General features: G+C 36.7%; 6 protein-coding genes and 1 pseudogene across 7 annotated transcripts; 5 read left to right on the forward strand and 2 right to left on the reverse strand.

The window, feature by feature from the left end:
- Positions 1-876: 876 nt before the first annotated feature.
- On the reverse strand, positions 877-1,518 carry LOC141699042 (uncharacterized). Its single transcript, XM_074503483.1, has one exon. It carries the CDS (start codon positions 1,516-1,518, stop codon positions 877-879), a length of 642 nt encoding a protein of 213 aa, XP_074359584.1.
- Positions 1,519-22,188: 20,670 nt separating this feature from the next.
- On the reverse strand, positions 22,189-23,423 carry LOC141699058 (uncharacterized; annotated as a pseudogene).
- A 1,283-nt stretch (positions 23,424-24,706) lies between these two features.
- On the forward strand, positions 24,707-25,735 carry LOC141699074 (uncharacterized). Its single transcript, XM_074503484.1, has 2 exons — positions 24,707-24,862; positions 25,070-25,735. Exons 1-2 carry the CDS (start codon positions 24,707-24,709, stop codon positions 25,733-25,735), a joined length of 822 nt encoding a protein of 273 aa, XP_074359585.1.
- A 19,462-nt stretch (positions 25,736-45,197) lies between these two features.
- On the forward strand, positions 45,198-53,859 carry LOC141708283 (soluble starch synthase 1, chloroplastic/amyloplastic). Its single transcript, XM_074511831.1, has 15 exons — positions 45,198-45,725; positions 46,633-46,958; positions 47,147-47,224; positions 47,315-47,439; positions 47,993-48,074; positions 48,610-48,783; positions 48,898-48,979; positions 49,429-49,520; positions 50,368-50,430; positions 50,505-50,594; positions 51,814-51,938; positions 52,016-52,124; positions 52,203-52,258; positions 52,382-52,421; positions 53,300-53,859. The coding sequence occupies exons 1-15, from the start codon at positions 45,446-45,448 to the stop codon at positions 53,456-53,458; spliced, it is 1,881 nt and encodes a 626-aa protein (XP_074367932.1). The 5' UTR covers positions 45,198-45,445; the 3' UTR covers positions 53,459-53,859.
- A 229-nt stretch (positions 53,860-54,088) lies between these two features.
- On the forward strand, positions 54,089-55,178 carry LOC141708284 (phytolongin Phyl2.2-like). The gene has a single exon (XM_074511832.1). The coding sequence runs from the start codon at positions 54,353-54,355 to the stop codon at positions 55,130-55,132; it is 780 nt and encodes a 259-aa protein (XP_074367933.1). The 5' UTR covers positions 54,089-54,352; the 3' UTR covers positions 55,133-55,178.
- A 2,967-nt stretch (positions 55,179-58,145) lies between these two features.
- On the forward strand, positions 58,146-62,634 carry LOC141708285 (starch synthase 1, chloroplastic/amyloplastic-like). Of its 2 annotated transcripts, XM_074511834.1 has the most exons (8): positions 58,146-58,295; positions 59,143-59,205; positions 59,280-59,369; positions 60,589-60,713; positions 60,791-60,899; positions 60,978-61,033; positions 61,157-61,196; positions 62,075-62,634. In XM_074511834.1, the coding sequence occupies exons 4-8, from the start codon at positions 60,592-60,594 to the stop codon at positions 62,231-62,233; spliced, it is 486 nt and encodes a 161-aa protein (XP_074367935.1). In that variant the 5' UTR covers positions 58,146-58,295; positions 59,143-59,205; positions 59,280-59,369; positions 60,589-60,591; the 3' UTR covers positions 62,234-62,634. The 2 variants fall into 2 exon arrangements, with proteins under 2 accessions (XP_074367935.1, XP_074367934.1); XM_074511833.1 differs by lacking the exons at positions 58,146-58,295; positions 59,143-59,205 and adding an exon at positions 60,189-60,363.
- Positions 62,635-63,127: 493 nt separating this feature from the next.
- LOC141699120 (phytolongin Phyl2.2-like) lies at positions 63,128-63,907 on the forward strand. The gene has a single exon (XM_074503485.1). The coding sequence runs from the start codon at positions 63,128-63,130 to the stop codon at positions 63,905-63,907; it is 780 nt and encodes a 259-aa protein (XP_074359586.1).
- Positions 63,908-72,089: the final 8,182 nt, after the last annotated feature.

The raw sequence follows: 72,089 nt of genomic DNA on the forward strand, positions 1-72,089 counted from the left end.
AAAGGGGTCTCTCTAGTTGTAGTTCGGGGTGTCGTGTTGTAAGACCATAGGACCTGGGCGAGTTCTTCTGGCCATGTCCCTTTTTTCTCTCCTAGCTTTGCCTTCAGGATATGCTTAATGATCTTGTTAAGAGCCTCTGTCTGCCCGTTACTCTGGGGGTGGCAAACTGCGCTAAAGCTCTTTTGAATCCCCAGCTGCTCACAAAATTCTCGCATTTCCTTGCTATCAAATTGTTTCCAATTTTCAGATATCAACTTGTAAGGGATGCCATAGCGGCACACAATAGCCCTGTATACAAACTCTCTGAGCTTTTTTTCCGTGATAGTGGCTAGAGGCTCGGCCTCTGCCCACTTAGTGAAGTAGTCTACCGCAACAACCGCATACTTGACACCTCCCTTAGCCTTCAGGAGTTCCCCAATCAGATCAATTCCCCACATAGAGAAGGGCCAAGGGCTCATGAGGGATGTGAGAGAGGCCACGGGGCTGTTGTAATAATTGGCATATCGCTGACACTTATCATAAGCTCGGGAGAATTCGAATGCGTCTTTTTTCAGTCTTGGCCAGTAGTAGCCTTGACGAAGGATTTTCTGAGCTAGAGAGCTACCCCCCGAGTGATTGCCACAAATGCCGTGTACTTCCCTTAGGATATAGTTGCATTCATCCCCATCTATGCACTTGAGGAGAGGCACATTGAACCCTCTTCTGTATAGGATCCCATCGTATATCACATAGAGGCTTGCTTTGTATCTTATCCTCCTTACCTCATTCTTTTCATCCGAGAGTAAACCATCTTGTATGTAGGCTAAGATAGGTGCCATCCACATGGGGCTGAGGTTTTTTACTGAGGCTGCCCACTTCGTGCTCGGGCACACTAGGCTACCTCTGAATATCAAAGGGCATGACCCCTAGCAGGGTGGCCTCGCGATGCCAGCCGAGTTTAGCTAGCTCGTCCGCGCCTTCATTCCACCCGCGCGGGATTAGTTCCAGCCTTACCTCGTTGAACCTTGCGATTATCCTCTGCGCGCACTTTAGGTAAAGCTCCGTTCTCGGCCCCTTAGCTTGATACCCCCCGTTTATCTGATAGACCATAATCATGGAGTCACGAAACACATTTAAATTCTCCACCTTCATTTTCAAAGCTAGCTTGAGACCGTTGATCAGGGCCTCATACTCAGCATCGTTGTTGGTTGCATGAAAGGCCAGATGGGTCGCACGTCTGATCTTGTGCGCCTCTGGTCTGATTAGCTCAATTCCAGCTCCTGCTCCATCACCATTAGAGGCTCCATCCACACATAGGCTCCACCATGGGGCACTATTTTGGCTCTCCAGCCCAACTTCTTCTGTGCTAGGTATGACAACAAGGGCTCCCGGCTCCACTTCTTGATATGGAGGAAATTCTAGCACAAAATCGGCCAGGGCTTGGCCTTTGATTGCGGTCCTTGGCTTATAACCCACCTTGAATTGGCCGAGCTCAACCGTCCACTTCAATATTCGACCAGAAGACTCTGGTTTGTGCATCACCTGTCTGAGGGGGTAGGAGGTTCGTACTTCTATCTTGTGCGCCTAAAAATAGGGCCTGAGCTTTCGAGAAGCCAGGATAAGAGCATATGCTAACTTCTCGAGGCTTGTGTACCGAGTCTCGGCGTCGGCTAACCTTCTACTCACATAATATACCGGGAACTAGATACCATCCTCCGCTCGGACTAATACCGCACTTACTGCAAAGTTAGAGTCGGCCAAATATAGGACCAGAGTCTCTCCTGCCTTTGGGTTGTACAACATTGGAGGGCTGCTGAGATGCTTCTTTATGTTCTGAAAGGCTTCCTCATATTCTTTTTTCCATTCAAAATTCCTCCCCACTTCTTTAATCGCCTTGAAGAACTCCTGACATTTGTCGGAAGACTTTGAGACGAAGCGATTTAAGGCAGCCACCCGCCCCGTTATGCTTTGGACGTCCTTCACCCACCGGGGGGATTTCATCTCGAGTAGGGCTCATATCTTGGCGGGGTTGGCCTCAATGCCCCTATGGTTGACAATAAACCCCAAAAACTTCCCCGATTTGACCCCAAACACACATTTCTGGGGGTTGAGCTTCATCCTGTACTCCCTTAGAATCTGGAACATTTCTGATAGGTGGCGGACATGATCCCTTGCTTCTTTTGACTTCACAAGCATGTCATCTACATAGGCCTCCATAGTCTTCCCCAACTGATGTTTGAACATCTTTTTCACCAACCTCTGATAGGTTAGCCCCACATTAAGGAGCCCGAAAGGCATCCCGATGTAACAGTAAAGGCCACGATTAGTGATAAAGGAAGTGTGCTCCTGATCTGGCCCGTATATTGGGATTTGATTATATCCCGAATAAGCATCCATGAAGCTAAGTAACGCATGCCCAGCTGTAGAGTCAACCAGCTGGTCGATTTGGGGTAGAGGAAAACTATCCTTCGAAAAAGCTTTGTTCAGGTCGGTGAAGTCTATACATGTCCTCCACTTGCCATTGGGCTTCTTGACAAGCACGGGGTTGGAAAGCCACATGGGATAAAAGGCTTCCCTTACAAGCCCTGCCTCCATTAGTCTATCCACTTCTTTTATGAGGGCCTCTGCCCTCTCTCCACTAATCGGCCGTCTCTTCTGTCTAACTCCCTTCTTTTTCGGGTCCAAGTTGAGCCGGTGGCACATGACATTTGGGTCAATCCCTATCATATCAGAGTGTGACCATGCAAAGACATCCAAATTCTTCCTCAGGAAGTGTGCTAGATCCTTCCTCAAGTTAGGACTTAGGTTAGAGCCTATTCTGAGTACATTGGAGGGATCATTTAGGTCTACCAAGATCGAGATTGTATCCTCTGCGACCCCAGCCCTCTCAACCATTGGGGGCATTCTTGGGTCTAAGTCTACTCGAGCCTCACTAGATTCTCCCACTTCCGTGATTGTTAAGCCTTCCATATCCTCGAGCTCAGGCGGGTGATCTCGGGCCGGATTTATCATGCGTTCAGAGGTCATAATGACAGTGCGAGTGATTTCGTTGGGCAGATCCACAGTCGTTGTCATTTCTTCGCGTGCCCATTTCCCTTTCCTGAGTCTTGCAGCGATTTGTTCCGGACTCTCTTCTTCATCACTCGCTTCCTCCATAATTCCCTCTTGTACTAACATGATGGGTTGAGAGGCTTCCATCAGCAAGGCCCCTGGGCGCGGTTCTACTTGAATCCCCATGTGCTCGAAATAGTTCTCGGGCAATTCCTCGATTGAAATCAGATTACAAGTCTCATGTCCCTCAGGACATACTCTCTTCCTGCCCTCTGCCTCTTCCATGGGGACATCGCACTCACCCGGTTCAACCATCTCCCTTGAGGCATTTCCTGACTCGGCCGCCCTGAGTGCCTGGTTGTAACAGACCCTTGATTCATATTGACATTTCTTCAAGAAGCCCACCCACATGGGGGTTGGGAATTTTACCTTCATGTGGTGGATTGAGGTCACCATCCTCATTGCTCTCATAAGGGGTCTACCCTCTATAACAATGTAGGCACAAGGCTGGTCCACAACCGTGAACATAGCGATCTGGGTGGCCACATAGGGCTCTTCTCCTATGGTCACCGGGAGCCGAATGATCCCTTTCACTCCGATCGAGTTCCCTGTGAACCTGTATAGGTGTCCACCTGTCGAGGTTAATTCTCTATCCAGCAATCCCAGCTTCTTGTAGGCATCATATGTCAAAACGTCAGCCGAGCTCTCGGTATCTACCATTGCTCGGTGAACATTCACCGTCCCAATCTTCATTTTTATAAACAGGGCGTTTGTGTGAGGGTAATTCACCCATTTGGCATCGTTCTCCCTAAAAACGATGTCATCAACCTCCCTTTCAAAGAGCTCCGGGGGCCTTTGGCTCAGATGGCTGACGTTGGTGAGGAGCTTGTCCTTTGCTTCTCGGGCATACCTGTTCATCGCCTTCCGGCTATCTCCGCCAATGTGAGACCCGCCTAGAATAATATGAATGCTTCCGGCCCGAGGTAACCTCTCTTTATCTTCCGGGGGTGGAGGAGGGACGGTATAATAATCAGTTCTGTGCCTTCGAACCTCCTTGACAACCCATTCTGTAAGCTTCCCTTGTCTTATCAACGTCTCGATTTCATCCTTCAATTGTCTGCAATCAGCTGTATCGTGCCCCGTGGCCTCATGGTATGCGCAATACTTTGGAGTATCCCTCTTGTTATAGTCTGTGAGAGGGGTTGCCTTTCTAAATACCCCCCTCCCAGCATAGGTAGCATATATGTGGTCAATAGAGGCTACCAGGGGTGTGTGTGTCTGTCATTTGCTTGTATAAGGTCTCCTCAAATCTTTGTTCGTCTCTTTGCCTCGGGCAGACTTTTTGGGGCTTGAGCTACGCTGGTAAGTTTTTCTCCTTTCATCAGGGCTCGAAGACCGGTCTCTTTTATCTCGATAATTCTCACTGATTTTCAGCTCTCTCATCGACTTCTCTACCCTCTTAAAGGGTTCATCTTGCTCATAGAACTCGACCAAGGTTCTTGGCTCACTTGCTTGGAGGCTCTTCCAGAATTTTGACCCTTCTTCCAACCCTGCTATCAAGAAATTCTTGCTGGTCTCCTCACTGGCCCCCTCACCTTGGGAACTTCGGCGTTGAACCGACGAAAGTATTCTACCTGGGGCTCCCCCTCCCTTTGCTTGATGTTGGATAATGTGGCCACATGAGGTGAGTAGTGGAGGGTGGACTGAAATTGTTTGACGAATAAGTCCTCCAGTTGCCTCCACGTCCTTATGCTAGCCGGTCCCAACTTGGAGAACCATTGTTGGGCACTACCTCTGAGTGATGCCGCGAAGAGTCTGCAATGGGTCATCTCTGGCACCTGTTAGACTTCCATCTCAGTGTTAAATTGTATAAGGTATTCCGTCGGGTCGGCTTCGCCGTTGAATAGAAGGTCGGGGTTGTGCCTAAACACCCGAGGTAAGGGGGATGATCGGATAGCAGCCGTAAACGGAGAGGGGGCATCCGAGGCCGGGGGCCTTCTCTTCTCTCGCTCCATCCCATCTAAGATCCTTCTCAGGTCCCTTACTCTAATAACTTCTCCTTCTCTGTCACCACCCGCGTTACTCGAATGGTGTGAGCCCTGAGGTCGCTCGCGGCATCCCCCTCCTCCGGTTCGCACTTGCGACTCCTCTTCACGATTGTCTCTGCGACTGCGTCGCTCCTCCCTCCTAGGCGAGGTGTGTTGACTTCTTTTCGGTGGAGTTGCCTCGCGCTCTCTCTTTGAGCCTCTCTGATCTACGGGTTCCTTTTCTTCTCTCTCTTTCTTGCAATTCTCTAACTTAAGCCTGAGGTCGTGCTCGCTTAGCTTTTTACCCACTCGGTCTAGCACGCTAGTCGATCTTGCCTCAGATGAAGCTGGCTTCTGCCCCGATCTCGTAGAGATCTGGCTGCCCCGCTCATCATGACCTTGGGGTATGTCTTTCTCTCCTTGCGATCTCTCTTTCCTCTGCTTAATGTCAGTTGCCGCATCATCAAAATCGTGGATCAGCCTCTTTTGAGGACCTTTGCCCTTCCAGCTACGCTGGGAGACCTTGAGGCGGCGCGCCTTATGCTTGGCGTTCTGGACGAAGCTTCTCTCTATCCTTGACATCCGGGCGTTGATCTGATTCATCTGATCGGCTAGCCCTTCGAGATACGTCATAACTGCCTGCCCATCCACGGTTGTGATAGGTGGAGGTGGCGCCTGATTCTCTTGGGGTGTATGCTTGACCTCGTTCTGGTCCTTCTTCTTGCCCCCGCTTCCTGGTGTCGCCGCTTGTTTGCCTTCTTTCGTCATCTCTCCTCCCTAAGATGAAATACCCCTCCTTCTAGCGCCAATTGTTATAGGGAGAATTTCGTATAACAGTGTTGTGGAGGTTGATGGATGGAACAAGGATCAAGGGCGGTGTTGGAAGGCGAAGGAAGGTTATGTATGGTGGTGGCTGAGCTTGTATGTTGACTCCTTAAGAAAGAATAGGGTTTGTTATTCTCTATCAAGTATCGACTAATGTCTCATACAAGTGCCTATGTAACCTATTTATAGAGATCAAGCCTCACGTAGTTCTTGGGGAGCAAGTCACATAGGCTAGGGTTAGGACTCTCCAGCCCGTGCAGCCCAAGCCCATGATAAAGTCAGGCCTTCAGCCAATTAGTCACGTAAATCTCAACCGGCTCCACACGCTTCCTATAATCTCACGGCATCTCCGTATCTCTTCCCATAATTATAGAAATAACCCGTGTCGGCCCTGAAATTTACGAGCAACTCTGTCATCTATGAGCCACTTTCCATGTCGAATACAAAGTCCTCTAATGCGGGCCGGCCTGGCGGCTTCAGCCCGTACCGCCTTCCTTTTTAATCAATAAATACAATGTTTCATTTGATTTCATAAGATGTGGGCTCATGGGCCTAGCCCGCGTGTGGGCATCTGAGCCCACCTCGCGTAAAGGCACCTGAGCCCACCTCTCGTGGAGGTACCTGAGCCCAGTTCGCATGTGGACACCTAAGCCCACCTCGCGTAAAGTCACCTGAGCCCACCTCGTGTGGAGGCACCTGAGCCCACCTCGCGTGTGGACATCAGATGGCAAGTGTGAGCCTTCCTTACAAGCGTGATCCCAACTCGCATGTCACAAGCCCAGCCCGCATGTGCTGGCCCAAGTCATATTAATCCATGGTACTAGCCCACACACGAGAGTCCAGCTATTCAGTGCACCTACAGGGACCTGTTTAGGGCCCCTGGCCAAAAGCGGGCATAACAACAACCATCATACTTGTGTGAATGTGGAACATTTTCATACTCATCTTTTCAACAGTTTATTTATATTGGGAGGCATTCAAATCAATGGTGGTTAAGATGGGTACCTCAGTTTTTTATGCAGATGACCCTCCTTCCTCTTTGGACATGAGAGCATAATTTCCACATTCTTCATCTTCATTTTCATCATCTGTGTCATTCCAACTTTTTCCCTCTGCAATATAAGCTTTTTCCTATTGGTTTTATAGAAGAGCCTCAAACTTAGCTTCAAACTCCTAGTACGCCTTGTCTTTCTTCACCTTCTTTGGCTTCATGCATTCTGTGGCAAAATGGCTAGGTTCATCACAATTATAGCATCTGATTTTGGACCTGTCCATAGATCTTGATTTGTAACCACATTTGTCAGTTGTATTTTTCATCTGAGATTTTCCTTTCCAATCATTGTTGTAGAAGGATTGACCATTACCCTTAAAGTACTCGGGTTTCTCGAACTTTATGTTGGAAAATTTTCTTGCCAGGTAAGCAATGGATTGATCCCCTCATCCAACTCATCAAGAGTATAGAACTCTTCTGCTCCTACTTCCAAGATAACTTGTTACTGAGGTTCCTTGCATTTTTGCTCAATAGGTTGTACAACTTGAATTTGAGATTCAACTTCATCTTCAATCATCTTTTGGTCATATGCTATAAAGGCACTTGACACATCAACTACATGTCCTTGGTTTAGCTTCAATGAACACGCTTCCCGCTCTCGCGATCTACGCTCTATCGGTATTCACACGATTGCTTGAACTCAAGGATGAGCTGTGTACTAGTACAAAGTTGTTTCTTCTTCCTCTCTCTATCTTCTCTCTTGGTGGCTAGGTTTTTTTAATTAAAAGTCTTCTTATAAAATCAGCTACAAGAGATATTATATAGAGAGTAGAAAAAAGAATTATAACTCTTAACTAATTAGAAGTTATTATTAATTCTTAATTCCTATTTGTATTATAATAATTAAGTATCACTTAATTATTTAACAACTGAATTTCATAATTAATATTAGTAAATTCGATTATCATTATATATCTAATAAATTAAGCCAAACTTAAATAATATTATAAATGATTCAAATTAATTTAATTTAATTAAATTAAATACTCCTTCAAGCATTCATTGTGTGTGATCCTATAGTTTATTATTACGTTGGCAATGAATTTTAAATTTAATTTAAAATTATAAACAATGAGCGGGATCTAGCAATACATCATTGCTACCCAAGTAATAATAATTAAATTGGTGATCGATTAAACCTTTCGTGAATAATGTACAATATAATATGTTAGGTATGAAATGCACACAAAAGGGAGGTGAATGTGTGTTTCTTGAATTTTACTTAAATACTTTGTGAATTGTTTTCAGGAAATCAAGTTCGGTGTTTTAGGCTTTGGTGAACTTAACAGCTAAAGTAAATTTGTGGTGATAATTATTAACTGTAAAGAACATAAAAAACAATTATCAAAATTCACTTGATCTTTATTCAAAATTAACTGTGTCGTGCTACAAATCTAAGTTCTTGAATATTAAGAACTTAGCTTCTACTTGAGAGAAATTTCAATAGATCTAGACTATTTTGTTACTCCTATACAAAGGACCTATGGCATGCTTTATAGACCCACATGCAATTTTACAGTAATTGCACTAAAATAGACTAACATAATTTCTTAAGCTCCTTTATCCATTTCTATTCTAGGCACTACAGATCTGTAAACAATCTTTCAGACCTGCTACACTCCTTTGTCCAGTTCATCTTCACCCTTGATCTTGCAATCTTCAAGCTGCATTTGTAGACTTTTTATCTTAATGATAAAGTGGTTTGTTGACTGATAATTTGGAATCTTCATGATAATTGCATTATGTAAATGAAACTGTTATCGAGATTTTTTTAATATAAAAAGCCTTGTCGATATATTCACATCTCTATCTGTATTTGACTTGTCGATATCTCCACATGTCACTACACCATAAATGGCCTACAACAACACCAAGAAAATGTTACAACAGGCCCAGAAAAGTGTTACCACAGCCAGAAAAAGGCCTAAGGTAACATAAAAATTAAGTTGCTTTTTTTCGAGTTACCTTTGGCCCCTAAGGTAACATTACTTTTGCCCTGGTGTAACATTCACTTTTGTGTTACAATAGCTGTCAAAGGTAACATTAATCTATGTCTATAGTATCACAATATGTATGTTACCTTTGGACTCAGAATTTTCAAAAAAAATGGGGCCCACCCCATTTTTGGGCCCACCCGTGGGACCCACATGTGGGCCCCACTGGTGGGCCCCATTTTTGGGCCCTATTTGTTTGCAAAGGTAACATACATAATATGATACTATAGACATACTTTAATGTTACCTTTGATGCATATTGTAACAGTAATGTGTTGTATTATACCAATTTCTTTGTAACATTTTTAGTACCTAATGTTACATATTTTTTAAAAAAAGAATTGACAGGAATGGTTTGTAAATTCAACATGCCATAAAATCTGTTTTTCATCCAAGTCAACCAAATAAACAATTTCAACCAAACTCCATATCAGTTTTCACAAACCCCCACCAAATACTGCGGTTTCACATAATTCACCAACTCCACATACTCCATATACTCCAAAGAACAGGTACTTAGTCTAGGACGATAAATAAACATCCAAAAGCTAGTACGATAACACTTGTTACTAGTACGCAAAATAAGATTTGTAAAAAGGTGCACATCTAAAATCCAAAGTCCAGAGCCTCCGGTAACTGGTGTGAGGTAATTGTCATCATCGCTGGTTGTGCAGAAATCTTGATGGTTGATTGTGATGCCTGGATTTGCGTCGGCTATTTTCTTAAGTAACCAGGCCATATTCTCCTGCACCTTCTTGTTGACTTGCATATCCACTTCTTCTTGTACCTTCTTCATCATCGATGCCTCGACTTCACTCACCAGAGTCTGCTTTATCTTTCCTGCCAACTCCTGTACATAAGTATTTGTCGAACCAGCAGTACTGGAGTAACCTTTTGCAACATTAGGACATCTTCCATGGAGCCAAGATGGCCCATGTTTTTTCCCATCAGAAAGTAGTTCCTCGTTGGGATCTTCGCTCGTACTGATTTTTTCCTTAATCTTTTTCTACATACCAGAAAAACAAACGACACTCGGTCACATAATAATTTAAATGCTTCACTAACTAATTTCAAAATAACCGAACAATTTAATCCAATTAAATTCATAATTAGTAATCATTAAATAAAAAATGCATGCAGGGTACATAAATAAAACTTCTAAACACCAAATAAATCATAAAACACAACTAATTAACCATCTTGCGACATTAACGGATATTCAGAAGCACTAAGATTAATAAAAAACACTTACAATCTTGTTTTTTATTTCTTCAGTGTTGGTCTTATACTCATGACCATCAGTACGCTCACGAGTCTCAACAAAAACCTCTGCTTCAGGTGGTGGACGCTGATTCTTTGCCTTTTTTTTCTGACAAAAATGAACAAGTTAGCCAAAAGAAATATAGAAATTAATTTCTAGATATATAGTAATATATGTAACCAGAAGGCTGCCCACATTCATATATTTGCGTAACAACTAGCTTATTGAGGTTAATTTGTGTAATTGAGATTTTGGCCATACCATATTGTTTTGAATTTGTGCGAAAGTCTTTGGAACAGTAGTGTGTGTGTCTGTATACTGACATCGACTTCTTGCATTTGTCGCTGCTCTTTTCTACAAAAATGTGAAATACCTTTATGTCACTTAGATCAAATATAAATACATAATTAAATATGAAAGTGCAAGGGGAATTAGAAAACCTTAATGCTTTCATCATTCCAGTACTCCAGCAACATCTTGAAACTCTCAAGGGGAATATCATTTGGCCTATTTTCCATCCATTCTTCATCAGTTTCAAATGCTTTATAATGCGTCTTCTTAATTCGGCTCTTACGTGTCTTCCAAGATGACTGAATGGTTTTCAACACCCATGTTTCACATTCATCAGGTATAATGTATCTTTGCTGGAAAAAGTCAACAAAATAAAGAACACAAGTATAGTTAATCAAAGATAATGTCGCAGAAAAATAAATCACAATAATTAAACAATGTATGTGATACCTTGACATAATTCCACAGTGTATTTTTCAAAGTTTTCGGAACATCATGCCAAGAAACATAGGTAAATGACACGCATCGCTTCACGAGTGTCCCCAAGAAGTTACTAAGTTCATAAATTACTTTGTCCTCATCTGAAACGGGCTGGAACCTTTCATTCATCTGAAGGACAACTCGATGGTCCATATTTCTGGTATGAACCCTATCCATCCTCGTCGGTCCTCTCAGCCTTTTAGGAACTTCAACTACATATGAGAAAAAATTACTTGCAGGAAAATCAAACAAAGTAGGAATATTATAATAAATTTGATTATATTTATGGGTGTTTTTCTAATATGTCGTATTTCAAAGATTGATCTATAAAGATGTCTTATTTTTAGTTTTTATTTTTTTAATGGGTGTCCTTATAATAAGCAGCCCTTATTTTTAAAATGATAAATATAGATAACGCATACCTTGATTCTGGACACTCTAAAGGACCTACTGTCATAAAGAATACATTAATTCTCATGGGGGTTGGGTTTTAATAATTATATAAAAACACAAATAACAATTAAGAGCATTATAGATTACATATGCTAATTAAATTTATGCAAGAAGTTTTACATCTATCACATAATTAACCATGGTTAACTTCACAATTTCATTAACTTAAATGACATAAATAACCTTATGCCAATTAACCTCAATTATAAATAATTTACTAAACTGATGCAAATTAATTAATTATGGCAAATATATGAAAGTGGGCAGCCTCAAAGTGAGTATTCTTTAAGGGGCCTTAAAGGAATAATTCCTTTATAAATAATCAGTTTATGTAATCATAAATAAAGGAAAGAAGATACCTGATTCCTCCTCTTCTTCAATGTCCGGAAAAACATTTTCTTCAACAACATTTTCTGTAGCAGTCTTTGTAGTTGCAGTTGTACTTGGAGAAATCTTCGATGTCGCTGCAGCTGCTTCCTTTTGGCGCTTTCGCATAGCCCAAAAAGCCTCCATTGAACCATTTGCTTCAATAGACGGCAGCTAAATCAGAGGTTCTGTAGGTTCCATATGTGATAATGACTGATTTTCCTTCTCAGTAGCATCCTCGGTTCCTTGCTTCTGTGATATAACAGTATTGGCTCGTGACCGTGTTGTTGGTCCACATCCAATAAGCACCTTGCTTTTCTCAGTTTTCCCTCTCTGAAACATAAATCATGTAAAACTCAACATTTGTGTATATATGAATTACAAACTATCAACCCCGATGAAACATTTAGGGAAGAATTTAGAAAATGTGAAAATGATAGCTTTATGACATTTATGACATACCTTTTCAGTTCCTGATCCACCATCCTTACTAGCAGCCTTCCTTTGAGTTCCCGATCCACCATCCTCAAGATCCACAACTGGATCATATTCCTCATCGCTCCCCTCTTGCACATGCTTCTTTTTTTTTGGATTTATCTTTTAAGATTGAGTTTCTCACTTCAGAAGAGAGTGTAGGAAGATTGAGGGCAAAAAACACTTCATTGTTCCTCTTTACTGTGACAGCTCTCAGTTTTTCATACTCCGTTAGAGGAGGTGGAGGGGGTAGTTTCTGTAATTTCACATAAATTCATGTTAATATAGGTATGACGGAATTACTGGATTAATAAAGGGGCTACATACATGTACTTACATGTACTTAAACAACAATAATCTAACAAGAAAATTATAGGCATTACTGAATTACTGCAATTTCAGATTAGCTAATTACTGGATTAATTATATGCTAACCTCCAGTTCATTTTCTCCCATACGCTCATCTTCATGAGTATCATGTAAACTCAACTTCCTCCTAACACTTGGAGGAGTTTCACAATCATCACCATCAGTGATTTCCCGCACTCTAGAAAGCCGTGATGACTTTCGAGTACCCTCTAGGGGAAAGTTCTTTGAGTTCCTCTTCCCAGCCTTATCAACTTGGTTTGCCTTCTTGTTCATCTTCTGTTGCTGTAGTTGATGAGTGGTTACAAACTGCCGCTTGACTTGCTTTTTAGCTATAAAGACATAAAAACAATAATTATGAGTTTGAATAAAATCTAAATGTAGTAACACCTATATATTTCTGATGCCCTTACAATTAAGGTATATTTATGAAATGAAATTAATATATTACCTGCTAAAATATCCTTTCTTGGCCGTATTATTACAAATGGCTGCATTTGCTCCATTGGTTCGATAGTGCTATCAACAACATTGTCAAGATAAAAATCAACATTTTTACCGTCTGCAGCTCCTGCAGTTAATGAACACAAGTTCACATCATTGGCCACCAACTGCCACCCCCCCTGCTTATCACCTTTTCTCACATAAATCCCTCCAATTTCTGAAATATTCAAGGTCATCCTTGACATAATCCATCAATACAAGGTAAGAAAACCTATCTAATTCGACATTCCTTATAATCAGTTCTTTACCACCGACATACCGTGTAGGCTGAAACTCACCCTGGTGGTACAACCTGAGATTTATGTATGCCATCCTACAAAAAATTGAGAAAGTATAATTAGATGAAAGCATTAAAATAATCTGAGACATGGCACTTAAATAAAAAACACTTAAAAATAAACACTTAAAAGAAACATTAAAAGAGCAGTATGCAAGTCAATAAATTTAATAATGCTCTAAATTAAGAAGCGATCTCATAAAGAGCAGGGCTGATTTAAAACTAACAGAACTTTATATTAAGAACAAGTTAATTAATTAAAAGAAAATACATTAAAACATGATAAATTAGGCAATTAAGAAGTCACTTCATTAACAGTTGATACATCAGAAACTAGGCCCTTAATAGTTACATATTTCGAATTACAAATTTAAGTAGTTTCTTCGTTTGTTCTAGACTTGATGGGGACTTGTCGTGTTGGGACATCATCTCTGCACCGGTTAATATCCGTGTCTGTTTTTAGAGGAACACTAGTGTGTAAATCATGTAAAACTGGATCCTCGGCTTCTTCATTTTCATTTACAGCTTCGACATCGCACCAATCCCTTGGCAATTTCTTTATAACATTATACATCGTCTTTTCAGTAGGATCTTCTACGTAGAAGACTTGCTGCACCTGTGAAGCTAGCACATATGGATCAGACTTCTGACATAATCTGTTAAAATTAACTCAAGTTAACTCATTTAGATCTTTCTCTTCCTTATACCAGCAACACTTGAACACCACTACAGAAAATTCTCCCCAATAATCAACTTCAAAAATCTCTTCAATTGCTCCGTAGTAATTGACATCGCCGACCAGTTGATTTTGATCTTTTGAACTAGCAAAGCTAGTAGTCAAAGCAGTTAGAAATACCCCACTATTTTGGGTTGTACATTTAGCATCTCGGTACTTTGTATGGAATCGATATTCGTTAAGTACATAACCACTATACTTCTTCGCTGATTGATTAGGGCCCATTGCAAGCACTTCCAATTCCTTTGAAATGTTATCTTTTTTTCCGACCTCCCCCTTCATCCATTTCCAAAAATCTTCAGAATGTTCTCTCTCACGATTGTATCTTTTTGACTTGGCTTGTCCTTCTATTAAGATTCGATGCTCCCTACAACAATTACCTAGTTAAAAATCAAGACATAACAGGTTCTAATTCTATAACAGTTAAACACAATTAGTAGCTAGAATCTTACTCGATTCAACTATCAATTTCTTTATTCCCATAGTTGAACAGAATATAACGATGAATAGCCATCCATTCAACTTCAACTAAATTCACATCCTTTCCATCTTTATATCTGCGTGAACCAATAGGAAATTATACTTTTTCTGGAAAACTTTCAAATTTTGCAGCCTTGGTAATTTTTGATCCTCCATGGCCACCCAAGAATCTTGAACAAAATATCAAGCATTCTTCGGCCAGGTAATCGGCGATACATCCCTCTGGTTTAGATTTATTCCGCACATAAGATTTCAATTTATTTAAATAGCGCTCAATTGGCCACATGCTTCGAACATGTGCCGGTCCACCAAATTCAATTTCTTGGCACAAGTGAATCAAAAGGTGGACCATCACATCAAAAAAAGCCTGAATGAATATAGTCTCAAATTGACAAATAATTTCAATTATTTCTGTTTGCAGCCTATTAAGATCTCTTAAGTCGATAAGTAGTGCATGAAAGGGACTGCAACCTCCGGTTTCAAAGATTTCTTCACTACAAATTGTAATAAGTAGTGCATGAAAAAGTGTGCATCATGACTCTTATAGCCAGATACCTTTCTCTCCTTCATGTGCACACACCGGCTAATATTAGAGGCACTTCCATATGACAATTTAGCATTTTTAAGGACAGAGCAGAATAAATCTTTCTCTTCATTTGTCGTGTCGAATATCGCAACCCTTATTTCAAGGTGTTTCCCATCACTTGATAGAACATGATGGAGGACCTTTCTGATGCCAAGTTCTTGCAAATCTAGGCGAGCTACTATACGGTCTTTCATTTTTCCAGCGATATTGAGTAATGTGCCAAGTACTTTATCACACACATTCTTCTCGATGTGCATAACATCTAGGTTATGTCGAGAAACATTGTGCTTCCAGTAAGGCAGATCAAAGAATATTGATTATTTCTTGAAAGGCGAATTCGACTTAATCTTATTTTTTTGGCGCTTTCTTTTCTTCTCTGGTTTCTTCCCCCCAAAATGATTTACAAAGCCTGCCAATAATTCTTTAATGTCTGTTCCAGTTAGAACCTCTAGACAACCTCTCAATTCAATTTGACCATTAAATTTTCTTTTATGAAGCCTCCATGGGTGTTCGGGATTGAGAAATCTCCTATGGTCCATGTAACACATTTTCTGACTATGTTTTAGGTACATAGAAGATGTTTCATAATTGCAAACTGGACAAGCTAGTCTGCCTTTTGTGCTCCATCCAGATAGCATTGCTAGCCCGGGAAAATCACTGATTGTCCAAAGCAAAGAAGCGCGCAAGTTGAAAGTATGGTCAGTAAGAGCATCATAAGTCTCAATGCCTACTTCCCATAGCTCATTCAGTTCAGCAATTAAAGGCTGCATGAAGACATCTATATTATTCTTCGGAGACTCGGGACCAGATATGAGTGTCGAGAGAATTAGATTATCTTGCTTCATACACAGCCAGGGGGGAAGGATGTAGTTAACCAAAATAATTGGCCAAGTACTATGACTTATGTTCATAGTACGAAAAGGATTGAAACCATCAGCGGCTAGGTCCAATCTGATGTTTCTGTTCTCAGATGAAAATTGAGGATAACGAGCATCCAATGCCTTCCAAGCCTCTGCATCAGCGGGATGTCGAAGTTTGCCATCCTTTTTTCGACCTTTTGCATGCCATAACATCAGTTCTGATAACTCTTTGCTCATAAACATGCGTTGCAACCTTTTTTGAGTGGAAAGTAGCGCATCACGTTTGCCGAGACCTTGTGAATTAACTTCTTCTCATTATTGTCCACGGCGCCTTTTTTTCCACTACGACCCACCTTGAAGCACCACAAGTTTTACAATTTTCTTCTTTTTCATTTACAGCCCAAAACAGCATACAATTATTGGGGCAGGCGTGTATCCTTTGATAATCGAGCCCTAAATCTTTAATAACATTCTTTGCCGCATTAAAAGACAAAGGAATGTGTGCTTCTGGAAAAGCATCTTTTATCAGCTCTAATAAATCCCCGAAACCCGACTCCGAAATCCCATGAATGCACTTTAAAGAGTACAGCCTAATGATAAAACTTAAGCGGGAATTTTTTTACAGCCCGGATATAAGGGCTGCTTTCCCTCTTCAAGATGGCCATAAAATTTTTTGGCATCATCATTCAGTCCAGTAGTATCATTAGTACGATGGAACATCTCGTCCAAATTATCTCCCAAGGTAAAGGAATCTTCAAAACCCATATTTTCTGCCCATTCAATATCTATCCTATGATCTTTGCTCGAAACCTCACAAATCCAATTCGCATACAATGGACAAGGGCCATGGAAAATAAGATGATCATAAATAAGATCTTGAGTATGCCACTTTCCATTTCTACAATTCTTGCAAGGGCACAACATTTCATCGCCTACGGAAAATTTGGGAAATGCATTTTCTAAAAAATCCTTCATCCTCTTAATGTAAGGTGTACTGTATTTTGGAAGGGTTATCCATTGACTTAGATCATCGTCCATCACTACAGAAAACAGGACAACAATGTTATATTCCTAAAATAAAACAACGTAGTCGTGAAACCATACACCCATATTGGTTATACATTCTAATAACACAACGCAGCCGTGAAGCCCTAAGCACATCGAGGTTATATTTTATGTTCTCCTTTTCATTGGTTGTACATACTAATAATGACACAACCGTGAAACCCTAAACCCATATTAGATATACGTACTAATAACAACGCAGAAGTGAAATCCTAAACCAATATTATAGATTATACGTATTAATAACAACACAGCATAACAACGCAACCCTGAAATCGTAAATCCATATTAGATTATACGTATCGAATCCATGTTATATGACCATGAATATACATGTGCATACACCCATTTCCGTATTATCCCACTCCTCCTACCTACCGAACTGTGACAGGTGATGTTTAACAAAAATGTAAATACTCGTAAAGGGTTGAAACTCTCAGGAATAAAGGTCAAATTAACATAAATGTAAATACTCATAAACAATTGCATTATAGCGACAACAGATATCTACTTACACAATCAATTATATCCACTTGACTATGATGATTTACAAGTAAGTTATAACTAAAGCCTAACATGAAAATCAATCAGATAAAAAGCAAATATCGAGAAACAAATTTAATACAAAAATCACACTTACAGATCTATAAAAATAAAAAACCTCAATTCCAATTAAAATTTCACAAAAACATGCATGTAACATATATGTGTAAAATACACAAAAATACGCATGTAACAAATTAGAGAAGAAACTAACAGAAATAGAGGGGGGCGAGAGAGAGAGATACACACAAAATCAGAGAGAGCGAGAGCGAGAGCGAGAGCGAGAGCGAGAGCGAGAGCGAGAGCGAGAGCGAGAGCGAGAGCGAGAGAGAGAGAGAGAGAGAGAGAGAGAGAGAGAGAGAGAGAGAGAGAGAGAGAGAGAGAGAGAGAGAGAGAGAGAGAGAGAGAGAGTACCTAAATGTTGAACTGCAAGATGATTTGACCCTAGCTCGAAATCCAATTAGAAACCCCAATTAGAAACCCTAGCTCCAATCTGTGACCCGCTTCTCCAAAATGTGACCAACTTGCCAAAATGTTACCCCCAATTAGAAACCCTAGCTCAAGAGAGGAATGAGAGAGAATAGCTAATGGGAGAGAGAGAATGTGAGAGAGTGAGAGAATGAGGGAGAATGAAATTAGAGGGAGATTTGTCTGAAATTTTACCGCTTCTCCAAAAAATTTGAGCCCGCCTGAAAAAGCCTAGCTAATTTCATCTCTTTTTTAAAACATTTAAGTTTTAATTGTCTTTAAATTTTTTATTGATAAAAATCTATCAATTATTAATTAATACAGTTTATAAAATTAAAAAAAAATATTTTATCAATCTTAACTAATATTAATATTTTTGCTTAATTATATTATAAAAATTGATTAATTTGCATGTCAAATAATTATATATATTTAATTGTTTATAAAATGTACTACTTTTTTATCCATTAATACCCTATTGTAACACTTTGAAGCTATAGTAACATGTTTTAAAGGCTATGGTAACATCAAAAATACTATGTTGTGGTAGGCTAAGATGAGCATACCTAAGGTAACATAATTTTGTAACATGCATGATTAAACCATTGTAATAGGCCATCTATGGTGTAGTGTGTCTACATGTATTTAACTTGTCGATATCTCTGTATCTCTACATGCATTTGACTTGTCGATATCTCCACATCTGTACATGCATTTGACTTGTCGATATCTCCAGATCTCTACATGTATTTGACTTGTCGATATAGAGATCTCTGTAGCTTATAGAGACTTAACTATAACTTCAATCTCTATATGACTTCTCTACAGGCCTGGACAGTTCTCGACATGACTTCTCCATAGGCTTGAACAGTTCTCATTATGACTTTCGATATTCCTTGATCTGTGACTTCTCCACATCTGACTTAGAACATTTTTCAATCTACAACATTATTCTTCTTCAAGCTATATCTCTTCATTCTGAGGCATGATTATGCTTGATCTTCTTCTAGAACTTTATTCCTTAGCTTGATGGATGTTCATAGAAAAATATTTCAGTCTAGTCTTTTAATTAATTTTACAGAATCAAAGAACACATTTTACAAATTATACAAATTATTACAAGTCAACTAATTCTTAGGAACGTCAATATGACTTAGTCTTGTTATACTAAGGCATGCCTTGCACAACATAATATAATCCCTTTAACCACATATTGACTAAACTAGAGACATGTAATGTGTCATCCTCATCAATATTTAGTCTAGGTTTCCTTGATCAATGAGTAGACTATCATATCAAATCAATATTTGAGCGCGACCACACATTTCATAGTCTAACTCACACAAGAGGCCAATAATATCATTCCCAAAATATGAGGGTTAAATACTTTATAGATCGTTCATATTTCTCATATGATTGATAATATACCCGAAATACACTTTTATCATTACCCGATCAAATGTAACTTTTAATGTAATCAAAGTACATTAATTCTCGTATAGAATTATAATAATTTCAAGTCTAAGGACCATTACATCATTATTATTGTGATAGTTACTTATGACATAACAGACATGTAGAATATCATATCAGGTCCGTCCAATACCATGTATATTTACATCTGCATGTGTTTATGACTTTAGTATCACTATACCCATGATCAATGAGATATGATCATCAGCCAACAAAGACACTAGTCTTAATGTATAATTATTGTCCCTTAATAATAATACTTGGCTATGGACATTTAGGAATACTGATTTTATTCTCATAATCTCATTTTTAAGTCACTTACTAAGAGATATAAAATGCATATCATATTCCAAGGACATTTATTAATCCTACATTTATATCACTGTAAATTAAGACATAATAAATTGTAAAGAGAATAATAGATAAAACATAAACATTAATAATCAAAATGTCTTAAACTAAAACATAACAGTATTGTCTCTAGGGCACAAACACTAACAAAATATGCCCGCGTACACGATGAATGATGACTGCTGGTGACATTGAGGACTATGAAGAGTTTGATCTCTAAAGTTATGTTGGTTTATTTTGTTTAGGTTTAATATTTTGTTAAGTAACATTATTGTTTGAATCTATGTTTGAAGATGCTTCTGTAAGGCTTCATGGTTGTTAAGTTATAGTACAGAATGCAGTATTCTATCGTGTTTTAATGAGTGATGAATGTGTGTTGTTCTCATTGCAGGTGTATCTACCTCAGGCTGCTGGCTCTGAGATGGATTCTCTGTAGGATTGACAACCTCATGCTAGTTGCTTTGAGATGGATTTTCAGCCGTTGTTTTCTTTACCCATTTTTTTCTGGTTTTCACAATCTTCTCACATCCATTGGCAATGTCAGCAGCTTAACATATTAAATACTTATATTAAAAATCCCTTAATTATAATGCACTGTATAGTTTGAATGAGTAAAACCTTAAGTATTTTACCTTAACTGAACATGTTCTTATATTATGACCATATTCAGTGTAATATGTGCATTTGGCCATTGTGTTCTGTCTCTTCAACCTTGTTGGATCAAAACCAGTTATGTCTGAAGCTTTAGTCCTCTTCTTCTTTGGTTTACCTGTTTGAGACTTCACATCTAGAGTAAGAGATTTAGGATATAGAGTCTCCTTCCACTCCTCATCACCACATATTGGCTCCACAAGGAACTCATAGAAAGTAAGAAACATATCTTTACTGTAACACTGATGAATATAAGGTTCATATTTTTTCTTAATCAATGTTATACATGCACAAACATATGATACCATGGGATACTTGATATCTCTCATTTCCTGCATGCATATTTATGTGCATAAAGATCTACAATCATTTCATATCCTCCATTAATCATGTTGACTAAGTACCTTGCACCTCCACTCCATGCGATATGGCAGCCCTTGCTCATCTGAATTTGGGTGTTGTACCAAAATAACCACTTTTGGGGGGTCAATGCCCAAAATATCTAAAGATGGGATGTTCTGCACAAAATACTCACCGGACATCTAGGACGTGCGTATATATTTTTTTTAAAATAAAGAAAAATAGTACATATGCGTATGCGTATCCACTAAGAGACAAATCTGGATACACATGGACAATATACATGTCCTTTTTTATTTAAAAATGTGTATACACATGTACTAGATGTGTAGTTCATAAGTATTTTGGGCGGATGTTAACGCCTATGAGTATTTTGGACAGTTCAAGTTCAAAATTGGTGTATTTTGGTCTTTTCAGTGTTATACCAAAATACTCACGTTTACCTCATAAAATTCAATATGCCTAAAAACACTAACAGCCGTCCTAAATACTCACTGGATATGAATTTCAAGCATGCATATTTTGAATACGCCTTTAAAAAATACGTATTATTTATATTTTTTTCAATTTTTTGAGCAATACGCATGTGAGAAATGTGAATAAATGGTCTAGACGCATTAGCATAATTCATGTTTGGTTTAAATAAAGATTACTCATGTACTTCATGCATATACATTACAAAAAATTAAAAAAATTAGTATGAGCATGTGAGTCATGCGTACTATGTGGATATTTTGGGCTGAATTTACCGACAAAAGGCATTTTGAACATATGGACTTCAAAAATGAGGTATTTTGGATATTTTCTCCACAATTATTAATTAAATAATTTATAAAGATACTAATCAATTTTAAATATATTAAACTAACAATATCTAAATAAAAAATTATTAATTATACTATTTATTATCCAAATACGGGTCAATATTCGGATTAATGTGGATAAAAATTGTGAATAATTAATTCCAAATTAAAATATTTGAATCACCCTCGATCGAGTTTGACCCAAAAATTAAATTATTTATGTCTAATTTTATGAAGTCGACGGGAGGGCCACTTCCTTAGGCCATCTCCTATCATAATTTTAAAATAAAGCAACTTTATCTTCATTTTTCCATCTTTTTCATGTTATATCTTGTTTTCATCTCCAACCATTTACTCTAAACTTCACTTTATATATTAGTTCAAATATGCAAAACTGGGACTACATCCTTAATTCAGTTCAAAACAATAAGTGCATTGCGAAGTGCAATGTGAGCCTCTTTATCCTTGATTTGCTTGTGACGATTAAGAAAATCTTGAAATCTTGCATTCTCATCTTCTACCATTTCAACACTTGGAACTGAAGCTTGCACAGAATCACTAAATGTTACATTTACGTCACGTTCGTTTTCGATTATCATGTTATGCATAATAATACAAGTAGTCATTATATCATGTATTACATGTTTGTTCCAAAAACGAGATGGTCCACCTACAATTGCAAAGCGTGATTGAAGAACACCAAATGCACGTTCGACATCTTTTTGACATGATTCTTGCTTCATAGCAAAATATTATTTTTTGGGACCTCGTGGATCATGTATACTTTGCACAATAGTAGAACATTTAGGATATATCCCATCTGCTAAATAATAACCCATATCATATTCTTTTCCTTGAATAACATATTGTGCAGTAGGAGCAAAACCTGATGTAAGGTTGGCAAAAAGATTAGATGACTCCAACACATTAATGTCATTATTAGATCCCGGCAAACCAAAGTATGCATGCCATATCCAAAGTTCATAGTCTGCTACAGCTTCCAAGATAATAGTTGGGTGGCCACTACGACCGACATATTATCCTGCCCATGATGTCGGACAATTCTTCCATTTTCAGTGCATGCAATTGAGACTACCTAACATTCCAGGAAAACCATGTTGCTTTCCCATATGTAGTAACCTGGAAACATCATTAGAATTAGGTAATCTGAGATATTCACTACCAGATATTTAACCATTGTCTGGCAAAATCTTTTCAAACTTTCAATAGTTGTGGACTCTCCAATTTTAATGTACTCATTTGTAGAATCAGCTGGAACACCCTATGCCAACATCTGAAATGCGCTAGTAATTTTTTGGAGAGCAGACAAGCCTAGTTTACCAATAAAATCATGTTTTTGTGAGAAGTAGTTGTCGTAACCTTGTGCAGTAGTAGTAATGCGGATGAATAAAGTTCTAGAAATTCTGAATCGATGAAGAAATTTTGAATCATTATCACATGGATTCTCAGCGAAACAGTCATTCAATAGATTAAGATATGTTTCTTGACGGTTGCAGTTGATTAACATATGGCCACGAACAGACCTTCCATGGATCACCTCGTTGTTTCCTTCATTATGGAAGTGATGTATACGAAGGTTGTTGTTGGCATTCATACTAAATAAAGCATCCTCTTCTGCATTAATCATCTCAATATCATTTAAAAGATTTATATCATCATCATTTTGCTATTGGATGATGAAGAAGTTGTCAAATATGACTGAGATTGGCTCCCCATATTAAGATTCTGCAACTTTTACTAGTAGGTTAAATTAAATATAGTTCTACACAGTTATCTAACTAAAAGATAAGGTAATTTCATCTCCATCGCTAGATAGATTTCCTTCTGTTATCAAATATTATATTTTATTTTTACAATTTTATCAAGTTTGTATTAATTCTTTATCAACAAACTAACCATTAATTAATTTTTTGTATAAATATTAGGTGTAGCTTATAATTCCTTTAAACATTTATAGAGAGTAAATGGAAGCAAGGCATAGAAGTACTTCATACTCACATGAAGAAGATAAACACTTGTGTCTTGATATCTCACAAAATCCTATTATTGACATAAATCAATCTCGAGATCAGTTTTGGTCTCATATTGAGGTTGAATATAATAGTTCAAAATCAGTTACGATAACTCAAGATAGACCAAAAAAATCATTACAATGTCGAATGCAGATCATTCTAAGTGCTATACGAAAGCTAAGAGGATGTGTGCGGCAAATCGAAGATCAAAATCCAAGCGGTGCTTCTCAAAAAGATATAGTAAGTACATACTACTATATTTTTCATAATGATTATACAAGTTATATTTGACATTAATTCTTTATTTGCAGCTGGATCGAGTTAAAGTCTTATTAGAATGAGATAAAAAGTATGACAAAGGCTTCAAGTTTGATCATATTTGGGATATTCTTAAAGACACGGAGAAATTTGGAGATGATCATAGCAATGCGACCCCGTACCATCAAACACGAACTGGTAACTTTGTTTCATCACAAGGCAATTCACCATCTTCTATTCTCCTATACTTCCTCTACATTAAACATAACTAATATTTTCAGTCAAGGTTCATAACATGTTATCAGCACGAGTCTCTGCCAACTGAAACTTTATTCTCGAAAGAGCTACGACTTATTCTGACCCACGAGTCCCTATCAACTAAAACTATTTCATAAAAGAGGTAAGTTTTCTTTTCCTCATTTTCTTCTAAATATTATTACATATTTATATTACTGATTGAAATCTATAAAGATGGCTATGCCATCAAGTAATACTACTATAAAGATGGCGCTGCCGTCAAGTAATAATCAAAAGTTTTCTGGACGGCTAAGCCGTCATAACTTTTGTATAAAGTTATTATTTCAACTTACATGTTTAAATATTATGTGACATATTATATCTTATTTAAAATCTATTCAGAATGGCGAATCTTGCAAAATTAGAGTTTGTTACCTTGGATGTTTCCGGAAATAATTATTTGTCATGGGTCCTTGATGCGGAATTATACCTTAGTGCTAATGGCCTAAAAGATACTATTGACCCGGAAAAGATCCCAACTGTTGAAAAAAATGCAAAAGTGATTATCTTTCTTAGGCATCACATCCACGAATATCTAAAATCTGAATACCTCACTATCAAAAATCCACTCACCCTTTAGAATAATCTCAAGGATAGATTTGATCACCAAAAACTTGTTCACTTGCCATCTGCCCGATATGACTGGATTAATTTGAGGTTACAAGATTTCAAATATGTAGCTGAATATAATTATGCTCTTTTCAAGATAAGCTCAAAATTAATTTTATGTAGTGAAAATATTACTGATACTGAAATGATTGAAAAGACCCTCTCAACCTTTCACCCCAACACTATGATCCTGGCTCAACAATATAGGGAGCGTAATTTTCAGAAATATGGCGAGCTGATATCTCTCCTTCTTGTGGCTAAAAAGAATAATGAGTTGCTACTAAAAAATCATCAGATACGTCCCACAGGCTCTGCCCAGTTACCTGAAGTACATAACACGTCATTCCTGAAGAATGAACGTGGGAAAGGGCATAGAGGAGGACGGGGTTATGGACGAAACCATGGACGTGGAAATTTTCGTGGTCGATTTCACAATCAATATCATTCTGGCCACCTGAAGTGGCAACGTGATGGTTACAACTCTGGCCACCAGAAATGGCAAAGTGAAGTTCCAAATAAAAGAAAGGCGCCCCAAGAAGGAGAGAACCGAGGCATCTGTCATAGGTGCGGATCTGAGGGGCACTGGCAACGTACTTGTCGCACACCCAAACATCTTGTTGATCTCTATGAGTCATCCAAAAGGAATAATGGAAAAAGAGTAGAAACCAACTTCGTTAATTATAATCTAGTTAATGAACCAGTCAATAAGGCCTCAAATGAAATAGACACTGGTGCTAATCTTTATTATGGTTTAGACGACTAGACTTCATATGTATTATCATGCTTTACTTATTTTCTTTGTATTTTACTTATGTACTTATTTTATGTACTTGTTTCATGTTGTTGTTCTATGTACTCGGTTTGTTTTTAATAAAGATGTTTTTCGTTTATATATGTATAGAGATGGAAGATATATGCATTGTTGACTGCGCAACCATACACACTATTTTACAGAGTCATAAATACTTCTCACAGTTGACTAAAACCAACTCACATGTCTGGACGGTATCGGGTACATCAATATAATAGAAGGTTTTGGGAAAGCTAGTTTTCTTCTACCAAATAAGACACACATACACATACAAGAGGCTCTATACTCTAGCAAGTCAACTAGAAACCTACTGAGTTTTAAAGATATCCGTCTTAACGGGTTTCACGTTGAAACTATTAATGAGAATGAAAAAGAATACCTTCTCATCACCTCAAACACCGTTGACAATAAAAGGGTCCTAGAAAAATTCCACTCGGTTTATTCAGGATTATATGTTACAAGTATACGAGTTCTTGAATCTCATAGTGTCAACATCCCCAAAGTCATAGACCCAAAATTATTTTCCATTTGGCACGAAAGACTCGGTCATCCAGGAGTATCCATGATGCGTCGTATCATTGAAAATTCTGTGGGACATCCTCTTAAAACTCAAAAGATAATATCCCAAGATGAACTTTATTGTTCATCATGTTCCTTAGGAAAACTTATTGTCCGACCATCCCCAGTTAAGCTTCAAACCGAGTCCCCGAAATTCTTAGAAAGAATTCAAGGTGACATTTGTGGTTCTATACATCCATCTTCTGGCCCATTTAGGTACTTTATGGTTTTAATTGATGCGTCAACTCGATGGTCTCATGTATGTCTACTTACAACCCGAAATACAGCCTTTGCCAAATTACTTGCCCAAATAATTAAACTCCGAGCTCAATTTCCTGACCATCCCATTAAATCAATTCGACTAGATAATGCTGCTGAATTTACATCTGCCCCTTTTAATGAATATTGTATGTCAGTAGGAATCTCAGTCGAACACCCGGAGGCTCACGTACGTACACAAAATGGTTTAGCAGAATCCTTAATTAAAAGACTTCAACTTATTGCCCGTCCCTTACTCCTAAGGGCAAAGTTACCTATATCTGTTTGGGGTCATGCAATACTTCATGTTGCAAATATAATTAGAATAAGGCTGTAATAACCCCAATTTTTGGACTTTTTGTAACCTTTATGAATAGTGATTTTGCTGATTATGCTGAATAAGAAAACTTTTCATGCCTCACCTTGTAGAGGTTCTTTTATTGTTATTCTGAGATCTTATTAGTCCTCTATATGGTATATAAGTGTATGTAAAGATCGTCAGAATCCAAATTCGAACACTTTGATTTTTCCCGAAAATCCATCAGATACCGAAAGAATTGAGTATAAGATAACAGGATAAAAAGGATTTAAATTCAAGGATTATAAGAGAGGATCATAAAAGGAATATAATGTATTGAGAAAGGTTAAGGGAACCCAAGTAATAAGATCCCGGGTATGATCCCTCAAACGATAAACGAAAACGAAAGTTAAGCGAACCGTATAATAGATCAGTGATCATTAGCCAAGTAATTAGGAGTTAATCAAAGAGGTTAGTGATGATGATGTCATCACACCAACAAAAAGAAGACAAGTGTGGGAAGATGACATAAGAGGATGACATAAGCATGACCAAATGGGAAGGAATTGTTGGTTGATTATAAGCCACACAAATTTTACCATGGTAAAAGGTTAATTAAACAAAACAAAAGGGTAGCAACCAAGCCAAGGAAAAACAAATCACAAAATACAAGTTGACTTTCATTTTCCACAAGAAGCTGTCGGCCAAAACCAGAGCAGCAACTTCAAACTACCATATCTCCTTCAACACTCACTCAAATAGTATTTCTTATAGCTCTTTGGAAAGGTATTGAGATGGCCTACAACTCTGGTTCACAAGTCTCGTCCAAATAAGCATGGTAAGACCCTCTTTGACAGTTCTTTGAATCTGACTTTTAGAAACTTCAAAACCTAACTTTGTGTTCTTAATTTCTTTGAAAAGAACAAGCTTGTAGGAGGCTCCCTAAGACTTCCTAGCTACTCTAATCACTCCAAGGAAGGTATAACACCTCCAAACCCTAACTTTACTTTGAGTATTATGATGGTTTTGATGGTTATAGTAAATGAGAATCATGATGCTTGTGTGTTTAGAGTTTGGATTGGATTTGTAGTGATTTGGATGTTGAAATCTTGTTTATAGTTAATGAAACTTAAGTATAGCTAGTAATTCATGTGTGGGTTGTATAAATTGGAAAATCTTGAGGTTTGGGGACTGATGTAGTAAGGTTTGGATGAGGGTTGGTTGTATTGTTGGTTGTGAATTGAATGGTGGTTGTTTGGAGTGGTTTAAAACTTGGTAATCGCGTAAACATAGTCGTCGTAATGCCCAATTTCATACAACTGCTTGTTCTTAGTGTTCGGGACAGAGAGCTAAATTTTGAATCTGTAACTTTGCCATGTTTAGTTAGATTATGTCGTAAGCTTCGTTTTGATATGTGGTTCGCTTGAATCCGATGTACGGTTTAGGAGAAACGACCGTTTTAAGTAACGGCATTTCGCGAACGAACCATTACCCCTCGCCTTACTTTGAAAGCTTGGTTAAGGCCCTTAAATGACTAATTGGAGTATGAAACAATTATGTAAAGTGGATTAGGCAGTTGGTATAGTACTCGCGAAAGAATCGCCTTAAAATTATTAATGGTTAATTTATTAAAAATGGTGGAGCCAAGGGTACTCGAACGACTTATGTGATTCGTTAAGCGTAGAAGGGACCATAAGCGAACATTAGGGTTCAATTGGTTAAAGTCTAGTTTCTTAAGAGACCGTGGGTTAATTCCGACTTATGTTGTTGTTAATAGATTATCGGACCCACTCTAAGCTTAAGTCTATCCGGGAACACTCGGCAAGTTTTCTACCCGTTATACTGTTGTTGTGATGTAAATATATGTATATGCATTATCTTGTGATAAGTGCATGATTGTTATTAGCAAATCTTGCGATATATTGGAGCATGCTGATATGGTATATATGCATGTCTATTTCGTAATCTTGATATCTAATTGTTGATTCAAATGCTTATAAATTGCATAATACCTATGCTAGAGATAAGCAATAGTTGCGTATACCCTTAGTATAGGGGACCCAAAGGTGAACATTTTTCTAAACCGGGAGTCGATGTTCTCGAGTATAATATATATATATATATATATATTGATATAGTTTTCAAAACTATTAATCGAATAAGGTTTATTCGATAACTTTATTTTATTTAATAAATATTATTTTGAATATTCATTCGAGGACTTATGACTCCGCTTACTTTATTTGATGAATATTATTTTTCAATATTCATTCAAGGACTTATGACTCCGCTTATTTTATTAAATAATATTCTTTATTTTATTAAAGAATAGTGTTTCGATAATCAAACTTATTTTCGATTATTCAAATAAAGATCTTACTTTCGTATAAGTATATCTTTGGTTATTCGTTATTCATTTCAAGTATGAGTTTTTAAAACTTCTACTTCAATTATTTTTATAAATATTATCATTTATGGGAATATTATTTAATAATAATATTCAGATATTCTCCAACATATCGGGACTGATTTATTTTATTAAATCAGCATTACTCCAAACATTCTTAAAAATGTTTTCGAGTCTTCAAAATGATTTTGAAAGTTAGAGCGGATCCCAAAACTCATTTTTATATTTAAGATCTTCCTTTCAAAGGGGATTTAAATACTCGCTCAAAACCCGAGGGATCCGGCTCTGTGGTGTATTTTATATTCGCAACAAGGTTGCTGTTTTGAGAAAACATTTTGATTACTTGCTCAACGTTCGGGAAGTGAGTCCATCTATTTGAGTCGGCATAAGCAACATAGGCTCAGTGGGCGTCCATGAAAGTGTAAGTGGCTCAGTGGGAGTCAATGCGTAAGTGGCTGAGTGGCAGTCCAGCATAGGTCCTAATGCGGCCAGGGTGATGACCAGTGGGGAACTCGTCCATCTACTAGTAGAAAATGTTACTTATTGGTATCTTTGCCTGATCAGCAAGATATCAGGTTTATGCCAAGGTTTTCTTCTTTCCAAATTCATTGGATATTATAACTCTGTTTATCTTTTTCATAACAGAGGTTTCCAAGGAAAGTATGAGATATATATAGGTGTATATATATCGGGACTTAATGAAGTATCTCGTAACTTCATTATTTATAATGATATTTCAAAGATTGAATCTATTCAAGTCTTTTCTTGTAGTCTCATCTATGTGATGAACTTTTGAAACTGATGATACCTTGAACGGTGGTAGTTCAAGTAGTATCCGGAAAAGATATAAGTATATTGGAGTATCTTGTAACTTCATCTTTTCAACTTATATCTGGTTAATGATTATCTTATGCACGACAAAGATTTTCACAAAAACGTTGAGACAAGGTTAGATATATGAGATCACCTTGCAACAATATTTTTATACAGTTATAAACTGGAACTCTGTGTATATTATGCATGAAAGAGGACTTCCAAGATTTTGAAAAGTGTATATACATATATACTGAATATTTTGCGACTTGGTCGCGATAAGATATCAAACTTGGTTCATTTTTTTACTTGACCAAGACTTTTATGAGTACTATGAGAATGCTCATATATTGTTAATCATTATACATATTATTTCGGTGAGCTTGTTGCTCACCCTTGCTTTCTTTTTTCATCACACAACAACAGATAGACAAGATGAACAGGATCAAGCTCCCAATTCGTGAGCGGATAGGAAACGTTCTGCGGTTTCCTGTAGGCGTTGATGCCGCTGTAGCTGAGGTAGGAATTACCAATAGGCTAGGCTTTCAACTTTTGATATACCAGACTTATGTATATTATGAATTGTAATAATGGCAAAGAATATGTAAATTTATTCAGAAACCCTTTTGAGGTGTAATGACTTATAATTGAGGAATAAAATGACTTGTGTTATTGTTTGGTATTCATCTCTGAGACTATAACTTGTGGTGTGTGTGTATATTGTGGGGTCACAGTACGCAGTAGTTGGTTGATTATTAAGATTAAGTATTATTAAGGAAAATGGAACTCGTGACAACCCGGATCCCCGACCCCGGATTTGGGGGTGTTACAGAAATGGTATCAGAGCTAAGCGTTATAAACCGCAGAGATGATATGACGTTAAAATAATAAGTTCACTAAGATAATAAGAACTCTTGCCAAGTTCATAGTCGGACTACCTAACGTAGTAGTGACAGTTAAAACCCTTATGGGAACCCTTATAAATATCGTGATAGAAGCGTAGTTCGTTATCGTATATGGTAGCGGGACTCCGAACCCTGAGGTTGAGGAGCAACAACGCGATGATGTTTTATTACTTATTGGAGATCAGATTGTGGATCCGATAGAGTGTCCTAACGCAGGACCGGATGATGTTCATATTGAGGATGTAGCGGTTGAGGATGTTATCCTAGAAGGGATTGTTGCTGAGGAGGATCCCATGGGGGATCCTGAAAAGAATGAATAAAGGACCACTGAGGAATTGATATCCATGGTTAGGGAAACTACCAGAGGTAGGATTGGTCGGTCACTACCGGAGGTTCGTTCAAGTTCGTAAAGATAGTATCCCCTTTAACGCGGCTTACTCATAAGACTGAGAAGTTCGAATGGACAGAGAAATGCGAGAACACCTTTCAAGAACTGAAGCAAAGGTTGGTGACGGCTCCTATGTTGGCATTGCCGGATGGAAAAGGAGATTTTGTGATTTGTAGTGACGCTTCGCATAAGGAATTAGGGTGCTTCTTATACAGCACAACAAGGTAATCGCGTACGCGTCAAGACGATTAAGGGAATATAAAATTCGATATCCCCACCCATGAGCTTGGGCTCGTGGAAATAGTTTTGCCCTAAAGATTGGAGGCACTACTTGTATGGAGAGAAGTGCGAGATTTACACAAGCCATAAGTGCTCTAGTTCATTTTCACGGAGAAAGAGCTCAACATGCGCCAGAGGAGGTGGTTAGAGCTAATCAATAATTACGATTATGAGATTCTTTATCATCCAGGGAAAGCCAAAATGGTGGCTAATGCCCTTAGTATAAAGGAGAGACTCAAGATGAAAATGTCTTTGGGAGAGTTGATAAGATATTTTGAGAAAATGGAAATATAAGTGAAGGTAACCGGAGCCGGTACCGAAACGCTGTTTGAGATTGCAATACAGCCCGAATTATCGAAAAAGATCATATTGTGCCAAGAAAAAGTGATGAATGAAGGCAGAGAGTCAATGAATGGAGAAGAGATTAATACCAAGAAAGATGATAAGGGAATAACGAGGTATTCCTACAGAATTTGGGTTCCAAATGTTTTAGAGCGTAAGGACTGGATCTTAGATGAAATCTATAGCTCGAGGAATAAGATTTAGGGCAAACCCCGAATATGATAGTCAGGGAGGTTGCCATTAAGAAAGAAGGAGCCCATAACATAATGAAGTGGAAAACAAGGATTTTAACGTATAAGATAACCCCAAGTATGGGAGAAGGATGAAACATTTCATACTAAGGAAACAGAAAGTCGAGTAAGGAAAGGAGACCCGAGACGGTACTCCTATACGGCAATTCATGGACCTGTCTAAAAAGAACTTAGACTATTATCCCCAACCACCACCCTGAGGAGACGGTGCGGTGGGAAATTCTTTCAGGACCTTTAAGTCGCTAAGCTCTCAGAGTTCCAAGGAACAAGCTGACCCAGTCGAGGCAAGAGTCTGGCTAAAGGAAATATAGGAATCATTTGAGGTTCTAAATGATTGACGAGTCACAAAAGACTGTTTTTGTCACTTACCCTCCTAAGAGAGAGGCCACCCTGTGGTGAAAGGCCAAGGAAGGCACGAAGCAAGAGATTATAATAAAGTGATTTAAGTTCAGTCAATTGTTTTCAGGAAAGTACTTCCCAAGGTTATGGAGATAGTGTAAAAGCTTTAGAGCCAGAACAAATGCAGACGAGTATGATGAATTATGAATCTAAGTTGTAAAAGTTGTCAAGATTCATTCTGAGGACACAAATCCAGAATGACAGGATGTTTGAAATCAATGCTTATGTTGTGTTGGTTCATGAAATAATGATAAGAGAAAGGAAAATAAAAAGAAACTGAAGTGGAAAGGAATATAAAGGCAATAGAGTTTGAGGAATGATAAGGGGGTTGGGTATGAGGAAACCCTAAAGACTCGTAGCAATAGAAATAGAAAAGTATGTAATCGTCAGGATGAGGGTGATTCACCATGAGTTAAAATTGATGGTTGAATGTTTAAGAGATACATATATTTTATCCCCTTTAAGTTGGGAGGATTCGAGGAAACCTTGAGATAGTCCGAAGGATAAACAAGGAGACGCGGATAGACTGAGGAGACAAGAAAGTAAGAAATTAGGAAAATTGGTAAGGGAGTGACCTTCAAGAAAGTGAAGTGTAAGATCGGGGGCATGATACCCAGAAAGGGAGACGCCAGGTATAAAAGATATCCCAACATTGAAATTGTGAGATATAAGGCCCGACTAGTAGCCTAGGGATTCTCTCAAAGACCTGGTTTTGATTACCAGGAAACATACTCTCCTGTGATGGATGGAGTTACTTTTCGTTTTCTAATGGGTATGGCTTGTATGGAAAAACTGGAAACACGTTTGATGGACGTTGTGACAGCATACCTATATGGATCACTTGATAGTGATATTTATATGAAAATTCCTGAAGGGTTAAATATTGAGGACACTAAGCCTCGACATTTATATTCTGTTAAATTACAACGATCATTGTATGGTTTGAAACAATCTGGTCGTATGTGGTATAACAGGCTTAGTGAGTACTTATTGAATGATGGATATGTTAATAATCAAGTGTGTCCTTGCATTTTTATTAAACGATCATCAACTGGTTTTGTTATTATTGCTGTATATGTGGATGATTTGAATATTATCGGTACTACTGAAGATATTACTAATGCTACTAACTATTTGAAAAATGAGTTTGAAATGAAAGATCTTGGAAGAACAAGATTTTTTTTAGGTATACAGGTGGAGCACTTATCTTCAGGAATATTTGTTCATCAATCAAACTACACTGAAAAGATTCTTGATCGGTTCTACATGGACAAAGCTCATCCACTAACCACACCAATGGTTGTTCGATCACTCGAGGTTGAAAAAGATCCTTTCCGTCCTAGAAAACAAGATGAAGAGACTCTTGGACCTGAAGTTTCATATCTCAGTGCAATTGGCGCTCTCATGTATCTTGCAAACAACACACGGCCTGATATTGCATTTGCAGTGAACTTGTTGGCAAGATTTAGTTCTGATCCTACTAAAAGGCATTGGGATGGAATAAAACATATATTCAGATATCTTCGAGGGACAATCGATCTTGGACTATTCTTCCCAAACAATTCAAGATCACGGCTAGTTGGATATGCAGATGCTAGATACATGTCAGATCCTCATTTTGGGCGATCACAAACAGGTTACCTATTTATATATTGTGATACTGCTATCTCTTAGAAGTCTACAAAACAGACTAATGGTCGCAACTTCATCAAACCACGCAGAGTTACTAGCAATTCATGAAGCAAGAAGAGAATGTATTTGGCTAAGGTCGGTCATTCAACATATTCGAAAATCATGTGGATTATCAAGTATTTCAGACAGTCCTACAGTTTTATTCGAGGATAACTCGGCCTGCATCAAACAACTTAAGGAAGGATATATTAAAGGGGATCGAACAAAATACATATTGCCAAAATTCTTCTACACTCATGAACTTCAAGAAAATGGTGATATTGATATTCAACAAGTTCGCTCATGCGATAATCTGGAGGATATACTTACAAAGTCAATACCTACATCAACATTTGAGAAGCTAAGAAATAATATGGGTATGCGGAGGTTAAAAAGTTTGCTACATCAAAATGTCAAAATGTGAGACATTTTATTCAGGGGGAGGCTGTACTCTTTTTCCTTCGTCAAGGTTTTTATCCCACTGGGTTTTTCCTTGCAAGGTTTTAACGAGGCAGTCAATCTTTGCAATAACTCGCATTTGACAATCAAGGGGGAGTGTTAAAATATTTGAATAAAAATAAAGTGATTGTCAAAGCGTATCGAGGAAGTCTCTCAAATCTTACCAATGAAGACTTGTAAAGCTTATCGAGGAAGACTTGTAAAGCTTATCGAGGAAGTTTTGTAATACTTAATGAAGAAGATTTGAATAGCTTACTTAGTAAGCCTTGTAAACCAACTACTATAAATAGCTCATTTAGCTAATGAAATACAACACAACTTTCTCTCCATCTTCTATTCTCCTATACTTCCTCTACATTAAACATAACTAATATTTTCAGTCAAGGTTCATAACATGTATGATATATATGTAGCAATTTAAGTTTCTAGATGGTATTTTGGTGAAAAAACTTTGACTTTATCTGTACTGTGCATCTTCAAATATGAAGCAGCCTGATGTTTTACTCTATATTTAAAGATAAAGTTATGTATCCTCGAAGCTCTATTACTTTATTTATAAAGTTAAAAATAAAGTAATATAAAGTTTGAAGTTATTTCAAAACTATCTTTTCTCTCTCGCATGAGAGTCGACATTCCTGTATTTACCTCATCCTAACCCTAGCCGCCCTACCTCCCTTTTCACCCTTTCTACCCATCTCTACCTCCAAATTCATCTTCATCTTCTCCTTTTATTTACCTTTTCCTCAATAAAATCGAGATTTGTTTCACAAAACTCGAAAATCCATTACAGTTCTTCACTTTAGTTATTAGATCTACTAAGGTAAGAGTTTGAATTTTATAATAAAATTCAGTTTTTGGATTCAAAATCTCCCGCCTAACAACATATTACAATTTGTTCCGAGATTTTTGAATTTTGGTTTTTTTTCGTATTGTTCGGTTTAAGTTATTATTTGTGTGTTTGATTGTCTCGCTTTGTGCGATGTGGTGGTTGTGTTGAAAATGAATTTGATGGTGTATTGAGAGATCTGGATATCTCGCATCAACAACACTTTCGGCAGATCTATAGCTGGTGTCCGGCAGGTAGATAGCTGGGGTGCGCTTGAAACGGTGGTGAAAATCACATGTGCTTACCTCTCACAAAAAATATTTGTTCATGACATGAGGCCTCTAAACTCAGTTGCTCTGAACATTGCACTATCAATCGAATTAATGTGAGGGTCAATTATGAAGCTGCTATTTTCGGGGGAGATGCATCCTGGATTGCCCGGGAAACCATTACCTTCTTTTAATTTTCAGAATATTTGTATTCAGTTTGTTAAGCAATCCGGAAACAAAACGGCTAATTATTTAGCTCTATTTATTTTTGAACCTGGTTGCATGATCAGTTGGAGGTTTGTCCCGATTGAATATCTTTCAAGTTATTAATGAAATCTGATTTAAATTTGGCAAAAAAAGTTTGAAGTTGGCATCAGAGATGGCCTTAGTATAATTATTTAAAATCATAATAATTGTATACTCCCTCTGTTTCATTTTAATAGTCGTTTGACTTTTCTGCACTCATTTTGAAGTGCTTTGACCGCATAGTTAAAATAATAATTTTTAAATTTTTTTTTTTCTGAATAAAAATATATAACTTAAACTTTTATTTACAAAAGAAAAATTTTAAAAATAATAATTTTTACTATACGGTCAAAACATCTTGTAATATGTGAAGTAAAGTCAAGAGACAATTAAAATGAAACGGAGGGAGTAATGATTAACTGTTTGATGGTAATCAATATTAACAATTACTATAATCCTGGAAAAGAAATGATATTTATGACAAAGTATCTTCCAAATTTTAATACGAAAAAGTTGTCACGTGAATGGCATATGATACGCTTAATCGGCAATCGCATCGATCGTTTTCGTAATACGAGAACTAGAGGTCCAAAATTGGTCGTAAACGAACCCCCTTTGTGTTCCTTTAATCGGTATTTACTGGCCGACTGTTTCAGACGAGTACGGTGTTTATACTTTAGACTACAACAAATGTACACATTATACAAAATCATGTCGACTCAGTTATGTTTTGTACCTCACTTTGTAGGCTGTAGCCTGTAGCTGTCACCTCCCTTCTGGGTATATAAAATAGGGATTTTCTAATGGTGCGTGGAAGAGCACACAATAGTCACTAACTCTTATATAAATGGTGGTCTCTTCTTATTGATGATTGAATAATCACTTGCTCCCGAGTTTTAAAAGGGAAGGAAAAGAAGTGAAAGATAAGTAAATTAGTTTCACTTCGCTTCGTAATCATGCTCCCGAGTTTTTAAAAGGGGTGAAAGCAAGTATTAATAAATGTAAATTTAACAATTTTTCATTCCAAAACTTTCACTCCAAAAATGGGATGAAAATAGTGTTGGGTCCCAATGAGTTTGTAGAAGGGGGGGTTGAATACAAACAGTACCGAATAATCGAATTAAATGCGGAATAAAAAATGTGAAACAAAATTCAAGTTAAATAAAAATATTATTAAACTTGAAATGTGTTACAACAACTGTATCGATTACAAGGTATTAATCTCAAATCAATTATTACAAATCTAGAATAAATTCGACATGAACTTTTTCTATTTTTGCAATAATTAGAATCAAATGCTAAATGCGATTTGAGATTAAGTTCTAGGGATTTTGATCCGCTAGATTGTTACACAAGAACAAGATAAATAATTCTAGTGGTTTGGATTTAACATTAACAAACTAGAAATTGATCTTGAATTTCTGCAGAGAAGATGATTTTATATTTCAAGGCGGCTGCTCTTTTGTTCTTGACTTGTGTGGATGATTAAATGATATGCTGCTTCTCTGCTTCTATTTAAATCAACAAACGAATAGAATTGACTTGGCATGACAATCCTATAGCTGGCAAGACTTTCGGTGAGACAATTGAATGAACTAGCAAGACAATCTGAATGAACTAGCATGACAATCAGAATGAACTAGCAAGACAATCATCCTCCTAGAGTAACTTTCGGTGTTACAATTGAATATGGCCTAGCATGACAATCGGTATGACAATCCTGATTGTCATGCTAGTTCATTTTCAATTGTCTTGCTGATTTAATGCTTGAATTTAATCCAATTAAGCTTCTGAAAATTCCTAAAATTCCTAGAATTAATTCAGAATTAATTAATCAATTAATTCAATTAATAAATAAATTATTCTTCGCAGATATAATTTATTTTCTTAATTAAATTAGATGACTTAATTAATTAATAGAGAATTAATTCTAGTCTTGAGCAGCAACCATTCTTCTGCAAATCTTCTGAAAATCACTGAAAATTATGAATCAATTCCATCACTTCAACGTTGACACTCGATGTACTGTCTGGTTCATGAGTGACTAACTTCCGTGACGTTTCTTCATGTCTTGACTCTGACACTTTGATTTTCTTCAGATTAAATCCTTGTAATTAATGATACTCTGACGAGATCTCTGTCACTTGATTAAATCCACGATCTTGATTTATATCACTGAGGCATGATCAACTTCTTGAACTTCTTCCAGTGAATTAACTCCTCAAGTCTGTAGATGAACTTTGTTTCTGAATCCTTTGACAGATATTACTTTACGAGATCTCTCTGACGGTAGATCCACTATTTACTTATTACATTCTTATTTGAGTTGAGTTGAATCCTCGAATATACAAATAGGTCTATGACATATGACTTACAATCTCCCCCTATTTGTTTGTTAGACAATAACACACAAATACCTAGAGGATAACTCAACTAACAAATAAGAAAAAGATATAAATATACATGCAAAGTAAATAGCAGAAAAGTTCTGGATGAGATTTAACATTTTCCAGATTCCAAGTAGATGTTCCTCTAGACTGAACATATCTTCAAGTAGTTCCATCTTCTTTTGTACAACCACATTTCCTGTTGAGAAGCCCATATCTCTTGCTTCTCCCCCTATGAGAATCAACTGATTAAAGAAGATCACCTTCGTTTTACCACCTCTCCCGTACAATAGGATCCGCAGATAAAAACCAATGGTACTCCCCTAACAGCTTCTTCCCTTACTAGGAAATCACCTTGTGTTTACCACCTCTCCCGTACAATAGGATCCGCAGTTACAAACAACAATGGTGTGGTGTAGTGTACATGTTTAGGATCTTTTTCTTCCTCCCTGCTATTTCTCCCCCTTAGTTGAGGAATCCTCCAAACTATTACTTAAGCTTTTATCTCCCCCTTAAAGAAGGAATGTATGCCGTCGTCTGAAGGAGTTCTCATATTTCACTTGGTTGGAAAAGAAATAACAAGTAGTTTCTCTTTCTTCCTCACTGTGAGTGTGTGATTGTGTTTTAGTGTACCTCACATGTGTTTCACTCTTCTCTCCACTCGTGTTTACACTCAATCTCACAAGTGTATCACTCCTCTCATAGCTCCAAAAATCAGCTGTACCTGCAAGGAAAATCACCTTAGCCATCCTTTAAGGAGGTCACAGGTGGTGCAATGGGAGTTCACAAATCCCCATCCTTGTTAAACTCGTCAGATAAATCTGAGTCATAATCTACAAGTTGCTAGTTTCCCTTTTAGGGTTCCAGATTTGAATTCTGGGAAGGTAAACAATGATCCAACGATTTTAGCATGAAGATCAAAGTTCCCTTCTAATGTCTGTGAAGACACTTCCTTGTGACTCATCAGGTAATATCTGAATCATTGTCAACAAGTTGCCGATCTGCACCTATGTCAGATCCACTATCCGCAGATGCATCCAGGGGATTTAAGCCTGGGGAGGTAGACACTGACCACTGACATATGGCTTTTGGATCAGTATCCTCTCCTAACACCTGTAAAGGCAATTGGTCCACTAACGAACCTTGAACAATCGAATCTGACCTTAAAATGGTCGAAACTCTTGTTTCCGTCAACTCATCCTTTGTGTGTGTAACCTCTCCTTGTGCATCAAGAATTGATTATGTTTGAAGTGGTGACACTACATCGGATACCTTGGCCGACAGGCAAAATTCAATAGACTCACCCTGTTGAGAGAATGAATCTAGTAACTGTTTTTGTGCCTTTTCAGTCATTACATCTTTTTGAGAAGATGTATGGGGGCTAGCAGTTGTCTCGGTTTAAATACTACTCATCTATGTAGGAGACAGAGCTACTGGGTTGACTACAGAACCTTCCTTATGTGGTGCACTAGGCACTATCTCCCTCACGCTCATTCATACTACATTTAGTGATAAGAGAGTGTTGGTTGGTTCTGTTTTTGTGTTTGTCTTTACAGTCTGGGATAGACGTTGTGGGTTTTCAACCTCATGACTGTCAATGAAAGAAAGTCATTGGAGACTGAACCTGTAACACATAATATATGGTAATAGAGAGAAAATGATTTACAATAGTGATTTCAAAAGATTTTACATGAAATAAGAAATCACTAATGTAGAAAGAAGTTTAATTTTTATTTTTCAATATGAATGAGTTTTTGATAAAATATTGATCACTTAGGGTAAAGTCTAAGTAATTCTCATTCATGTCAAAAGCTTACAAATATCTGCAACATAATGTTAACAACATATCATTGACCGATACTTGTCAAGTACTTTAGATACTAATTATTATGTTGCATTAATATGACGACTCTACTAGTTCATATAAAATTACAATTTCTGTTAGAGTGCCATACCATGTCCTTGACGATTGCTTGAGCAGTATACTAGTTCATACCAACCTGAAGTGAGATTGTGAAGAAGAAATTGCATAGTCCAATAGATCTGCAGCTGCAAAGTCCATGAACTGTGGTGCATTGACTTCCTCTTTTGACTTACCAATCAGGAGTACACTTGTACACATCTTACTAGAGTACAATTCCAAGTGTAATGTGCAGCAGGTGTCTGATATGTCGTAATATTCTCAAGTCTCGTCACTGGTGCTATATGTTAGATGATGCTTCCTGATAATAACCTAGCACAATATACAAAATTATAATGATAACATTCCCAGCTTGCAAACAGCCATATCCCTCGGATAAACCTTTGCTGTTATCTCCAAAGGTAACCAGGGGGCCAGCTTTCTCAACCACATTTGATAGCAGGGCTCTATCTCCGGTCATATGTCTTGATGATCCACTGTCAAGAATCTACACTACCGGTTATACTTGTTTAATGCCCTGCACTACAAATGGATTAGACCTTCTTCGGAACCCAAACTTGGTTGGGCCCGGCATACTTGTAGAACTGTCCTTTGTCAGGCAAAACAACATTTTTAATTTTAATGGTCTCAACATCCTCAATGACTGAACATTTGACCTTGTAAACAGCCTTAACAAATTTCTGTTTAAGCTTAGGCACAAATGTCTCCTTTCTAGCCTTAGAAGGACTAGCAGTCTTAGACCTATCATGCTTCTTGTTATTCACATGCTGACGAGGAGTAGTCTTATCATTAGACACATGCTTACCATTAAAATAAGCATACATCATATTAAAAGCACAAGACATACAATTAGCAACACTACATGCTTTATGAGAGTGATTAACAGCAGGCAATTTATGCATGGTAGACATGGCATTATTGTTATCCAACTCATGTGTGTCTGAGTTAGTCTCAGTTGCTTTCACAACTTTGACTGGAACTTTCGACTCACTTGACTTGGAAACAATCTTCTCATAAGCATGATCCTCAGCACGTATTTCTTCTTGAATAACAGAAGAGGTCGCATCAAATGGTTCAGCAATTGATGCTTTATAGAGGGGTTCATTAACACCCTTAAGCACATGTGGTACTTCCCTCCCTTTAGCACAAACATGGGGAGGGGAGTTTATGCCTAATTCTCCAATAGCAGCATTGTAATCATAACCTATTCCAGATGTTTAATTAACAGCTTGCTTACTGTAGAACTCTTTAGCCTTCGAACAAGAATTGAAGTAGGCTCTAACCTTAGTCTCAAGACCGGTGATCTTGTCTTTGAGAATAGTTTCGAGTTTTCTATAACAGTCAACTCTATTCTCTAGAAAAGATACCTGTTCTTTTAATTTGTCTTGATTAATGTGCACAAGTCTTAATTCATTGACCTCTTTCTCAAGGTCTGTGATCTGTAAACTTAACAGTTCATTATCACGACGTGCACAATCTAAGTTACCTCTTAGATGATAAACCATTTCAGCATCAGAAAGTTTTACCTCTATTCTTGACGATGAAGCTTTTCCATCAATAGCCATAAGAGCAAGATTTCCTTCATCTTCATCTTCACTGTCAGTATCATCCCAGCTTCTTCCCTTTGCCAGATAAGCCCTTTCAGAGTTCTTTCTTACTTGCTTTGGCTTCCTACATTCTGTGGCAAAGTGTCCCAACTCATTGCAGTTATAGCATCTAATGGTGCTTCGATCAACCATCCCTGTTTTGTACCCACCACTGCTGGTGTTAGAGGATGAAGATCCACCTTTCTGGAATTTGTTGTAGTTGGACTTGTACTTAAGCTTGGGATTCCTCCTGTATCTGACATGGGAGAATCTCTTGACAATTTGGGCCATTGATTCATTTTCCAATTGCTCCAGCTCTTCCAAGGAATAAAAATCATCACTTGATTGATTTGTAGTAGGAGGATCATATTCTGCTACTAACTCATTTTCCTCACCCTTGGAAAACTGTACCATTCTTTCTAACTGTTGAGATTGTTGTTGTTGTTGACCTTCAGCTACAAGTGCAGTAGATGTGCTGACCATTCTATCATTCCCGTAGACTTCCTTCTGTTGAATCTGCTCCAACTCATAGGTTTTTAACACTCCATAGAGCCTGTCCAAAGAAATCTCACTCAGATCTCTAGCTTCTCTAATGGCAGTGATTCTATGTTCAAGATGAGCTGGCAGTGTTAAAAGGAACTTTTTGTTGACCTCCCTGATTGAATAATACTTTCCATTGATGTTCAGGTTGTTGATCAACGCATTGTACCTCTCAAACACTTCAGTAATTCCTTCTCCTGGATTTGATTTGAAATGTTCATATTCAGAGGTTAGGATTTCCAACTTGTTCTCCCTAACTTCCTCTGTGCCTTCATTAATCACCTCAATAGTTTCCCACATGTGTTTGGAATTTTTACAGTTCATCACATGTCTGTTCATCAAGGGATCAAGGGAATCAATTAATATTAATTGAAGGCTGGCATCCAAGGAGGCTTCTTCCTTCTCAGCAGGAGTAAAATCTTCAGGCTCTTTTGGATAGGTTCTAGCTTCAGTAGTCACCACACCATCTATTATTACCTCCGGTTCAATAACCATCGGAGTTTTTATACCCTTCTTTAACAAGTTTGAATATTTGGGATTTGCAACTTGTAAAAATAATAGCATCTTCTTCTTCCACATGATATAATTCTCTTTATCAAATTGTGGAATTTTAACGGTTCCAACTTTATGTGAAGTCATTATGAATTTTTGAATAAATAAAAATTCAAGGAGTTGAAAAATCACAAAAGTCTAGGATCTTGATTTGTTCGTTAATCAGAAGGCTCTGATACCAATTGTTGGGTCCCAATGAGTTTGTAGAAGGGGGGGTTGAATACAAACAGTACCGAATAATCGAATTAAATGCGGAATAAAAAATGTGAAACAAAATTCAAGTTAAATAAAAATATTATTAAACTTGAAATGTGTTACAACAACTGTATCGATTACAAGGTATTAATCTCAAATCAATTATTACAAATCTAGAATAAATTCGACATGAACTTTTTCTATTTTTGCAATAATTAGAATCAAATGCTAAATGCGATTTGAGATTAAGTTCTAGGGATTTTGATCCGCTAGATTGTTACACAAGAACAAGATAAATAATTCTAGTGGTTTGGATTTAACATTAACAAACTAGAAATTGATCTTGAATTTCTGCAGAGAAGATGATTTTATATTTCAAGGCGGCTGCTCTTTTGTTCTTGACTTGTGTGGATGATTAAATGATATGCTGCTTCTCTGCTTCTATTTAAATCAACAAACGAATAGAATTGACTTGGCATGACAATCCTATAGCTGGCAAGACTTTCGGTGAGACAATTGAATGAACTAGCAAGACAATCTGAATGAACTAGCATGACAATCAGAATGAACTAGCAAGACAATCATCCTCCTAGAGTAACTTTCGGTGTGACAATTGAATATGGCCTAGCATGACAATCGGTATGACAATCCTGATTGTCATGCTAGTTCATTTTCAATTGTCTTGCTGATTTAATGCTTGAATTTAATCCAATTAAGCTTCTGAAAATTCCTAAAATTCCTAGAATTAATTCAGAATTAATTAATCAATTAATTCAATTAATAAATAAATTATTCTTCGCAGATATAATTTATTTTCTTAATTAAATTAGATGACTTAATTAATTAATAGAGAATTAATTCTAGTCTTGAGCAGCAACCATTCTTCTGCAAATCTTCTGAAAATCACTGAAAATTATGAATCAATTCCATCACTTCAACGTTGACACTCGATGTACTGTCTGGTTCATGAGTGACTAACTTCCGTGACGTTTTTTCATGTCTTGACTCTGACACTTTGATTTTCTTCAGATTAAATCTTTGTAATTAATGATACTCTGACGAGATCTCTGTCACTTGATTAAATCCACGATCTTGATTTATATCACTGAGGCATGATCAACTTCTTGAACTTCTTCCAGTGAATTAACTCCTCAAGTCTGTAGATGAACTTTGTTTCTGAATCCTTTGACAGATATTACTTTGCGAGATCTCTCTGACGGTAGATCCACTATTTACTTATTACATTCTTATTTGAGTTGAGTTGAATCCTCGAATATACAAATAGGTCTATGACATATGACTTACAAATAGTTTACCTCCTAAACACTCCCTTCCTTCCCATTAAAAAACTCGGGAGCAAGCCCTAAATGTTAATGGCGCCCTGCATTCACATCAATTCCATCAATAAAAATAACTCATTTTTATTGGAGTTAGTGACTGACACGCATTAGAAAGACCGTATAAAATATTTATTCCTTTCGGTCTTGCTAAGTGCCCAATTATCAAACCATATATATTATCTTTTATATTTTTTGTATTTTTCTGAATAAAGTGTTTATATTTTCCCGCTTATATTTTAATATTATTATAATTTATTTATTTAACAAAATATTTTTATTTTTTGATAAAATTTATACCTCCTCTTATTATATAATATAGTATCAGACACGTATTTTAAGATAAATTTAAATTATAATTTTTTAATATTTTAAAATTATTCTTTTTCCTTTTTATTTAAAATTGTAAAATTACACTTTATATTTTTATCAAAAGCCACCAATTTTTCCAAATACAACAATTTTGTTAAAAATCAACCCCCTAAAAAACAATAATTATACACGGGAGCAAAGCAATAGATCTCTTTTGGGGGAGTGCACTTTCACATGATCCAGTGGTACTTGTATCCCTCTTATCTTCACACACTGCACTCAGAGAGAGAGAGAGAGAGAGTTAGCAGAGAGAGAGTACGTAGAAGAAGAGTCATATTGAAGAGTACTTTAATAAAATCTTGAAATTCAATTCAAAGATATCACCTTTATCATCCTTTTGGATTCTTTACGTCCTCATTTTGTATTGAGCCCCTCCATTCACCTTCTTCTCATTTTTTCTCCAATGGAGGTTCTCAGTGCATCTTCTATTTTGTACTGTAGATCATCTCTTAACAAAGCTGCTGATCATTCTTGTTTGAGTTTGAGCTCAGTTAGGCAACTGGGCTTCCCTTTGATTTTTAAACACAGAAACAAATGTACTAGTAGGCCTTTATGTGTTGTGAATGCTTCACAAGATGGGTCTTCTTCTGCTGTTGAAGATGATAAGAAAGGCTTGTTTCTTGGCCCACAGAGAGATGCTTCTGGCTCTGTTGTGGGCTTTCATTTGATGCCTCACTCTGACTGTAAGCCTTTTTTTTGTTAATTTGCTAAGAATGTTTTTAAGTCTTTTTTTGGTTACCCTTTTGGTTAATTTGCTAGAATGTTTTGTTTTTGGTTTTGAATTAGATAAAGATGTTAACTTTTTGTTTGATTGTGGGATTAATTGGGAATATTTTGAGTTTTTAGTGTGGCAATTTGTTTAGGCGTAGACAATGGTAATGAGAAACTATGATATCGAGTTTGACATGGACAAGCATTTGGTATATGCGTAGTCAAGAATGTTTTAGGTGTTTAGTTACAATGTGGACTATATAAGCGTTTTAGGTGTTTTGTCTTACCCTAAGAACAATAATGTCTATTAGTGTGGCTATTAGTTTAGGGTAGACAATGGTAATGAGAAACTATGAGTTTAAATACATGGACAAGCATTTGTTGTTTGCAAAGTCAAGAATTTTTTTGAGGATTCGGGGTTTAAATATTCACGAGGTTAGGGTCCCTATTTCTTAATTTTGATTGCAATTTGTAAAAAAAAGGTGCCTTGGGGAGGACTATTTAAGATAAGGCTTTTGGTGTTTCCTCTTTATCCTAAGAACGATAAGGTCTGCGTTTTCCTAATCAATTACTATGTACAGGAAGAACAGAAACTTAGTTGTAACAATAGTTTTCTTCTCTGACACATTGACATTATTAAGCATATCAAATACATTAGATATCCAAGTGGATGTAATCTGGGAAAGAACTTTGAGGCATGTAATTAGTCTGATCAAAATAGAGTTCTCGAAATGTCGAGGGAATTATATTTATATTGTTTTATCTTTGTATATGCTTCTTTCCGGTTAATGTAAAGGTTATTATTGAACATGTGTTTGTATAGAGAGACTTTTTGTATTACTGATGACACATGTCATCACTACTTTTATGATCATGTAGCTGCGGAGAAGGAGCAAGTGTCAGTTGACATTGAAGGAGGAGAAAAATTGTCAACCAGGGTAACATATAATATTGTTTTTGTTAGTTCTGAAGCAGCACCATATTCAAAGACAGGAGGCTTAGGAGATGTTTGTGGTTCTTTGCCTATAGCATTAGCAGAACGAGGACACCGTGTGATGGTTGTGACTCCTAGATATCAGCATGGTGGACCTTCTGATAAAAGATATGCTTCAGCAACTGACACCGAGTGCCGAGCAAAGGTTTATTGTTCAGGAGGTGTTCAGGAAGTTGTGTTTTATCACGAATACAGATCAGGCGTCGATTGGGTAAACTTTCAATGCTAAATTTTATGCATCCCTGAAGTTATCTAGGATGTTTCTCAATCGTATTTTATATATGTTACCACTACAACTTATGAAAATGGCATTGTAAAGATATATATAAGAAATAACATCAGCCCATTATCTATAGCGGAAAGTTGTTGACTAAGATATCTGCTCTTTTTAACCTTCAGGTCTTTGTTGACCATCCATCTTACCACCGACCCGGAACCCCATATGGTGATACATACGGTGCTTTTGGTGATAATCAGGTATGAATCATACATTCAGTACCAAGGTTAGGGTATCCTTCCAAAAGCAATTTCCTTACTCAGTTTGTTCGTCTCTTTTGCATCAAGCAGTTCAGGTTCACTCTACTTTGTCACGCAGCATGCGAGGCTCCCTTGGTGCTTCCCTTGGGCGGGTTCACTTATGGCGAAAATTGCCTGTTCCTTGCTAATGACTGGCATGCAGGACTGGTACCGGTGTATGTTATATCATTAGCACTCTTCTCATATATTTTTTTTCCTGCATTGCCGTGGCTAATGGCTCTATATATATAATCTTCGCACCACTTACCTGACACGTTATTAGCTCAAATGAGGAGCCTCTCACTCATTTATGCTAATACAGATACTAAACCGCATCTATGATACAGAGCATTTAGAAATTTTCAGTTCTAGTATGACTTATATGCTTACTTAAAGCTTACGTGTACACTGTAGCAGTGCAATCCATACAAAATATTATGTGCATGAATGCTATTGAACGCTTTCAAAAATGTATATATGGATTTGCTGTTGTTGGAAAATCGGCATAGTCTTCCTTATACCCTGCCAATGCGGCTTAGCGCATCATCCGTCCTAATTTGCGGAGAAGTGAAATGGTCCGTTCTTGGTAGTAATTTTTTTATTCCACCGATGTGATACCGAGGATCCTCTTGGATATGCGAAAAGCTCATTAAAAAATGTTTCTTCTAGGATTGTTTTTTTAATCGTTAAAATCACTTTGCATGATCTTTGATTTCATATGGGTTTCAGGCTATTGGCAGCAAAGTATCGTCCACATGGAGTCTACAAAGATGCCCGTAGTATTCTTGTAATACATAATCTTGCACACCAGGTACATTCGTCATCTCAGTATTAGTAATTCATGCGAGTGTAAAATGTTAAAGCTGCACGCACATAGTTCTTGCAAACACTACACGTTGTTTGGGGTATATGCTATATACTATATACAATATTTAAATAATAAGCTGCTGCAATATATATGTGTATAAAAATCACACAGGGGCCTATAAGGGAAATGTAGACATATACATTGCATCTGATACTAGTTTATTCATTTTTGTCTAAGTTAATTGGATCCTTATCATATTGAGATATGTTAAGGCAATTGTTCAAAAGGCAATTTGTTCTAGTCATATTATAGTGGAGTGAGTATTTGACCTCAGAATAAAATATGATTAATATCAAGCTGGTATTTTCCTTTTCTCCCCTCATTGTTAGGCTCGAAACAGAGGAACAGCCTGATTCTTTTGTTACAATAGTAAGAAGTTTGGCATAGCTTTATTCTGTTTAAATATGCATGCCGAAGGGTATCATAGCTTGTTGCATATTTTACACTTATATGAAATCTGTGGTCCTGTGGATGTAAGGGGGTGGAGCCTGCAGCTACTTACAGTAATTTGGGACTCCCTCCTGAGTGGTACGGAGCACTGGGATGGGTATTTCCAACATGGGCAAGAACTCATGCACTTGACACCGGTGAAGCTGTCAATGTTTTGAAAGGTGCTATTGTGACCTCGGATCGGATATTAACAGTTAGTGAGGTATAGTGCATATTCTGTTTTTAGAGTTTTCTCGTGTGAATCGACACTGTGTTGAAAGTTTTTAGTTTTATTTGTGGCTTTTTAACAAGTTGGATGTAATAATTTCTAACACAGGGTTACTCGTGGGAGATAAGAACTCCTGAAGGTGGATATGGTCTACAAGAGCTCTTGGATAGTCGAAAGATAGTTGTCAATGGTAGGTCAATTGCACTCGGTATCTAGGGCTATAGGTTTGCTCTACTTCTCCAACACTTTTTGCCTTTTGTGCTAGTTTTATTTTGCAATATTTTTTTATCTTCTCTTTATGAATACAGTTAAGTTTATCCTTTTATTTATCATGGGTATGTGTTTTAAAGAGGAGACATGTTAATAATAAAAAATGGGGAGATATCATACATTGTAATAAAGTATCTTACCATGTCATTTCTCAATGCAGTAACTTTGTAACTCCAGTCTTTCATTTTTTCAGTAAAGAATGCTCTTTAGAGATTAATTCAGTTGTTACTGTCATTGAGTATTGTCTACTTTATTAGTGTTACTTGATTTGCCTTTTTTTTATATTGTGTATTTGTGAAAATGCTTATGACGTAGATGGTCGGTGTTTTTTGCTCAAGTAAATTGATCATATAATTTTATTGTTATTAGGTATTACAAATGGCATTGATGAAACTGAATGGAACCCATCTACTGATGAGAATATTCCTTCACATTATTCCGTTAACGATCTCTCTGGCAAGGTAGTCATGTCTCATATCTAAAGTTTCTTGAATTGATAGTTTTTAGAGTAATTGAAAGTATTGGAGAACATGAATGTCTTTTCATTTCCGAACATTTAATTGTAGTGTACTGTTTGTCTTCTAAAATGTAATGACTTTGTCCCAACCATTTCTTTACACTTTTCTTTTTGGGTTGTCCCTTCCAATTTTTAACATTTCTAGTGCCCGTTTGGGAAATATTAAAATAAGTAACTTATGACTTAAATAAAATAAGTGACTGATAAGTGATAAGTTGATAAATGCTTATAAGTTATATAAGTGTTTGGATAATTTAATTTATAAGTCATAATTTTTTTTATTTTAATAAACTAAAATAAATAATTTTTAAATATAATTATCTTAATTCTTATATTTTAAGTTGGATTAACATTTTTAAAAAAATATTTTTAAAAATAAAATTGATAAAAAACGAAAAATAAAAAATAAGTTGAGAAAAAGTACGTCGTTACGAACATTCGTAAATTCAACTTATAAGTTGGGTCGACAAACACTCGTCAATAAGCTGTTGCGGGTTTATAAGTCAATAAGCTGACTTAAACAATTTGCCAAACAGGCCCTAAGTTTTCCAAAAGTAGTAAAATTTTTATAATATAAAAATTAACCACGTTCACTACTTACCTCCACTATACCCACTTTATACAAAAAATATTGATCGGTCCCACCACTTTACTCAATTTTTTAAATTTCCTCCACTATTTTATTATTTTTCTTAACATCCGTGATCAACCCAAATGTAAACAATTGGGAGGAACGGAGGGAGTATATGTTTTGCGGGTGTTATGTTTATGAATATATTTATCTGATACAGGTTCAATGTAAAGTGGCGTTGCAAAAGGAATTGGGTCTGCCAATTAGGCCTGATTGTCCATTGGTGAGAGTTAAACTTAAACTGTGTAATGCATGGATAATAACAACATGATATTGACTTGAGTTTATTATATGCAGATTGGATTTATTGGGAGACTGGACTACCAGAAAGGTATTGACATAATACTGTCGGCAACTCCAGAGCTATTACAGGATGATATTCAATTCGTAAGTGATCTAATTTTTTGGCAATGGATTATATTTTGCCCTTGTGAGTGCAAGATTATACTGTATTTATGCAAAACTATAATTGCATGCAAAATTTGTATTCTTTCCTTTGGTGAATTTGGCAAACGCATTGACGAGTAGATAAGACATACAATAGCACAAGGCATTTCCTCTATCTACCAACATTGTTTACATTACTTAAAAGGCTTTTCAATTTGCCTTAAAGCAACCCGAGTCTAGATTGATCAAGCAATAACTTTGCTTGTATTAATCTTCACCTCCCATGATAGATCTATCCTTAAGGCCATGTTCCAGGTCCTGCCTGGATTGACTTGTCATAGTACCACTGAATTATCTTGACCAAGCACAAGTCTGCTCGAACTTATATCACGGATGGTAGTACAGGGAGTCAAATGTACTGTATATGCCCCAAAGCAGCAAAGGCCAGATATAAGTAATAGTTTTTAAACAATGCAATTGCATTGTTCACTAAGATATAAAACTCAGCCCGTTGTTTTCTGGAGCTTCATATTAATTTATTTTTTGTATTTATGTTCTCTGTACGTGGATGATGTTTTCCCCTACTCCAACTCAGGCAACCGAGCCTCCAGGAAGTGGATTAGACAATTTAGATTAAATAAAATCATGATCTTGGCTTTTCCATCAAACCTCTGCTAGTATTCCTGCGGAAAGTTTGTTTCTGTACCACTGAAGCACATATCCTACAGCACATAAAACAAGCGGAAGGAAAGGGTTTTCTGTTAGTTTTATAGGTAGAAGTCTTTTCCGTGGAGTTTTATAACGGAAATCATTCTGCAGGCTTTATGAAATCAAGTATTCTGCTGGTGATATAGGCAGAGGTGTGATGAAAGCGAAGATTGTGGGCTTCCATTTTCTACTCTATAGACTGGAGGAGGTTTATTTATCCAATTTAGTCTAGGGGCAAGCATCGGTGCATATATTAATATGTAAACTTGTGTATATTTCAATGAGTGTAAGTGAGGAAATAAAGTTCTTTCAAGTAATATTGATCGATTAATCAATCAAAAATTTCACATGTGAATTGCTAGGCAATTCTCATATGTTTCATTTTCTACTTGAATATTACATAAAAGTTTTCTATCTCCTCTTGCTTGGTAACCACTACAAGTTCTGGTATCTTCTCTGTAAACCTTAACAGAAACTTTGCGTAATTGTAGTGAATTTTACTGTTCTTAAGGTAATGCTCGGATCTGGTGAGAAACAATATGAAGAATGGATGAGAGCTGCTGAGTCATCATTCAAAGACAAATTTAGGGGATGGGTGGGATTCAATGTTCCTATTTCTCATCGTATAACAGCTGGGTAAATAAGATTTTAAGTAGTTCTTATTTCATAAGAACATGTCCAGTATCATATATGTAACTTTTTTCCATTTGCAGTTGTGATATACTATTAATGCCATCAAGATTTGAGCCGTGTGGTTTAAATCAGCTGTATGCTATGAGATATGGTACTGTTCCAGTAGTTCATGCCACTGGAGGACTTAGAGTAAGTCAACCATTCGAAAAGATTTTATTATAGATGTATTAGCAGAAAGTAAATCATTCCTTGCCTACTTTCTTATAGGACACAGTGCAGACTTTTAATCCTTATGCTCTAGAAGGTAGAGGTGAAGGCACTGGGTATGTATATATATCAGCTACTATTTAATAGTCGATAACAGTCAATTTATTCTAGCTTTACTATATTGTTTGCAGGAAAACATCATTTTGCATGTAACTAATGTTATTGACTTGTTTCAACAGGTGGGCATTCACTCCGCTCACAAGGGAAAGTATGATAGCGGTAGTACTTCCACCCACTTGTTTTCTAATTGTGCAGTAAAATGAAAGCAAAATAATTTTACCCCCAACATAATTGTATCCCGTGCATAACTAAAGATTTAGTTACAATAGGGAATCAAATTTGACACCTAATAGAAATTAACAGTTGTGTTACAGTTTCATAAAGCAATCAGTGTTTTTGGTATTCAAGTAACTGTCGTTTCATGTTTGGCAAACCAGTTAGTGGACTACATAAATTGGCAGTTTTGATATTTAGTCATTAGATTTACTTCTATCTGAGCATGATATACATTCTTGTTACAAAGTTATAAGTTATTAAATTATTATTAGACTTATTCTTATTACATGGACTTAGTAAAGTTTGCAGCAACACAGAGCATGGAGATCTAGCTACAATATTAAAACATACATTAATTGATGTTATGATGTGTAAATTGCCTTTTCATTTTAAATTGTTAACTGCTTTACTATAACCGGTGTTCAAGAACTTGATTGACGGTTAATTTGTTTAAATTCATGTAACTTGTAAAGAGACAACGGTGTGTACCATCTGTATACGGTAATATTCTCCTGATATAGAATTTTGTGGACTAGAGAAGTTGAGAATAATATGCTCACATAAGGTGACAATTTGTATCGATTAAACAAGTTGTTTTCCCTCACCTAAGCTTGGCCCTATATCAGTTGACCTTGTTTTGTTTTTTGGTAGGAACTTTGGGGGGGCTAATACTGGCATTGACCAATTAATGAGAACCCAAAAAATAACTTGAAATTCTGTTGAACCAATTATTAATGTTTTTGCCAAGTTGCCGCCTTTAAATTAAATATGTTCTTTACACTTGTATTGATTGTTAGTTTATTCTTTGTGATTATTTGCAGGCACTGAGAACCGCTGTTGCAACTTATAGAGATCACAAAGATTCTTGGGATGGTTTGATGAAAAGAGGAATGGAGCGTAATTCGTCATGGGACAACGCTGCTGTAAAATACGAGCAAGTTTTTGGGTGGGTATTCTTGGATCCTCCTTATGTTGGGTGATTACCCAAGCAAGGTAGAAAGAGTATGTACAGTTCCTTTCAATGTGTCCCCTAGGGCATCTTCGTCACGATGTTGCTAGAAAATGAATTCCCACTTGGGCAGCGGAAGTTGGGTGGGTAATTGTTCTCACAACCAGTTAGTCACTTGGGCAGTAAAAAGATGATATGTTATGCATCTTCTTGAACTATAACTTTCGATATTCACCTTTTGAAAGTTGTTAATGTAAATTCACATATAGTTTTCATCTTTTGAGAGTGTAGGATATGTACGCGGCATTTTGTACAATCTTTATAATGATTTGGCTTTGACGCCGTAATAGGAAGTTACAATAGAACCCCTTGTAATAGAAAGTTCCTAGTTAATTAGCTCTACATAACAGATGGTTTGAACAATTGACACAATTGGATGATGATTAAGAGTTGAGACCAATGCACAGCAACTCCATTTAAGAGTTGATTTGACGTTGACAGTGATAGGGTGATTCAATAGTAGATAGGATGTAGTATAACATAACATATAAAAAATTAGGCTAAATCATCTTCTCAGACTTGTACTGTATTTAATTTAAGAACATATGCTAAAATATAGGGCGGGCCAGCATCAATCAGTTTATATAATATTTTGAGCATGCAATTCAAAACTGGGCCGGCTGTGAGACCCCCTTTTTGTCTTTCAACCTTCTTCCTTGACCTACAGCTTTCGGCCACTCTTGAAAGAAATTTCCTCCGCCCTTGTTACACACATATATACATTTAATTATACAAAATAGTAGCTTCCTGTCCTTGGCAACATCACATGCAAATGTTTCAAATTTTGATGGATTTTCGAGATTTAAGAAGGTGGTGGTATTAATTATTTGTATTCTTGGATTGTTTGATTCTTGATTTTCTGGGAATGGCCAACAACCTGGACCCAGATATGGTATATTATGCATGCATCGCCAAAGAAACAACGATTCTCGCAGAATTCAATTCAAAGGATGCTCATCTTGGCTCCATAGCTCTCAATTGTCTTGAAAAATCCCCTGAATTTCACTCAGATTTCTCTCATTCCGTTCACAACATGACCTACATGTTCGTATTCGAAAAGCCATATACGTACTTTGCTATATTTGATCAAAATCTCGAAAAGCCATCATGCATTTCATTTCTGGAAAGTGTAGCCGATTCATTTAATTTCATTCTTGATAAAAATCCTCTTAAACGTTCAACTTGTATCAGCTCTCATTGTTTTCAAGGGGACTTTAATCCCGTATTTCATCAATTGTTGGCGCCGCATTCAGATTTGGATGTCGTTCCACCGAATGCTGGTAAAATAGGTGGTGGTTCGGTGAGAAATGGATCAACTCCTACTCCTTTGTTAGGGGGATCAACCAAGAAGAGACTATTCGGGCATTTTATTAGCGGTAACAAAAACAAAAATAAAAATTCAGGTGCGCTGAAGGAAAGCAGAGTGGATGTGTCATCTGAACATCATGATGGCCTTGCTGCTACATTGAGTAGAGAGTTTTCATTGGGTGGTAGTCATAATAAGAATGGTTTGTTTGCTGTTGAGAAGGCGAAGCGTGTTTGGAAGAAACATGTTTGGATGGTGTTGTCATTGGATTTGGTTGTGTGTGTTGTCTTGTTTCTCATTTGGATGTGGATTTGCCAGGGTTTCGAATGTCTTGCTTAAACACTTGATATGTTGTAACAATCGATGAAATATATAAACTGTGTGGTATCACTTAATAAGAAAGATGAATATATAGAAAACAAAAAACCCACAACAGCAGAATGCCTAAAAATTCATAGAATTAAGTGCTTGTTGTAGTATGTTTTTTTTTTGACAAAATGCCATTCATTAGTTCATCAAATCATACTGAATACAGTGTTTAACTTTAACCGGAACAGAACTCCAGTCAAAAGTGCGATCAGGATACATATATGCCACATGAGCCGGTTCATGTGCCGACATATTCGCAGACCGCTTAATAAAAGACAATTTAATGTTATTTTGCTGACTAACTACCTCCCTGCACTCCGTAATCACTTGTCCGAGTCTTGATCGCATGGGTACCTGACTTCTTATCATTTGAATTGCTATCAGGCAATCAAATTTAACCATAACCATATGATGCTGCATCTCTTGCGCCCAGCTTAAAACCTCCTTTATTGCAATAGCTTCTGCTAATGTAGGGTTCATTATTTCTGTATAGCTTCTCACCTTTGCTTGTAGTAAGTCTTCCTCGTGATTCCGAGCTATCAGCCCCACACCTATCTTGCCCAGATTTTCTGCAATAGCCGCGTCTGCTGTGATCTTTACTGTATTTTGTTGTGGCTTCTCAACGAATTGCACCATCTCCTGTCACAAGAGGTTGAATTGGTGGCCCAATATTTCGACTTTGGGTTGATTTCCACTGTGAAAGATACTCCCAGGCCTTCGCACAATCTTCTTGCCTGACCATTTCCTTTTGTAATACAATAGTAATATCAAGATTGAAAAGTAAACTTACTGAATTGTAAACTGAAGAATCAGAAAATCTCCATTAACAAACATTGCAAAGCTTCAAAGTCTGATCATACAAGTTCCATATACTACAAACTGTTGCTTACTGATTTCTACATATCATTTACTAGTAAACAAGAATGAATTCACAGTAATTGTTCATTCTGAAAACATACAACACATATACAAGATTTATTCATGAAGAATGAGATGAAAGAGAAGGAATGAGAGAAAGACAGAGTGTGGGATTTTTTTTTTCTAACTCTCCAACATCAGCACTTGGATATTTATTTTGAGTTCTTGCCGATGTGGCAAGTACAGCTGGCTTCTTGTAACAAACTTAAGTTTTACTCTCCTGCTTCTCATGTGCATCATAAGAACCATGTGCTACTTGCTTATTGCTCTCAACACCCTCCCTCAAACTAGGCATCATGTTGATCATGCCAAGTTTGGAAAGCAGCTCATTAAAATGACCAGATGGAAGGATTTTAGTAAATACATCTGCTACCTGCAACTCAGTAGGCAAATATGAGATTTGTAGCAGTCCTTCCATTACCTTATCTCTTGTAAAGTGTATATCTATTTCAATATGCTTGGTCCTTTCATGATGTACATGATTTTTAGCTATATGAATAGCACTTTGATTGTCACATAGAAGAGTGACTGGTTTTAATCCTTTTATTCCCAATTCTTCTAATAATCTCACCATCCATGTTACTTCTGCTGCAGCTGCAGACATTGCTCTGTACTCTGCTTCTGATGAACTTTTTGAAACAACACTCTGTTTCTTAGATTTCCAACTTATTGGTGATTTCCCTAGCATTAGAACATATCCAGAAATTGACCTTCTTGTGTCCAAGCAAGCACCCCAATCTGAGTCTGAATATGCTTGTAATACCAATTGATCACTTCCTTTCAGTAAAACTCCTTGTCCAGCGGTTGAGGCCACATACTTAATAACATGCATTAAAGCCTTATAATGTGAAGTCATGGGCTGTTGTAGATACTGACTTAAATGCTGAACAATGTAAGCCAAATCAGGTCTGGTGTGAGTTAGAAAATTAAGTTTTCCAACTAAACACCTATAGAGAGTAGGATTCTCAAATATCTCTCCTTCAGATGCTTCAGAGAGTAGCCAGCCATTGCTGGCTGGTGTCTTGCAATCCCTGGCCATATGTCCTAGCTTCCCACATTTAAAGCATGTAAATCCAATGACTGGAACTTTCACTGCTGGATTCCGGATAGGTTGATCTTTATTTGCTGGCTCTCTTGCTGGCTGATTTCGGCACTCCCTCGAGTAGTGCCCTTTCTGGTTGCATTTAAAACATACTACATTCAACTTGTTACAAACTCCTCCATGCTTCTTTCCACATACTTGACAATCTGGAAAAGTTAATCTCAACTGATTCGGCTGATTCACATTAGCTGGACGATTGCCCTGGCCTCCGTCTCCTGCATTTTGTCTCCTGAAATTAAAATTTCTCCCTGGCTGAAACTTGCCCTTCTTAAAATTTGGAAACTTCCCTGTTTGTGACTGACCCTCACTTCCCTCAACTTTCCTTTTCTTGCTTTCCTTATCTTTCTGGAACATCTCACTCTCTGTCTCTGCAATCATAGCCTTCTGTACAACCCCGACATAGGTATACAATTCAAAAATAGCTACCTTCCCCCTGATCCATGGCTTCAAGCCTTGCTGGAATCTCTTAGCTTTCTTTCTATCAGTATCAACATACGACGGCACATACCTTGACAATTCCTCAAACTTCCCCTCATAATCTGTTACCGACATATTCCCTTACTTTAACTCTAAAAACTTCAGCTCCATTTAACTCTAGGGCTATAGGTTTGCTCTACTTCTCCAACACTTTTTGCCTTTTGTGCTAGTTTTATTTTGCAATATTTTTTTATCTTCTCTTTATGAATACAGTTAAGTTTATCCTTTTATTTATCATGGGTATGTGTTTTAAAGAGGAGACATGTTAATAATAAAAAATGGGGAGATATCATACATTGTAATAAAGTATCTTACCATGTCATTTCTCAATGCAGTAACTTTGTAACTCCAGTCTTTCATTTTTTCAGTAAAGAATGCTCTTTAGAGATTAATTCAGTTGTTACTGTCATTGAGTATTGTCTACTTTATTAGTGTTACTTGATTTGCCTTTTTTTTATATTGTGTATTTGTGAAAATGCTTATGACATAGATGGTCGGTGTTTTTTGCTCAAGTAAATTGATCATATAATTTTATTGTTATTAGGTATTACAAATGGCATTGATGAAACTGAATGGAACCCATCTACTGATGAGAATATTCCTTCACATTATTCCGTTAACGATCTCTCTGGCAAGGTAGTCATGTCTCATATCTAAAGTTTCTTGAATTGATAGTTTTTAGAGTAATTGAAAGTATTGGAGAACATGAATGTCTTTTCATTTCCGAACATTTAATTGTAGTGTACTGTTTGTCTTCTAAAATGTAATGACTTTGTCCCAACCATTTCTTTACACTTTTCTTTTTGGGTTGTCCCTTCCAATTTTTAACATTTCTAGTGCCCGTTTGGGAAATATTAAAATAAGTAACTTATGACTTAAATAAAATAAGTGACTGATAAGTGATAAGTTGATAAATGCTTATAAGTTATATAAGTGTTTGGATAATTTAATTTATAAGTCATAATTTTTTTTATTTTAATAAACTAAAATAAATAATTTTTAAATATAATTATCTTAATTCTTATATTTTAAGTTGGATTAACATTTTTAAAAAAATATTTTTAAAAATAAAATTGATAAAAAACGAAAAATAAAAAATAAGTTGAGAAAAAGTACGTCGTTACGAACATTCGTAAATTCAACTTATAAGTTGGGTCGACAAACACTCGTCAATAAGCTGTTGCGGGTTTATAAGTCAATAAGCTGACTTAAACAATTTGCCAAACAGGCCCTAAGTTTTCCAAAAGTAGTAAAATTTTTATAATATAAAAATTAACCACGTTCACTACTTACCTCCACTATACCCACTTTATACAAAAAATATTGATCGGTCCCACCACTTTACTCAATTTTTTAAATTTCCTCCACTATTTTATTATTTTTCTTAACATCCGTGATCAACCCAAATGTAAACAATTGGGAGGAACGGAGGGAGTATATGTTTTGCGGGTGTTATGTTTATGAATATATTTATCTGATACAGGTTCAATGTAAAGTGGCGTTGCAAAAGGAATTGGGTCTGCCAATTAGGCCTGATTGTCCATTGGTGAGAGTTAAACTTAAACTGTGTAATGCATGGATAATAACAACATGATATTGACTTGAGTTTATTATATGCAGATTGGATTTATTGGGAGACTGGACTACCAGAAAGGTATTGACATAATACTGTCGGCAACTCCAGAGCTATTACAGGATGATATTCAATTCGTAAGTGATCTAATTTTTTGGCAATGGATTATATTTTGCCCTTGTGAGTGCAAGATTATACTGTATTTATGCAAAACTATAATTGCATGCAAAATTTGTATTCTTTCCTTTGGTGAATTTGGCAAACGCATTGACGAGTAGATAAGACATACAATAGCACAAGGCATTTCCTCTATCTACCAACATTGTTTACATTACTTAAAAGGCTTTTCAATTTGCCTTAAAGCAACCCGAGTCTAGATTGATCAAGCAATAACTTTGCTTGTATTAATCTTCACCTCCCATGATAGATCTATCCTTAAGGCCATGTTCCAGGTCCTGCCTGGATTGACTTGTCATAGTACCACTGAATTATCTTGACCAAGCACAAGTCTGCTCGAACTTATATCACGGATGGTAGTACAGGGAGTCAAATGTACTGTATATGCCCCAAAGCAGCAAAGGCCAGATATAAGTAATAGTTTTTAAACAATGCAATTGCATTGTTCACTAAGATATAAAACTCAGCCCGTTGTTTTCTGGAGCTTCATATTAATTTATTTTTTGTATTTATGTTCTCTGTACGTGGATGATGTTTTCCCCTACTCCAACTCAGGCAACCGAGCCTCCAGGAAGTGGATTAGACAATTTAGATTAAATAAAATCATGATCTTGGCTTTTCCATCAAACCTCTGCTAGTATTCCTGCGGAAAGTTTGTTTCTGTACCACTGAAGCACATATCCTACAGCACATAAAACAAGCGGAAGGAAAGGGTTTTCTGTTAGTTTTATAGGTAGAAGTCTTTTCCGTGGAGTTTTATAACGGAAATCATTCTGCAGGCTTTATGAAATCAAGTATTCTGCTGGTGATATAGGCAGAGGTGTGATGAAAGCGAAGATTGTGGGCTTCCATTTTCTACTCTATAGACTGGAGGAGGTTTATTTATCCAATTTAGTCTAGGGGCAAGCATCGGTGCATATATTAATATGTAAACTTGTGTATATTTCAATGAGTGTAAGTGAGGAAATAAAGTTCTTTCAAGTAATATTGATCGATTAATCAATCAAAAATTTCACATGTGAATTGCTAGGCAATTCTCATATGTTTCATTTTCTACTTGAATATTACATAAAAGTTTTCTATCTCCTCTTGCTTGGTAACCACTACAAGTTCTGGTATCTTCTCTGTAAACCTTAACAGAAACTTTGCGTAATTGTAGTGAATTTTACTGTTCTTAAGGTAATGCTCGGATCTGGTGAGAAACAATATGAAGAATGGATGAGAGCTGCTGAGTCATCATTCAAAGACAAATTTAGGGGATGGGTGGGATTCAATGTTCCTATTTCTCATCGTATAACAGCTGGGTAAATAAGATTTTAAGTAGTTCTTATTTCATAAGAACATGTCCAGTATCATATATGTAACTTTTTTCCATTTGCAGTTGTGATATACTATTAATGCCATCAAGATTTGAGCCGTGTGGTTTAAATCAGCTGTATGCTATGAGATATGGTACTGTTCCAGTAGTTCATGCCACTGGAGGACTTAGAGTAAGTCAACCATTCGAAAAGATTTTATTATAGATGTATTAGCAGAAAGTAAATCATTCCTTGCCTACTTTCTTATAGGACACAGTGCAGACTTTTAATCCTTATGCTCTAGAAGGTAGAGGTGAAGGCACTGGGTATGTATATATATCAGCTACTATTTAATAGTCGATAACAGTCAATTTATTCTAGCTTTACTATATTGTTTGCAGGAAAACATCATTTTGCATGTAACTAATGTTATTGACTTGTTTCAACAGGTGGGCATTCACTCCGCTCACAAGGGAAAGTATGATAGCGGTAGTACTTCCACCCACTTGTTTTCTAATTGTGCAGTAAAATGAAAGCAAAATAATTTTACCCCCAACATAATTGTATCCCGTGCATAACTAAAGATTTAGTTACAATAGGGAATCAAATTTGACACCTAATAGAAATTAACAGTTGTGTTACAGTTTCATAAAGCAATCAGTGTTTTTGGTATTCAAGTAACTGTCGTTTCATGTTTGGCAAACCAGTTAGTGGACTACATAAATTGGCAGTTTTGATATTTAGTCATTAGATTTACTTCTATCTGAGCATGATATACATTCTTGTTACAAAGTTATAAGTTATTAAATTATTATTAGACTTATTCTTATTACATGGACTTAGTAAAGTTTGCAGCAACACAGAGCATGGAGATCTAGCTACAATATTAAAACATACATTAATTGATGTTATGATGTGTAAATTGCCTTTTCATTTTAAATTGTTAACTGCTTTACTATAACCGGTGTTCAAGAACTTGATTGACGGTTAATTTGTTTAAATTCATGTAACTTGTAAAGAGACAACGGTGTGTACCATCTGTATACGGTAATATTCTCCTGATATAGAATTTTGTGGACTAGAGAAGTTGAGAATAATATGCTCACATAAGGTGACAATTTGTATCGATTAAACAAGTTGTTTTCCCTCACCTAAGCTTGGCCCTATATCAGTTGACCTTGTTTTGTTTTTTGGTAGGAACTTTGGGGGGGCTAATACTGGCATTGACCAATTAATGAGAACCCAAAAAATAACTTGAAATTCTGTTGAACCAATTATTAATGTTTTTGCCAAGTTGCCGCCTTTAAATTAAATATGTTCTTTACACTTGTATTGATTGTTAGTTTATTCTTTGTGATTATTTGCAGGCACTGAGAACCGCTGTTGCAACTTATAGAGATCACAAAGATTCTTGGGATGGTTTGATGAAAAGAGGAATGGAGCGTAATTCGTCATGGGACAACGCTGCTGTAAAATACGAGCAAGTTTTTGGGTGGGTATTCTTGGATCCTCCTTATGTTGGGTGATTACCCAAGCAAGGTAGAAAGAGTATGTACAGTTCCTTTCAATGTGTCCCCTAGGGCATCTTCGTCACGATGTTGCTAGAAAATGAATTCCCACTTGGGCAGCGGAAGTTGGGTGGGTAATTGTTCTCACAACCAGTTAGTCACTTGGGCAGTAAAAAGATGATATGTTATGCATCTTCTTGAACTATAACTTTCGATATTCACCTTTTGAAAGTTGTTAATGTAAATTCACATATAGTTTTCATCTTTTGAGAGTGTAGGATATGTACGCGGCATTTTGTACAATCTTTATAATGATTTGGCTTTGACGCCGTAATAGGAAGTTACAATAGAACCCCTTGTAATAGAAAGTTCCTAGTTAATTAGCTCTACATAACAGATGGTTTGAACAATTGACACAATTGGATGATGATTAAGAGTTGAGACCAATGCACAGCAACTCCATTTAAGAGTTGATTTGACGTTGACAGTGATAGGGTGATTCAATAGTAGATAGGATGTAGTATAACATAACATATAAAAAATTAGGCTAAATCATCTTCTCAGACTTGTACTGTATTTAATTTAAGAACATATGCTAAAATATAGGGCGGGCCAGCATCAATCAGTTTATATAATATTTTGAGCATGCAATTCAAAACTGGGCCGGCTGTGAGACCCCCTTTTTGTCTTTCAACCTTCTTCCTTGACCTACAGCTTTCGGCCACTCTTGAAAGAAATTTCCTCCGCCCTTGTTACACACATATATACATTTAATTATACAAAATAGTAGCTTCCTGTCCTTGGCAACATCACATGCAAATGTTTCAAATTTTGATGGATTTTCGAGATTTAAGAAGGTGGTGGTATTAATTATTTGTATTCTTGGATTGTTTGATTCTTGATTTTCTGGGAATGGCCAACAACCTGGACCCAGATATGGTATATTATGCATGCATCGCCAAAGAAACAACGATTCTCGCAGAATTCAATTCAAAGGATGCTCATCTTGGCTCCATAGCTCTCAATTGTCTTGAAAAATCCCCTGAATTTCACTCAGATTTCTCTCATTCCGTTCACAACATGACCTACATGTTCGTATTCGAAAAGCCATATACGTACTTTGCTATATTTGATCAAAATCTCGAAAAGCCATCATGCATTTCATTTCTGGAAAGTGTAGCCGATTCATTTAATTTCATTCTTGATAAAAATCCTCTTAAACGTTCAACTTGTATCAGCTCTCATTGTTTTCAAGGGGACTTTAATCCCGTATTTCATCAATTGTTGGCGCCGCATTCAGATTTGGATGTCGTTCCACCGAATGCTGGTAAAATAGGTGGTGGTTCGGTGAGAAATGGATCAACTCCTACTCCTTTGTTAGGGGGATCAACCAAGAAGAGACTATTCGGGCATTTTATTAGCGGTAACAAAAACAAAAATAAAAATTCAGGTGCGCTGAAGGAAAGCAGAGTGGATGTGTCATCTGAACATCATGATGGCCTTGCTGCTACATTGAGTAGAGAGTTTTCATTGGGTGGTAGTCATAATAAGAATGGTTTGTTTGCTGTTGAGAAGGCGAAGCGTGTTTGGAAGAAACATGTTTGGATGGTGTTGTCATTGGATTTGGTTGTGTGTGTTGTCTTGTTTCTCATTTGGATGTGGATTTGCCAGGGTTTCGAATGTCTTGCTTAAACACTTGATATGTTGTAACAATCGATGAAATATATAAACTGTGTGGTATCACTTAATAAGAAAGATGAATATATAGAAAACAAAAAACCCACAACAGCAGAATGCCTAAAAATTCATAGAATTAAGTGCTTGTTGTAGTATGTTTTTTTTTTGACAAAATGCCATTCATTAGTTCATCAAATCATACTGAATACAGTGTTTAACTTTAACCGGAACAGAACTCCAGTCAAAAGTGCGATCAGGATACATATATGCCACATGAGCCGGTTCATGTGCCGACATATTCGCAGACCGCTTAATAAAAGACAATTTAATGTTATTTTGCTGACTAACTACCTCCCTGCACTCCGTAATCACTTGTCCGAGTCTTGATCGCATGGGTACCTGACTTCTTATCATTTGAATTGCTATCAGGCAATCAAATTTAACCATAACCATATGATGCTGCATCTCTTGCGCCCAGCTTAAAACCTCCTTTATTGCAATAGCTTCTGCTAATGTAGGGTTCATTATTTCTGTATAGCTTCTCACCTTTGCTTGTAGTAAGTCTTCCTCGTGATTCCGAGCTATCAGCCCCACACCTATCTTGCCCAGATTTTCTGCAATAGCCGCGTCTGCTGTGATCTTTACTGTATTTTGTTGTGGCTTCTCAACGAATTGCACCATCTCCTGTCACAAGAGGTTGAATTGGTGGCCCAATATTTCGACTTTGGGTTGATTTCCACTGTGAAAGATACTCCCAGGCCTTCGCACAATCTTCTTGCCTGACCATTTCCTTTTGTAATACAATAGTAATATCAAGATTGAAAAGTAAACTTACTGAATTGTAAACTGAAGAATCAGAAAATCTCCATTAACAAACATTGCAAAGCTTCAAAGTCTGATCATACAAGTTCCATATACTACAAACTGTTGCTTACTGATTTCTACATATCATTTACTAGTAAACAAGAATGAATTCACAGTAATTGTTCATTCTGAAAACATACAACACATATACAAGATTTATTCATGAAGAATGAGATGAAAGAGAAGGAATGAGAGAAAGACAGAGTGTGGGATTTTTTTTTCTAACTCTCCAACATCAGCACTTGGATATTTATTTTGAGTTCTTGCCGATGTGGCAAGTACAGCTGGCTTCTTGTAACAAACTTAAGTTTTACTCTCCTGCTTCTCATGTGCATCATAAGAACCATGTGCTACTTGCTTATTGCTCTCAACACCCTCCCTCAAACTAGGCATCATGTTGATCATGCCAAGTTTGGAAAGCAGCTCATTAAAATGACCAGATGGAAGGATTTTAGTAAATACATCTGCTACCTGCAACTCAGTAGGCAAATATGAGATTTGTAGCAGTCCTTCCATTACCTTATCTCTTGTAAAGTGTATATCTATTTCAATATGCTTGGTCCTTTCATGATGTACATGATTTTTAGCTATATGAATAGCACTTTGATTGTCACATAGAAGAGTGACTGGTTTTAATCCTTTTATTCCCAATTCTTCTAATAATCTCACCATCCATGTTACTTCTGCTGCAGCTGCAGACATTGCTCTGTACTCTGCTTCTGATGAACTTTTTGAAACAACACTCTGTTTCTTAGATTTCCAACTTATTGGTGATTTCCCTAGCATTAGAACATATCCAGAAATTGACCTTCTTGTGTCCAAGCAAGCACCCCAATCTGAGTCTGAATATGCTTGTAATACCAATTGATCACTTCCTTTCAGTAAAACTCCTTGTCCAGCGGTTGAGGCCACATACTTAATAACATGCATTAAAGCCTTATAATGTGAAGTCATGGGCTGTTGTAGATACTGACTTAAATGCTGAACAATGTAAGCCAAATCAGGTCTGGTGTGAGTTAGAAAATTAAGTTTTCCAACTAAACACCTATAGAGAGTAGGATTCTCAAATATCTCTCCTTCAGATGCTTCTAATTTGAGATTAATAGGAAGTGGAGTAACTACAGACTTGCAATTCTTTATTCCAGCTTCAGCCAATAACTCTTTGGTAAACTTCTTCTGAGTTAAAGAAATCCCGAAATCAGAATACCCAACTTCTATTCCAAGAAAGTAGCTGAGTCTTCCCAGATCTTTAATGCTAAAGACATTATCCAAATGTTGTTTGAGTTCCTTAATAGCATCAATGTTATCTCCTGTCAAAATTATATCATCTACATAAACAGCTACCACTGTTATAAGACCTTTATCATGCCTCAAGAATAAGGAATAATCATTCTTAGACTGTTGATAACCCTTATGCTGCAATTCCCCCACTAACTTGGCAAACCATTGCCTGGAAGCCTGCTTTAAGCCATAGATGGATTTGACAAGTTTGCAGACCTTTGAGAGAGGATTAGGCAAGCCTTCATGAACATGCATATAGACTTCTTCACATAGATCCCCGTGCAGGAAAGCATTATTCACGTCCAACTGATGTACAGTCCATTGTCGATGAGCAGCCACTGCAATCAAACACCGAATAGTAGCCATTTTGACAACAGAGGAAAATGTCTCAAGATAATCAATCCCCCACTTCTGATTATATCCCTTAGCCACTAACCGTGCTTTAAATCTCTCAACATTACCATCAGCCTTGAATTTAACCTTGTAGACCCATTTACAACCAATAGGCTTTTTATCAGGAGGTAAATCAACCAAAATCCATGTGTGATTTTTATGTAAAGCAGTTAATTCTTTGTCCATGGCTTCCACCCACCTTGGATCTTGGACTGCTTCTAAATAACTAGTTGGTTCTACCAAATTATGGAATGGAGAAACTGATAAAGAACCAGAAGCAGCAAAAGAAACTAGATTGCACCAATGAGTGAGAAAAATAGGACTACTGGTACTGGCACCACAAACATAATCACTTAAATGAATAGGTACTTTGGAAGTTCTTGTGCTTCTTCTAAGTGTATTATGTTGTGTGTCAAAATCAGTAGAACTATTAGAATCACAATTTGAATGTGTGGAACCAGTATCAAAATGATGAGAATAGTGGTTTGTGGAAAAAATACTAGGAATCTCATCATAAGTAAAAGGTGTGTAGTCAGAAGAACTAGGTAAAAAGAAGGGAGAGGGATGTGTATTGTGATGAACATGAAAAGGAAAGTATTGCTCATGAAAATCACATCTCTCGAAACAGAAATGTGTAAGGTATCAACATTAAGTACCTTATAGCCCTTGATGCCCACAGGATATCCAATGAAAATATGAGTTGCAGCCCTTGTATCAAACTTAGTTCTTTGATGTTGTTGTGTGGAAACATAGCATAAGCACCCAAAAACCTTGAAGTTCGAAATATTAGGGGCAGATTCAAAGAGTCTCTGGTAAGGACTGACATTATTAAGAATTGAGAGAGGCATTTTGTTTATCAAGTAGACTGCAGTAAGAATGCACTCTCCCCAAAACTGAATTGGCAATTTGGATTGGAAAAACAAAGCTCTTGCTGTCTCCAAAATGTGTCTGTGCTTCCTTTCAACAATTCCATTTTGTTGAGGAGTATATGCACATGACTTCTGATGCAGAATTCCTTTGTCCAGATAGAACTTAGTAAGTTCTTTTCCACAAAATTCAGCAGCATTATCACTTCTGATGCCTTGAACTGATGTATGAAATTGATTTATCACATAAGCAACAAATCTTTGAATAATTTGGATTGCTTCATTTTTGTGAGTCATCAGAAATACCCATGTCATCCTTGTATAGTCATCAACTATTGTCAGGAAAAATTGATGTCCATTGTGTGTACCATCTTTGTAAGGACCCCAAGTGTCTACATGTATCAGTTGAAAAGAATGATGTGTTTTAATACTGCTCACAGGAAAGGACTCCCTTGTCTTTTTAGCTAAAGGACAGATTTGGCAGATTTCATTTAATGTGCAAGAGCTGGATTTGTCAAACTCTGAAAGACCTGTATGAAGCAACTTATTCACTGGCATGTGTCCAAACCTAAGATGCCATAGTTTTATTTGTACCACATGTTTACTATTAGCTGAAGTACAAGTCAAAAAAGAATTTGTAACTAGACCATTATGGAGGTGAAGAGAACCTCCTTTTTCCAATTATCGAAAATGCGGATCAAGAAATTTCACGGTGATCAAATCAACTTCAAGCAGAAACAATGAACTCACAACTAATCATCAAGTAGTGAGAAAGAATCGTAACTCGTGCTCTGATACCATAATACAATAGTAATATCAAGATTGAAAAGTAAACTTACTGAATTGTAAACTGAAGAATCAGAAAATCTCCATTAACAAACATTGCAAAGCTTCAAAGTCTGATCATACAAGTTCCATATACTACAAACTGTTGCTTACTGATTTCTACATATCATTTACTAGTAAACAAGAATGAATTCACAGTAATTGTTCATTCTGAAAACATACAACACATATACAAGATTTATTCATGAAGAATGAGATGAAAGAGAAGGAATGAGAGAAAGACAGAGTGTGGGATTTTTTTTTTTCTAACTAACTCTCCAACATCAGCACTTGGATATTTATTTTGAGTTCTTGCCGATGTGGCAAGTACAGCTGGCTTCTTGTAACAAACTTAAGTTTTACTCTCCTGCTTCTCATGTGCATCATAAGAACCATGTGCTACTTGCTTATTGCTCTCAACATTTTGTTCCAAACAAGATCATTTCTAGCTCTCCAAATCGACCAGCAAGAGTAATCACCTTTGCTCGAGCAATTGTCGTCTGAGTTGCAAGAGTTTTCTCTAGCCACACTGAGAACTCCATATTCCCATCCGTGGATATGTTTCTATCAAATATATTCCAACATTGTGAGGCGACACTGCATTGTACCAAAATATGGTAGATTGGTTCCGCACTCTCATTGCACATAGGACAAACATTATCCACATGAGCATATTTAATTTGTAGTTGAACTTTAGTTGGGAGGCATTGTAGCTCGCCAGATTAAGCTCAGAATTTTTGAAAGAGCTTTTATGTTCCAGACCACCTTCCAGAATTCCATGTTGACATCTGCATCTCTCACTCCACTCTGTTGTTAGAATGAATCTATATGCACTTTTAACTGTGTAGTTCCCAGACTGCTCCAATCTCCAACATAACACATCACGGTCTAGCTCCTGTTTAATAACTGTATTAGATATACATATTTGGTCTCTCTCGTTAAAAATATCATGAATAACGTCCAGGTCCCATTCTTTTGTATCAGTTCTGAAAAGAGCTTCTACCTTTTTGTCTAATAACGACTGAGATTCAGTGGTGATATAGGGGTTCACCTCATTAGATAGCCAGGGTCGATGTAAAATGCCAATTTCATTTTTAGCTCCTATTCTCCAACTTGAGTCAACACAAATTACACTTCTAGCTTCAAGGACACTACGCCAGATAAAGCTAGGACTGTTGCCCAGCTTAGCTTCCCACAAACTTGAATCTGTATAATATCTCGCTTTGTAAATACGAGCTACCAAGCTTTTTTGATTTGTAATGAGACGCCAGCACTGTTTGCCTAGCATAACAATGTTGAAGTCTCGGAGACTTCGGAATCCCAATCCCCCTGCATGTTTATGTTTTACCATCCTGTTCCAGGCCATCCAACAGATTCTTGAGTTGTTTTTTGTGAAGTGCTCCAGAAAAATTTTGACAGATAACCTTCCATTTCTCGAATCAGCTCCAGTGGAAGCAAAAAAACGTTCATGGCAAAAGAGGGTAATACTTGAGTTACCAAAGATCGCCGTCTTATTTCTACCTAGGATACTAGGTAAACCAGATACTTTGATTTGTTATCAGCTTCAGCTATTTGCAACTCCTGAAAGATTATATCCTTATTGTATTGAATGACATTAGCACTGAAAAATACCATAGATTTACCTCTGTTTACCCTCTGCCCAGATGCTTGCTCATAAATAGCTAGCAATTCCATGACTTCGCTTGCCTCTTCCTTGTCTGCCGTGCAATATAGGTAGCTATCGTCGGCAAAAAGCATGTGGTTGATGACTGGGGCTCGTCGGCATATCTTGACTTCTTTCATCCACTTTTTCGATTCATAATGTTTTATTAAAGATGACAGGCCTTCTGCACATATTATGAAGAGATAGGGAGACAGTGGGTCTCCTTGTCTCAATCCCCGGCTTGGAGTAATGGGTCCTATCTCGAATTCTCCATGAATTATATTATACTCTACAGTGGACACGCATTGCAGAATCAGATGAGACCACCAGTCACTAAAACTCATAGCAAGCAGCATGCCTCACAGAAAGTTCCATTCTATTCTATCATATACTTTGGACATGTCTAGCTTAAGAGCCATGTAACCCTCCCTTCCATTTTTTTTTGCGTTTAAGATAGTGCATGACCTAGAACGAGACCATGATATTATCCGATATTAATCTACCAGGCCGGAATGCACTTTGAGTTTCTGAGATCATTATTTCTAACACTTTTTTCAGCCTATTTGCAAACTTTTGTAATTATCTTCATCACCACGTTACACAAGGCAATTGGTCTCAGTTCCGTAACCGAGGTCGGCTGTTTTTTCTTGGGTATCAAAACAATGTTCGGAGTGTTAGGTCCCAATGTGTTTGTAGAATGAGGGTTGAATACAAACAGCATCAAATAATCGATAAATGCGGAATAAAAAATGTGAAACAAAATTCAAGTTAAATAAGAATATTATTAAACTTGAAAGGTGTTACAACAACTGTATCGGTTACAAGGAATTAATCTCAAATTAATTATCACAAATCTAGAATAAATTCGACATGAACTTTTTCTATTTTTGTAATAAAAAGATTCAAATGCTAAACGCAATTTGAGATTAAGTTCTAGGGATTTTGATCCGCTAGATAGTTACACAAGAACAAGATAAAGATTTCTAGTTGATTGGATTTAACTTTACAATCTAGAAATTGATCTTGAAGTTTTGCAGAGAAGATGAAATATTGTTCTGCTTCTTTTTCTTTTTCTGTGTTCTTGACTTCTGTTTTGATGATTATTCTTAACTGCTGCTTGTCTGCTTCTTTTTAATCAACAGCCGAACTGAAATGAACTAGAATGACAATCTCTTTGGCTCAGCAAGACTATTGGTAGGACTATCAAATTCCAGTAGAACTTTCGGTAGGACTATTGTTTAGAACTAGCAAGACTTTTGGTATGACAATCAATTGTCATACCGATTGTCATAGTAGTTCAAACAGATTGTTTTTGCTGAAAATAAATAGATTTAAATCCTATAATAATTCTAGTAAGACAATCCTTTTGAATTAGCATGACTTTCGGTATGACTATTGATTGTCATACTAATACAATCAGTTGTCTTGTTGAATTAAAACAAATTTTTAAACCAATTTAAATTTTGAAAATTCTTAATATTAATTCAGAATTAATTAATCAATTAATTCAATTAATCAAATAAATTAATCTTTGCAGATATAATTTATTTTCTTAATTAAATTATATGACTTAATTAATTAATAGAGAATTAATACTAATCTTGAGCAACATCTATTCTTCTGTATATCTTCTGAAAATCACTGAAATATATGAATCAATTCAACCACTTCAATGTTGACACTCAATGTACTGTCTGTTTCATGAGTGACTAACTTCCGTGACGTTTCTTCATGTCTTGACTTTGATACTTTGATTTTCTTCAGATTAAATCCTTGTAATTAATTGATACTCTGACGAGATCTCTGTCACTTGATTAAATCCACGATCTTGATTTATATCACTGAGGCTTGATCAATTTCTTGAACTTCTTCCAGTGAATTAACTCCTCAAGTCTGTAGATGAACCTTGTTTCTGAATCCTCTGACAGATGTTACTTTGCGAGATCTCTCTGACGGTCGATCCACTATTTACTTATTACATTCTTATTTGAGTTGAGTTGAATCCTCGAATATACAAATAGGCTATGACATATGACTTACAATCTCCCCCTATTTGTTTGTTAAACAATAACACACAAATACCTAGAGGATAACTCAACTAACAAATAAGAAAAAGATATAAAAAGAAATGCAAAGTAAATAGTAGAAAAGTTCTGGATGACATTTAACATTTTCCAGATTCCAAGTAGATGTTCCTCTAGACTGAACATATCTTCAAGTAGTTCCATCTTCATTTGTACAACCATATTTCCTGTTGAGAAGCCCATATCTCTCTTGCTTCTCCCCCTATGAGAATCAACTGATT

This window comes from Apium graveolens, chromosome 2, assembly GCF_009905375.1.
Source record: "Apium graveolens cultivar Ventura chromosome 2, ASM990537v1, whole genome shotgun sequence".
Taxonomy (NCBI): Eukaryota; Viridiplantae; Streptophyta; class Magnoliopsida; order Apiales; family Apiaceae; genus Apium; species Apium graveolens.

What these genes read in the sequence shown, in the direction of transcription:
- LOC141699042 (XM_074503483.1), bottom strand. Translation starts at nt 1,518, where the DNA reads ATGCACAAACCAGAGTCTTCTGGTCGAATATTGAAGTGGACGGTTGAG.
- LOC141699074 (XM_074503484.1), top strand. Translation starts at nt 24,707, where the DNA reads ATGGCGAATCTTGCAAAATTAGAGTTTGTTACCTTGGATGTTTCCGGA. An exon ending in CTGTTGAAAAAAATGCAAAA is followed by an intron (nt 24,863 to 25,069) that starts GTGATTATCTTT and finishes GCTCTTTTCAAG; the next exon opens with ATAAGCTCAAAATTAATTTT.
- LOC141708283 (XM_074511831.1), top strand. Translation starts at nt 45,446, where the DNA reads ATGGAGGTTCTCAGTGCATCTTCTATTTTGTACTGTAGATCATCTCTT. An exon ending in TCGAAAGATAGTTGTCAATG is followed by an intron (nt 48,980 to 49,428) that starts GTAGGTCAATTG and finishes TATTGTTATTAG; the next exon opens with GTATTACAAATGGCATTGAT. An exon ending in TTAGGCCTGATTGTCCATTG is followed by an intron (nt 50,431 to 50,504) that starts GTGAGAGTTAAA and finishes TATTATATGCAG; the next exon opens with ATTGGATTTATTGGGAGACT.
- LOC141708284 (XM_074511832.1), top strand. Translation starts at nt 54,353, where the DNA reads ATGGCCAACAACCTGGACCCAGATATGGTATATTATGCATGCATCGCC.
- LOC141708285 (XM_074511833.1), top strand. An exon ending in TCTCATCGTATAACAGCTGG is followed by an intron (nt 60,714 to 60,790) that starts GTAAATAAGATT and finishes TTCCATTTGCAG; the next exon opens with TTGTGATATACTATTAATGC. An exon ending in GGTAGAGGTGAAGGCACTGG is followed by an intron (nt 61,034 to 61,156) that starts GTATGTATATAT and finishes TTGTTTCAACAG; the next exon opens with GTGGGCATTCACTCCGCTCA.
- LOC141699120 (XM_074503485.1), top strand. Translation starts at nt 63,128, where the DNA reads ATGGCCAACAACCTGGACCCAGATATGGTATATTATGCATGCATCGCC.